Below are 72,089 nucleotides of genomic sequence, written 5' to 3' on the forward strand. Positions count from 1 at the left end.
AACTGAGGGGCGCAGTTTCAGGGCCCACCAGCGGTTGTCTCCCAGCATCTGGACTGTACTTTTAATTAAGCTGCACCTGAGGAGGACTGCTGAGGGACTATAAGCCCGCCCTTCACTGAGGCTCAGGGCTTCAGTATTCTGTCAGGGATACCACATGCAGGCATCCAGCAAGGGTGATCAGATCAATTGGCTGCACTAAGGAATCAGGACAAAAACAAATAAGGTGCAAATACATTTAATAGGCAAGTGACATATTCCAAATAGCAACACCAGTGGACAAAAACAAGTAACAAAATATAAATGTAACAGCAACCCCAATAGAACCTAACAAACTATATACAAAGGAATGGAGCAAACAATAGCAGGACAGGACAGGCACAGGAGACAAGGAAAGCAGGGAACCAGGTACAGGAAGCAGGATGCAGGGAACAGGATTCAGGATCAGAATACAGGTTTCAGGATGCAGGTTACAGGATCAGGCTCAGACAGGGGCTAGCAGAGAAAATACTGAAGCCCTGAGCCTCATTGAAGGGCGGGCTTATATTCACTCAGCAGTCCCCCTCAGGTGCCGCTTAAGTAAAAGTACAGTCCAGCTGCTGGGAGACACCCGCTGGTGGGCCCTGGAACTGTGCCCCTCACTAGCAGGTAACCCAACTAATGACACTGATCCTGACAGTTCCCCCCCTTTGAGGAGCGGCCTCCGGACGCTCCATTGTGCTTCTACCCCGAAAGTCCAGATCTCCCCTCCATGTCTGTGGGTCTTCTAGCACTCTCTAGGCCAAAGTCCATTAACTTGCCGGAAGGTGTGCCACCAGAGTCCAGCAATCGATCATGCGCCCCACCACCAGGGTCTGGAAGCCGTCTAGGCACCCCACAGGTCAAGTTCCTGAAGAGGCGTAACATTAGGGATACACCCGCCCTCATTGCAGCACATGTCCCAACACTGGGACTGAAGGCAAACTGGACATCAAGCAGGGGAGCGCCAGCGGCATGCAGGGTATCAGGCAGTGGCACACCAGGCTGGGCAACAGACAGTGGCACATCAAACAGGGCGGCAGACTGTGGCACATCAAGCAGGGCGGCAGACCGTGGCTCAGCAGGCACTGGCTCAGCAAGCACTGGATCAGCAGGCACCGGCACAGCAAGCACTGAGTCAGTGGGCACCGGAACAGCAAGCACTGGGTCAGTAGGCACAGGATCAGCAGGCTGAGTAGAAGACACCGGATCAGCGGGCACCGGAACAGCGAGCTGAATAGGAGACACCGGATCAGCAAGCACAGGAACTGCGGGCACTGGATCAGCAGGCTCATGAGGCAACGGATCAGCGGGCATCGGAACAGCGGGCAGTGGGACAGCAGGCTGAGAAACAGGCACCGGATCAGCAGGCTGGGTAGTGGTCACCGGAACAGCAGGCACTGGATCAGCTGGCACCGGATTAGCTGGCTGAGTAAGAGACACCAGATCAGCAAGCACTGGAACTGCGGGCACTGGATCAGCAGGCTCAGTAGGAGGCACCGGATCAGCGGGCACCGGAAAAGCGGGCACTGGATCAGCAGGCGGCACCAGATCAGCGAGCACTGGAACAGCAGGCATCAGAACAGCGAGCACCGGAACAGCAGGCACTGGGACAGCAGGCTGAGAAACAGGCATTGGATCAGCAGGCTGGGTAGTGGTCACCGGAACAGCAGGCACTGGATCAGCTGGGCACTGGAACAGCAGGCACCAGAACATCAAGCACTGGGTCAGCGGGCATCAGAACAGCAAGCACTGGGTCAGCAGGCTGCAGTAGGAGGCACCGGATCAGCGGGCACCAGAACAGCAGGCACTGGATCAGCAGGCTCAGTAGGAGGCACCAGATCAGTGGGCACTGGAACAGCAGGTATCAGAACAGCGGGCACCGGAACAATGGGCACCAGAACAGGCACCAGATCAGCAGGCTGGGTAGTGGTCACCGAAACAGTGGGCACTGGATCAGCAGGCACTGGCTCAGCTGGCACTGGATCAGCGGGCTGGGTAATAGACACTGGATCAGCAAGCACTGGAACTGCAGGCACCGGAACAGCGGGCACTGGATCAGCAGGCTCAGTAGGAGGCACCAGATCAGCGAGCACTGGAACAGCAGGCATCAGAACAGCGGGCACTGGGACAGCAGGCTGAGAAACAGGCACCGGATCAGCAGGCTGGGTAGTAGTCACCGGAACAGTGGGCACTGGATCAGCTGGCACCAGATCAGCGAGCTGAGTAGCAGGCATCAGATCAGCAGGTATCAGATCAACAGGCTGGGTAGCAGGTATAATTGTATGTGTTGGGAAGAATCTCCTTTTCTTTTTAGATTTAGATACAGGATTATTGCTAGTGATTGCAGGGCTATGAATAGATTGTGAAGTAGATGGAAGCGAAATGGCGGTATTGGGAGATGGTGGAAAAGGAGAGACAGTTACAGAGGAGAATTTCTGAGAGGTTGCTAGGGGCAACAGAGTAGTAGAGGAAGTTTTCACAGGGTTAAATGCAGAAATAATTGCAACTCATTAAGCCAGGATATGAACAAGCAGTAGAAAGCAAACCATACCTAACTGCAGCTGTGGTTACTACGGGTAACGGAGAGGAAAAACTTTGAGAAAACTGGTGTCCAGAGGCAGGAGTGGATTGGTGTGAGTTAGCTGATGCTAAATTGGAAAGATCTGACCAGATTTGCAGTAAGGGCTGAACAAAACTCAATTTAAAACCCCCTTGTCTGATTAGAGAATATACAGCATTCATACAATCCAACAGGGCCTCTGGAGAATACACTGAATAATGTTCAATAAAATTATCATCTTCCAAGAGCCACACAAGAGATACCACCTGAGAGTCACTAAAAGGAGGAAAATAATCATCACCACCCTTAGGGGTACTAGATAAAGCCAACTCTGCACAGAGCTGAATAAGTGGCTGAATCTCTTTGAACAAAACTCTGCCTTCGTCAACAAACGAGTGGGCCAGACTGATGCATTCCAACTGCTCACTAGTGTAAGTTTTCAAAATTTGGCGGCAATATTCCCTGTCTTCTGTTACAAGCAGAGAAAAATAAAAGACCTCCTCTGACTGCATCTTGCAACAACCAGAAAATTCCTAATTCCCAGGTGCAACCGATCTGATCGTTAGTGGCTTCAGTATTCTGTCAGGGATACCACATGCAGGCATCCAGCAAGGGTGATCAGATCAATTGGCTGCACTAAGGAATCAGGACACAAACTAATAAGGTGCAAATACATTTAATAAGCAAGTGACACATTCCAAATAGCAACACCAGTGGACAAAAACAAGTAACAAAATATAAATGTAACAGCAACCCCAATAGAACCTAACAAACTATATACAAAGGGATGGAGCAAACAATAGCAGGACAGGACAGGGACAGGAGACAAGGAAAGCAGGGAGCCAGGTACAGGAAGCAGGGAACAGGACTCAGGATCAGAATACAGGTTTCAGGATGCAGGTTACAGGATCAGGCTCAGACAGGGACATGGCGAGCAGAGAAAATACTGAAGCCCTGAGCCTCAGTGAAGGGCAGGCTTATATTCCCTCAGCAGTCCTCCTCAGGTGCCGCTTAATTAAAAGTACAGTCCAGCTGCTGGGAGACACCCGCTGGTGGGCCCTGGAACTGCGCCCCTCAGTTCCAGGAACAACAGTGCCACCAGCAGGTGACCCAAGTAATGACACTGATCCTGACACAAAACCTTCTGTTGGGCTGTCGTCCGCTGTCCACGGGCACACATGGGTTACATACCAGCGCAGAGCTCTGTAGCTCTCGTCCAATGACATCTCTGCCTGGACCAGCCTGCTTAACTCACCTTTCCATTCCTTGTGCAGTTGTATCCCCAAAAACACCAATCGCATCGCGTACTGCGACCAGTATCTTTCCTGGATGGAGGGGAGGATTTTCCCCTGGTGTCGCTGCTCACAAGCTAGCACTTCCTTCCAGAGTTCCCAGGGGATAGAATCATACCATACCAGCAGGACCTGCTCTGACACTTGTCCCCTGTGCTGTATCCGCATCTCTCACTACCTCCTTCCGAATTCCTCTTCCATGGTGGCTGGTATCTGTACCTCTCCTCTTCTGCTATCCGGACCTTGGATCCCGGTGGAGGTTTGGATGTTCCAGACTACAGGAAGCATCCCATCACTTGCCACCAATGTGACGGAACTGACCCATACCGTGCTTGAGTGCTTCCGTCAGTATACCGCTTCCTCCAGTCTTGAACATAGATATCAGATACTATAGCCGCATAACATAAAAGACTAGCCGACAACTTAGCTTGTATGTGATCTGGAACTACAAACCCGATTCCAAAAAAGTTGGGACACTGTACAAATTGTGAATAAAAACAGAATGAAATGATGTGGAGGTTTCAAATTTCAATATTTTATTCAGAATACAACATAGATGACATATCAAATGTTTAAACTGAGAAAACGTTTCATTTTAAGGGAAAAATAAGTTGATTTTAAATTTAATGGCATCAACACATCTCAAAAAAGTTGGGACAAGGCCATGTTTACCACTGTGTGGCATCCCCTCTTCTTTTTATAACAGTCTGCAAACGTCTGGGGACTGAGGAGACAAGTTGCTGAAGTTAAGGAATAGGAATGTTGTCCCATTCTTGTCTAATACAGGTTTTTAGTTGCTCAACTTTCTTAGGTCTTCTTTGTCACATCTTCCTATTTATCATGCGCCAAATGTTTTCTGTGGGTGAAAGATCTGGACTGCAGGCTGGCCATTTCAGTACCCGGATCCTTCTTCTACGCAGCCATGATGTTTTAATTGATGCAGTATGTGGTCTGGCATTGTCATGTTGGAAAATGCAAGGTCTTCCCTGAAAGAGACGACGTCTGGATGGGAGCATATGTTATTCTAGAACTTGGATATACCTTTCAGCATTGATGGTGCCTTTCCAGATGTGTAAGCTGCCCATGCCACACGCACTCATGCAACCCCATACCATCAGAGATGCAGGCTTCTGAACTGAGCGCTGATAACAACTTGGGTTGTCCTTGTCCTCTTTAGTCCGGAAGACATGGCATCCCAGTTTTCCAAAAAGAACTTCAAATTTCGATTCATCTGACCACAGAACAGTTTTCCACTTTGCCACAGTCCATTTTAAATGAGCCTTGGCCCAGAAAAAATGCCTGCGCTTCTGGATCATGTTAAGACATGGTTTAGTTTTTGGCCAATAGAGTTTTAGCCGGCAACGGCGAACGGCACAGTGGATTGTGTGCACCGACAATGTTTTCTGGAAGTATTCCTGAGCCCATGTTGTGATTTCCATTACAGTAGAATTCCTGTATGTGATGCAGTGCCGTCTAAGGGCCCGAAGATCACGGGCATCCAGTATGATTTTCCGGCCTTGACCCCTACGAGATTATTCCAGATTCTCTGAATCTTTGGATGATATTATGCACTGTAGATGATGATAACTTCAAACTCTTTGCAATTTTGCTATGAGAAACTCCTTTCTGATATTGCTCCACTATTTTTCGCCGTAGCATTGGGGGAATTGGTGATCCTCTGCCCATCTTGACTTCTGAGGGACACTGCCACTCTGAGAGGCTCTTTTTATACCCAATCATGTTGCCAATTGACCTAATAAGTTGCAAATTGGTCCTCCAGCTGTTCCTTTTATGTACATTTAACTTTTCCGGCCTCCTATTGCTACCTGTCCCAACTTTTTTGGAATGTGTAGCTCTCATGAAATCCAAAATGAGCCAATATTTGGCATGACATTTCAAAATGTCTCACTTTCAACATTTGATATGTTATCTATATTATATTGTGAATAATATGTAAATTTATGAGATTTGTAAATTAGTCAATTCCTTTTTTACTCACAATTTGTACAGTGTCACAACTTTTTTGGAATTGGGTTTGTATTTATTGAGCAAACTCACACAGAATATATATGCCACCATGTCAGGTGCCTGATTACATTATCGTGTGCAGATTAATTTTCTATACAGAAATATGATTAACAAAACGAATGAACAGCCAACACAAACAGTATACTACTTCCCCTCTAGCAACTAATAGCTGACAGTGATTTAATTGAGCTACTTAACTAGTCACTTAAACCAGCCTAGGTGAAGTGCACACAATACCAGCAGACAGACAAACAATAGGTGACACAATTAACCATGGAATCCACATGTAAGCAATGCTTTGATTATTCAGGAGTCACAGGCTTTATGTAAACCGTCTACAACAGGATATAAGTCTCACAATGTAAAGTGGGGTTAAATCTTCATATAATTCTTGAGGGATATTGTTAATAAATATTACTGTCCCGTTTGAAGTAATCCAAACCATATTCTGAGTGTCCATTAGGTAGTTGTCCATCATTTTCTCAGTCACCCTGTGCCCCTAATAGGCACAGGGTGACATATACATAAGAGGGACCTGAGGAGCTGAGACAGGGGTTTCCCAACCTTTCTAAGGTAAGCTGAGTTCCATTGCCCCCCCCCCCCCCACCCAAAGTGACTCCCATCACAGTACCTTCCCTGGTGCATAATTAAAAAAAAGTATTTAACTAGAGTTTAGCCTGTAACATTTTTGTCAGGTTAGTATTTTGTCCTTTGACCACTATTACTTCCTAAACTGGAGACACCGGTACTAAAAATGGGGGGGCAGAGGAAATACTTCCTTAATTAAATAAATACATTTCCCCAACCAAAACACAGAGGGCAAATAACAAGCCAACAGGGTGTCTAAGCCTGCCACACATCTAAAACAAATTTAATTTAAACTGGAGCTCAGGGTTTCTAATGGGGTCAGTAGACTAGACTAATTAGTGTATCATGGCTGCTGGTGTCTTTGTGAGAGAGACCGCCAATGGGCGACTAGCACATTGTAAACCTTTACCATTGTGGGTTCAAAAACAGTTATAAGTTATCAAACAACTCAAAAGTCAAAAGAATCAAACAACTCTGTGACTCAGTGGGTAAAGCACTGGAAGCATAGTCATACACATATGATTAAGCATTATGCACTGCAAACCCATTGTAGTAATATTTTTTAAGCCTGGAAGACCAGATGTCCATTGAGCACAATGGGTGATTTTGGCTGCAAGTTGAGTGTGGTGGACTTTACACCAAGGGCCAGTGTGTCTCTTCGCCACAGGACATATATCATATTAGCACATATATTAATTATCAGGACAGTGGTAAGGGTAGAAATAGCAGAAGGAGGCTGGGGTTATAAAAGGACAAAACAATAGTACAGTACAGGTGAGTGGAAATAGCATGAAGGTGATGCTATTAGATTAGTTGACAAGGCACTAGGTGAGTGAAAGGGAGGATGGTAGATAGATGTTTTAGGGTTGTGGTCTACCAGCATATGTGAGGAAGATCATGGGAGTACTGATGAGTTGAATAGCTGTTTGTGTTTGGGAGAAGAAATGGAGGTCAGTGAAGGTACAGCTCCACCAGAAGGAAAAGATTTATAGACGTACAGGTGTGATGGGCAATGATGACCACCACATTGTGTGGAAATATGATATAGTTGCAGGTGTTTTAGCTGGAGGAGTTGTAAAGGGTGTTGCTCTTGCACCTGGCATGGTAGTAGCTTCCCTTGGGTAGATTTGATTTACTTCTCTCAGATTTAGCATTTTACCTGATTTTCTTTTACCATATTATTTATTACCGGTATTTATATAGTGCCATCAATTACACAGCGCTTCACATATGTATTGTACATTCACATCAGTCCCTGGAGCTTACAATCTAAGGTCCCTAACTCACATTCATACATACAAGGGCCAATTTAGACAGGATACATCCAATTAACCAACCAGCATGTCTTTGGAGTATGGGAGGAACCCATGCATGCACCATATTGAATAAACCCAGATTTCAGTGTTAGCTTTAAGGGTCATTTAAATGTTGATTTGCTACTTCCGGAAAAGATGGTATACCCTGCAAAGTAATACCTTGCCCTTCTGATGGTTCATGTGCTCCAGGGTTCCACTTAATAAAAATCAAAACAACACTTGGAACTGTAACCACCACCAGGGTCTCTAGTGTGATATGGCCTTAAATCACAATGGTTTCACCACACCTATAGAGACACCAACCACAGTACCGAAAAAAACAACGGGATTTTCAGGGCCATGAAAGGAGGGATGATCACAAATAGAGCAGGTGTATTTTCTATAAAAACATATTTATTGAATCATGAATATAAAACAAAAAAAAAGGAAAAATTGTATATGCATAAATATACATATAAAAGCATATGTTTCCTAAGGAAACACCGATACAAAGTACCAAATTGGCAACAATATTGTCTCTATTGAGCATAGTCTGTAGGTCCTCAAAGAGCCAATGCATTTCGCCCAAGGCTTCTTCAGCACCAGAGAGACCTTCAAGACAATGTGTTCCCATAAACTCATGAATATGGCATCACGTCTCCCAGGGCAGGTGTCGGGACCGTATGAAGCGGAGGCGGTCACAACTAATTATTGCAGACAATGTGTAAATCTTTGCACCACACACCAGCCCAAGTAGCGTATAACTATCATAGTGTTATAGATGGTCTCACAATGGAATTGCTAGAACCCCTCGTCCAACCAATAGGTATGGCATCCATAGGGGAAAACTCCCTCCACATAGATAAAGGGCATGTGTATGTGACCTAAAGGTATGGTTACACTAGATCAGGTTCTTATTAAGGACCCACTCAGCCTCACAGCATGGACCAGCAATATCAGATCCCTGAGCGCCCTAGCTCCAGATAGTCCCTGTATGCCACCGTAACAACACGAGTGCCCGCTCCAAAATATAGAGACACCCTCACATAACCAAAAAGTGGCAACTCTACAATGAGATTAGCTACATTTATATTGGAGTAGAACTCCTGGGGATAAGGCAAAATAGGCTGTTCTAAGGGCACAGCTGATCATATTGTAAAGGGCCTTGGTGATTGGCCCTTTACCACAATTTGTGATCGGCTGTGTTTGAAGGACACAGTGATCACAGAGCATGTCGGATGCGGGCCCCAAGGGGTGTGCGAGGGTTGTGGTTCCAACAGAGCCATGCCGTAGCGTCTTTCAAATATGGTTAAAGCAGTTCTAAAGGTTCAAGTTTTTTTACCTTTAGGCATTCTATCACTGAGCAGGAGAGAGGAGCCAGGAGCACTGGCCAGGGAACTGAGAAGAGGAGGATTGGGGCTGCTCTGTGCAAAACCATTACACAGAACAGGTATGTTTGTTACTTAAAACAATAAGGCCTCATGCACACTGGACGTTGCACTGATTACTGCAGTAATGTCACTGGTAACCCCAAAAGTGTCAAAAATGTCAGTCAAGGGTCCGATCTGTCCGCCGCAATGTCGCAGTACCGCAAAAAAAATCGCAGATCGCCGCCATTACGCGTTAAAAAAAAAAACAACAAAAATGACAAAAATCTTTCCCTTAGTTAGTAAACGCAATAACTTTTGCGCAAACCAATCAAAATACGCTTTTTGCGATTTTTTTTACCAAACATAGGTAGCATAAAACAAATTGGCCGAAAATTTTAAAAAATTTTGATTTTTACATTTTTTTTGGGGGGAATTTCATATAAAAAAAAGGGAAAAATATTGCTATTTTTGCAAAATGGACGCTCTTTTTTTGTTTATAGCGCGTGATCAAAAAATCGCACAGGTGATCAAATACCGCCAAAAGAAAGCTCTGTTTGTGGGAAAAAAAGGACGCCAAATTCGTTTAGGTACAGCGTCGCACGACCGCGCAATTCTCCGTTAAAGTCACGCAGTGCCGAATCGCAAAATACCCCCTGGTCAGGAAGGGGGTAAAATCTTCCGGGGCTTAAGTGGTTAAAGCGGAGTTCCGGCCACAAAAAAAAAAAAAAAAAATTTCAATGAACATACCCCCGGGACAGTCAGGGCTAGTGCATTCCACAATGGCAAGCCTCTGATCTGTCCCAGTTCGCACTTACCTTTTAGAAGAAATAATTACTTTTAAAATTTCTTCTCCAGCGCTGCCATCTCAGGTGTGGTCAGCTTGAAGCCAGCGCGATCCTCTTCGGTCCCACGATACACTGCACCGGCCCCGCCGTCACTTCCGGGTCTGCAGCGTCATCCCTGTACAGCTTCTGGGCATGCCCAGAAGCTGTTTAGCAAGGTATGACACGCCTGCACCGTAACTGACGTCGGGGGCGGTGCAGTCGCATTGATTCCTGGGAGCGATGACGTTCAGCTCCCAGGAATCATTGCAAAGCGGAAGTGACAGCGCGGGCCGTGAGGCCGAGGGAGGAAGTGGAAGAGAGGTGAGTATTTTCTTTCTGCAATTAAAGGTAAGTAAAAAAAAAAATACTAACTACCCATTTCTTTTTCAGGTGAGCTAGAGCAAGCGGATGGCCCAAAATCGACTATGTCGATTTTGTGGCCGGAACTCCGCTTTAATACCACTTTACCCTTTAAAAATGAAAACTAGAAGCTGGTTGTCATGCTCAGCTGCTTCAGATTCTGCCTTATACTGGCCATAGATAAACAGAATTTTGGACAAGAATGTTCGTGCGAACATTTGTACGAAAAATCTTTGCACAGTTGATGATGGACAAATGTTGTTCTAAAATTGTCTTTTGCTTTTAACATTCAATTTTAAAATGAATGTAATTTCTGAGCGATAACCACATACGCTGCCCAAAAATGTGTTGATTGAGAAAAGTTTTCCTTCTTCTCCTTCGAATTTTACCGTCACTGCAGTCAAAAACATACATCGATTTGAAGCCACTAATAGAAAATCAAACAAATTTTCTTCAAATTTCGGAACGAAAATCTATACGTGTATGGCCAGCATTAGTAAAGTACGCTGTCTTTCTACATGTAAATGCTGACCAAAATACAATATCTTATTTTATGACAATCATATGCAATGTTTGCTGGTCCCAGCAATGTCAGGGGGGTGGGATCAGGTTACTAGGCCTGGCTCCATTCACACAGCTAACACACCAGGATGAGGATATTTTCAGCTTAAATGAATTTGAATACTTCAAATCTATGACTGGCCAATGAAAGGGCCTTCTCCTTGTGTGGGCGCTCTGCTCATGGAGTGTAATGTGTGACACTAGTGTGTCCCAGGTAGGGCTGGGGAATATAATCGAAAGATCGATGCATCGCGATTCGACCCTTCGCAAATTCTGCATCGATGCGGGCTGCCGGCATAATCGATTATACGAAATGACGTCATCAGCCGCGGCCACGCCCTATCGCGCAAGGGAAAAAAAAAAATCACAAGATCGCAGGATCGGCAGCTGATTGGTGGGTTAGTGGCGGGAGCTTAATAAAAAGGCTCCGCCCCTCCCCTTCCGCCTCTTTGACCCGGGCTGAGGCGCAGCAAGACATCCCCCGCGTGTATCGGCGTCCCACCTGCAGCCTAGAAGCCAGCCAGCCATCCAAGCCAGAAGCCGCCAGTCCAGTGAGTCCACACACAGGAGCGAGGAGCCCCAAGTGCGTCCCCATCGCAGCCAGCCAGCGCCGCCAGCCTCACCTCACCTCACCGTAGCCGACAGGCCCTGGAGGCCCAGCCGCCACGCCACTGCCAGTGACGCCAGCCGCCCGCCACAGAGCCCAGAGAGCAGCACAGCACCTGTCCTCCTCTGCAATGCAGTGCACAACAACCCACACAGTCACACAGCAGGTATGTCCGAACAAATAATTGTGTAATCATTCATGGGGGTCTCTCGTCTGTATCTCTGGGGGATGTCTGTGATGGGGGGGGGGCCTGGGACAGGGGACGGTCGGTCGGGGCCCGGGGGTACTGTTCTGCTGTGGCAGTCTGGCAGCCAGGGGGGTCAGTCAGTGTCAGTGGGGGCCTGGGGGTCTCTGTCAGTGTCAGTCAGCTTTATTGCAATGCATATTCACATAAAAGGATTTATATATAATGTTTTGTGGGAATTTATGATGACCATTTTCACAAGAATATTAGCTTGGCTGGCTGGCTGGCTGGCTGGCTGGCTTCTTCTATCTTGGCTTGCCTTAAAGTACAACTATAGGCAAAACTTTATCCAAAATCCAAAAAGTTTGGCCTTTAGTTGTACTTTAAATGGTGGTAGGCCTGGCTTATATTAATATTTTCTTTTATGAAGCAGTAAACTGCACTACTACAGTTTTTTACTAATTTTACTGTTACTTCTAGTAAAATACTAGTGTTGTTGTCTGTCTCTGCTATGCTGTTTGCATTTTCAGACCTTCCTATATGTTTGCAGTGCAAGTGCACTAAAGTATGCAGGGCTTGCAGGCCATGACAGGGTCCAGGAAAGTGTCCTTTGAAGCAAATGAAAATAAAAAGGATTCTTTTATTTGTGACTGCTTGATTGTTTGTTTGTTTTTATAAAGTTTTGAAAACCATTGGGCAGTGGGCTGGGCATGGGCATTGGGCAGTAATCGTGATGCATCGTGGAATCGAATCGTATCGAATCGCGACCCTAATAATCGTAATCGCATCGAATCGTGAGGTAATGCCCCATACACACGTGCAGATTATCTGCAGACTTTTGTCTGTAGACTTACCAAAACCATATAATATGAGGTCAAACCTAAACACTTTCAATTTGTATGCAATCCGGCAGGCCCTTGCACTACATAGAAAAGGTAAGTCTGCAGACAAAAGTCTGCAGATAATCTGCACGTGTGTATGGGGCATAAGTGAAGATGCACAGCCCTAGTCCCAGGAGAGTACTCCGGGGTGGATAACATCAGCACTCCAGCTGTCCCGTGAGGCATTGCAGGACTCCCAGAGGCATGATGGGATATGTAGTCTCAGCACAGCTGGAGTGCTCAGGCTGCCTTCCTCTACTATGCACACATCAAATCTTCTAAACCAGGGATATGCAAACTGTGGCCTTCCAGCTGTTACAAAACTACAAATCCCATCATGCCTCTGGGTGTCAGAGTCTTTGCTATACCTCATGGGACTTTTAGTTCTGCAACAGCTGGACGGCCACTGTTTGCATATCCCTGTTCTAAACCTTTCTCAAACACTCCAGCTAAGTCGGTATCAAGGTAAAGAGGAGACCCCGAGAGCTGTAGCAGTCAGCACTCGTCCTCCCAGCACAACGCCCGCCCCATCACATGACCCAAGCTGGTCTCCGCCTAGTATTGGTCACGTGAGGGTGATGCCACGTGACGTCCTCTTCTGGGATGGCGGTGGTTGCCGTGTGCTGACCGGTGTGTGTGTCCAGTGTGGGCTGTGATGGATAAAGACCTGGTCCGGCAATGTCTGAACTACCACGGCCCTGCTCTTCTGTCCTTACTAAAGTGCGAGCAGCATGAACACGCCGGCTTCCAGCAGCTGCTGGGGGACCTGTCCAAGTGGCCACAGTACAGGTAATGAGGGGAGCAGTGCAGCCCAATAGGGGGGAACCTCTGCTAGTCATGTGACCACACTGCGGCCCGCCCTGTGTGTGTCTCAGGCAGATTGGACCGCTGCAGCCTGTTGCTGCTAAGTTCCTGTGTAGACGTGTCTCTACAGGTGTTCCATTACAGTACAAATACAGGGAACACTTGGCTTTTCCTTTTGGATAGAGCAAGGGCACCCACCTAGATTTAGGCCGTGCAGCTGCTCAGGGCCATACGTGTGCTGCATCTCGGATCTTTCCTTGCAGCCGCTGCTAAAACAAACCAGCACGACCCATTCCATGGCCTGGGGTGCGCCACAACCTTTGTGTAATGCATGAGGTGGTCACAGCATTTACAGGGGCTAACATGGGCAGCGAGGAGGCATTGTATCACCTCCTAGCCTACTGTCCAATGTCTCTTGAAAAGTGATATGCTGCACATTGATTTTCAGAGGGCGGTGTCCAGTTTGGGAGATTTCCCTTCACTTCCTGCCTCGTAGCCCCAACAGGAAGTGATGGGAAATCCCTCCAAAGTGAGTGAATTCCTAGTTGTTGCCGGTGTAACGTGAGAAAAACCTACCCTCGTCACTTCCGGCCAGGAACAGCGCAGCAGTGCGCATGCTCACAGCCCCGGATACCTAATGGAACAGCTGAGGAGCAGACTAGTGCGCATGCGCACTAGTAGGAAATTATCACGGTGTCCGTGAAAAAAACCTACCCACCCCACGCTTACATTAAAACAGCTGTGCTGCAATATAAGTCATCTCCGCTCCTGTCACTCCCCTGATCCTGGCTAGTAAATATAAAAGCGGGTCTCTGCTCCGTGATTTATGTTTTCATACACCCGCCGCCGCTTTTATATTTACTTGCCGAGATGAGGGAAGTGACAGGGATAGGAGTGGAGATCACTCGTATTGCAGCACAGCTGTTTTAATGTAAACGCCGCATTACACACAGTGCTGTGCAACCGGAAGTGACGAGGGTAGGTTTTTCTCACGGGTAGGGAATTCTCACGGAACACCGGTGTTCCGTGAAAAAACCATACCTGTGAAAATTCCCTACCCTCGTCACTTCCGGTGCACCTACGTCATTGAACAGCTGTGAGTAGCTTACCAGTGTGCATGCTCAGAGCTCCGGAGGGTAGGGAATTTTCACGGGTAGAGTTTTGAAACGTTACACCGCATCTGCTGTAACATAAAATAATCTCTGCTCCAACCCCTGTCACTTCCCTGATCTCAGCTACTAAATGTAAAAGCGGCGGCGGGTCTATGAAAATATAAATCACGGAGCCGAGATCTCCGTGATTTATGTTTTCATACACCTGCCGCTTTTACATTTTGTAGCCGAGGTCAGGGAACTGACAGGGGTTGGAGCGGAGATTATTTTATGTTGCAGCAGAGCTGTTTTAATATTACTGCGGCAACAGCTGATGCGGTCTAATGTTACATAACACTACCCCGTCGGAATTTCCTACCTTCCGCAGCTGTGGGCATGCGCACTGCTCAGCTGTTCAATGATGTATGTAAACAGGAAGTTACGAGGGTATGGTTTTCTAACGTTACACCAGTGCTAGTGACAGCACTGGAAGATTTCCCTACTATTCCTGTTCTGGTGACAACCTGAAATTTGGGATTTTCTTTCACTTTCCATGATAATGATAAAGAGCACAAATAGGGTTATTCTCCCCATTGGGGGCACAGGCTGCAATAAAAACTGACAGGTGTTGTAATCCCTCTCCACTCAAAAAAAAAAAATTTTATTTATACTTTAACCTCCTTAGCGGTATTCCCGAGTGTGGCTCGGGGTTAAGTTTCAGTACCTAAAGCGGTACCCCCGAGCCACACTCGGGATTACCCCAGAACGTTACTCACCTTCCCTGCGATCCCCCGCCATCCTCACACTCTCTTCCCGCTCTGTGCATGGCCGATTGCCGGCCCTTGCCTTCCGGTTCTCTTCCCTGCAAGTGTTGCGACGCAGGGGGGGTGGAAGTGGCGGCAAATTCAAAAATGTAAATACACTAAATGACAGGATACAAAGCTGGGATCCTAATGGATTACACTGTATCATGCCATTTCACCACAGGATTGCCGCCGGTTTCCCCCCCCCCCCCCCTGCGTCGCAACGCTCGCAGGGAAGGGAACCAGAAGATAGGTGCCGGCATCGGCCGAGCACACAGCGGGAGGACGGTGGGGGATCGCAGGGGAAGGTGAGTTTTAAAATGTAAAACAGATTTCCATGCAAAACAATGTACCGCTTTTAGTACAGAAATCTGCACATAATCAGACCGCCAGGGAGGTTAAGGCAGGGGTCTTCAAACTATGACCCTCCTGGGAAGTGTAGTTCCACAACTGCTGGAGGGCCGTAGTTTGAAGATTCCTGCTGTAAGTGCTCAGACCCTATTTCAGGTCCAAGCGGAATCCACCTGCTCAGAGGGAGGGGATTTCTCTGCTGAGCATGGAGATGACGGGTCCGCTATGCAGAGCAGACAAAACCCGCTCTCCTCTATGGGGCTGTCGGATGGAAATGGACTGCATGCCCATTTCCATCCAATTGTCATCCAATCCGCTGGACGGATGAGGAACGTATCACCATATGTCTATTTTTAGCTGATGTTATCGTAGGCCCGGTGGGTGTCAGCGGACACACATCAAGGGGTGATCTGATCGGGTCCACCTGAAAAACTGACAACAAAGGAATCGCCATCTTACTTAGGCCCCTTTCACACTGGCTTTCCAATTCGGTCCGCCTGTCAGTTTTTCAGGCGGACCTGATCGTAGGCTCCATGCATTCCTATGGAGCAGTGGATGTCAGTGGAAACATCTCCGCTGACGCCTGCTGCTATCCGATCAGAGAAATCCGGACGGATGGAAACCCTATTTTCCATCCATCTGGAGGATCGGATAAGAGAAGATGAAAACAGACAGGCAGTCCAATTTCATTCGATCTCCCATAGAGGAGAGCGGGGCTCTGACAGCTCTGTCTCTGCAAAGTAAGCGGAGACAGAGCTGTCATCTGCCTGCTCAGCGGGGATCGTTCCCTGCTGAGCAAAACGGAGTCCGTGTGAAAGGGGCCTTACCCCAGCGAGACTGATGCAAAATGCATTAGGCAGAAAATGCCCTGCAAAGTATAATTTTTTTATTTTTTGTCACTCTTATTTAGGAAGGAGAGAAATCTTGAGAATATTGAAATTCAACAGTTTATTGCAAGGAAAGCTGATCTTCTGTTTTCGGAGTCCTGGAAGTCCACTGTACAAGGAAATGCTGAATCCCATGAACCATCAGAAGGTACTTTTTGTGTTTTTATATTATGAACATTTTAAACACTCACAAATCGGAAAAGTTAAAATGTTAGCAATTACATTTTGAAAAAAATACTGCAGTTAAAATAAAATTCCAGGCAAATTTTGTTTACCTGTTTCAGTTCTCACCCAGGTACACTCCTATAAACCAGCTCACCTTTTACATTTCTGGGCCTTTTTATGTGGCAGTAACAATACATATACAGTCTATATGTATATGTGTGTATACATACCCAGTATATTTTTTTTGCAAATCTGTTTTTTTATTGAATGTGTGCGTTTTATGAGGTTCACATGAATGTGTATGCTTTTACTGTATCTTGACTTAGTTTGGAAGAAAATATATTTCTTCCAGAACATGCTCTTATTGAGACAGACTGGAGAAACATTTCTCCAGTCTGTTCTCATTTTGTTGCTGTCACCTTGCTGGGGTTGGGAGGGAGTGAGGGAGGAAGACAGCTAAGAGCGAGCACTGAGTCTGTGATCGCTCCCTGGAGGAAAGGGGGGGGGAGAAGGTGCTCATGCTCTAGGAGCAAGGGGTCTTCAAACTACGGTCCTCCAGTTGTTCAGGAGCTACAATTTCCATCATGTCTGTGAATGCCAGTTTTACAATGCCTCATGAAATGTGTAGTTCTGCAACAGCTGGAGGGCCGTACGTAGTTTGAGGATCCCTGCTCTAAAGACTGATCTGCCAAGGTGGCAGATGGAAAATGTAGTCTTAGCATAGGGCTGACGGCAGATAGCGATGAGAAGGTTCTGTGGAGCATAGGGATGCACCGCAGCGCTGTTTTAAAAACAAAGTGCAACAGAAGGTGCACGCAAGGATTGTGACAAGAATGCATTCCTGGGGTTATGTATGCTCCCGTGCTGCATGTTGCACCCTAAAGTTGGCTGTAACGTGGGGGGAAAGGTGAACTTCTCCTTTGAAGTAGAACTATAGGCAAAACCTTTTTTTTTTTTTTTTTTTTTTTCATTTTGGATAGAGCAAGGGAGGGCTATAATACCTGTCATATTTTTTTTTTTTTTTGCCATCTGTGTTCCATTGGGGAGATTTAACTTCCTGTCTCATAGCCAAACAGGGACCCCCCAGGTCGCCAGAACTAGTGTCCCTTTAGGAAGATTTCCCCGCTATTACTTTACTGGGGAAAACCCAAAATGTAGCGTTTACTTTTACTTTCACTTTCAATGATAATGGTAAACAGGACAATTAGAGTGGGTGTATCTCCTAAACAGGGGCACAGACAGCAATACTAACTGACAAGCATTCTAATCCCTTTCCACTCTTCAAAACTAAAAAACGTTTGCCTACTAGTCTTTGTCTGAGTATAGATGTATGTTTAAATCCACTTACTGTTGATTGACTTGCAACCTCTGCTGGAAGTTTGTTCAAAGCATCAACTACTTTTTTTGGTAAAACAGTACTTTCTAAGGTTAGTTTTGAACTCTCCTTTGGTTATACCTCTGCGAGAGCTGCAGCTTTCATGTACAGAAGTCTAGCTGTCACGCAAGGGGAGAGACATTAACTGTTTGTCACACAGTACATTTTAATAAAGGTAAATTTGCACTTTACTCCACTTATTTTGTCTCAGCCATGTGTACACTTATTCTGCTGTCCACCACCATACAAGACTGGGTACAGGAACTTTCTTTGCTGATGAGAATTGAACACCTGGTAGCCTATCTGTATAATACCCAAGATAATTTTAGTAATCTGACCCCAGTAATCACTGTATGAGCAATGTGGAGTTTTATACCCTATTGTAGATACACATTACAGTAACACGTAGAACTTACTATCAAGAGTGCTGATATATCTCTTACATGAAAGCCCTGAAAGGAACTGGAGACTGTCACAGCCATTTCCTAGACTCGGAGCTGTATGGAGCTTGTGTAAACATCAGAGAATTAACGTGTTATGGCATTGTCTTGGTGAACATGTAAAATGGGATTCTGATCATTCTTTGAAGTGATACTAAACGACTACCTTGTAAAACAACCCATTCAGTTTAAAATGGAAATGAAAGGCAAAACAGTTGTGTAGAGATAGATAAAAAAAAAAATGACCTTTTTTTTTCTTTTATTTTCTTATTTATCACATTCCCTCTGTTCTCAGCTGCTTAGGAGCTGGAGGAGGAGAAACAGCAGGACGCTGAGTTTCCCAGTGAATGGCTGTGCATGGATGTGTTGCCATGGCTATTTGTAGTGATTTTAAATAGCACTAAAATGGAGTTTGATTTTATAGCCATGTGTTGTTTAAGGAGCTAGGCTCCCCTATTATATGCAGATTCATATGCAAATGAGCCTGCCGGACTGGTTTATGAGCTCAGCAGAGGCAGTACAGGATATGATGTAGAGGAAGTTAGGGAGATGAGTGGACTTTGAACAGGTATGTGGTCACACAAAGGACATAGTTGTTTTGGAAGACAGAGGCAAGACCTGTTCTGGAGACTTTGGAGGAAAAGGTTTTGAGTTGGACTCTGAGTGAAGAACATTACCTCTTGAGTCCATCTATAAGTGGAGTAGTAGTTCGTACACTTGTAGGCATATTTTGTTAAACCTTGCATGCGATTGTGTGTCCTGCAGATTTATGTGCAATTGTTTTTCCCTGTTTAATAAAGCACGTTAATCCATTACTGAGGTCTAAGCTTCCTTGGCTTTTACCTCAAGAACCTTAAATAGACACCAAGCAAAACAATGGAGGGTGCGTCACAACAAGACTAATCATTGAAGGAGAGCAGGTGGAGTTCCCAGCACAGCTAGACAACTGACCATGCTGTGCTCTCATGTCTAGTGTGGTCAAGTTTTAATGGGAAAGCAGAGGGACTGGCAGGAACACTAGGGGTTTCACACACAGGAAGCAATACAAAGCGAACAGGAGACTTTTACGTGGTGCAGCAGGCACTTATCAGGAATGTGAATTGTTGGGTTTGCATTTTCTTTAATTCGAGACAAGTATGACTATGAACTGGAGAAAGGAAGTACACAAGTACAAACCCCCAGGGGTTTTTTTTTTAGCAGCAATAACTCTTATGTAGAATATATCAAACTGTAATTTTGTCTAAAAAGATTATTTTATTGATGGATAGGAAAAATGTAAAAAACACACATGATAAAAAAATCCCCAGAAGGGCAAAATAGATTATGAGCTCTGGTTACAATCTATTTTCCCCTTCTGGGGATTTTTTATCATGTGTGTTTTTTTTTTTTTTACATTTTTCCTATCCATCAATAAAATAATCTTTTTAGACAAAATTACAGTTTGATATATTCTACATAAGAGTTATTGCTGCTAGAAAAAACCCTGGGGGTTTGTACTTGTGTACTTCCTTTCTCCAGTTCCTATTTGGGGTGTGCAGCCTCTCCATTATATGTGTTATTTTTTCCTTGCTATGAATTATGACTGATGCCCTGTTAAAATGTTTTTCAAAAGATTTAAAGCTTGTGACTCTTTTATTACAGGTTGCTATGCTGTCATGCCATCTTTGGAACACTTCATGGAGGTTCCCAGTGGGCAGAAGAGGGAGTTGTTTTTTCGTGATGTCGAACGTGGGGATATTGTAATTGGAAGGATTGCTTCCATTCGTGACTTTGGATTTTTTGTGGTCCTTATCTCAATGGGCAGTGGCATTTTAAGAGATATAGAAACACTAGAAATAAGTGTAAGCATATAAGTAAAACTTTGAATATACATTTACATTTTATTTTAGGCTATATTAAATTGAGCACTTTTTGAATTTTCTTTCTACTAGGCATTGTGTCCTGTAAGAGATGTGCCTTCTCAGAGTAGTCACGGAGATCCCTTATCTTATTATCAAATTGGAGACCTAATCAGAGGTAATTTATTTTCTGCAAATATTGTATGACTAGGATAGGGCTCGACAAAATCCAGGTCGCCATGGTGACAAGAATTCTTGTTTGGCGCCCGGGCTACTGCACGTATGCTCCTCACTTGTGCTTTCGCCCCCTCCAACCCCCCTAGTTACCATTATTTTATGTGTAATTATTTTAATATTAAATTTTTAATCATTTGGATATTAAATATAACCTGTTTTACTATATAGATTTATTTTGTGGTACTGTAAAAGCCTGTAGTGTAATTATACCAAGTGGTTAGGGAAAAAACAAATTCCACAAAGTGCACAAATTTAACCACTTTCCGACCGCCCTATAGCCGTTATACTGCTACAGGGCGGCCGCATTCCACATGATCACTGTGATTCTACACAGCGGGAGCTGATTAGCAGGTCCCGAAGACCCGATGTCCGCCGGCACCCGCTGATCGTTCTGTACACAGGCAGAACAGCGCTCTGCCTATGTAAACAAAGCAGATTGCCGTTCTGTCAGTAAGGAAGGCATGGATCCTGTGTTCCTGCAGAGCAGCAACACTGATCTATGCCTTCCTCTGGTAAAAGCACCTCCCACAGTATAGTAAAACACTAGCGGGGCACACAGTTAACCCTTTGAGCGACCGGGTTAACCCCTTCCTAGCCAATGTAAGTACAGTGACAGTGCATATATTTAGCACTGATCACTGTAATGTCACTGGTCCCCAAACAAAGTGTCAGTTAGATTGCCTGCCGCAATACCGCAGTCCCCCTATAAGTCGCTGATCGCCGCCATTACAAATAAAAAATAAAAATATATCCCATAGTTGGTAGACAATATAACCTTTGTGAAAACCAGTCATTTTACGCTTACTGGGGTTTTTTTTTTTCTATCAAAAATATGTAGCAGAATACATATTAGCCTAAATTGATAAAGTAATTTAGATTTTTTTGTTCCCTTTTTTTGGAGCAGAAAGTAAATATTATTTTTTCTTTTTTTGTCATATTTTATTTTTGTTTGTAGCGAAAATAAATACAAATTGCAGAGGTTATCAAATACCACCAAAAGAAAGCTCTATTTTGTGGGGAAAAAGACATACATTTTATTTGGGTACAGCATCGCACGACCGCGCAATTGCGAATCAAGTTAACACAGTGCCGTATCGCAAAAAATGGACTTGTCAGTTTCAGGGTATTTTGTCTCTTTAGCTCTCCTAGATGGAAATAGTTTGAGCATTTTCAAGGATTATTTTATTATGCTAGTACTCAAGATATGTTTTAACTCTCTATTTGCTATTTCTGTAAGCTTGTACCAGGCTGCTGTAACACCTGACCTTCTGTCTATTTTATTACATTATTATTTTTTTTTTTTTTTCAATAAAAATTATTGAAAGTAAAAAATGGCCTGGTCAGGAAGAGGGGGAAAATCTTCCGGAGGTCAAGTGGTTAATGTGTTGTGCCATACATCACAGACTTCAATGGCACATCCATGACATGGACACCACACTAGTCTGCCTTAAAAAAAAAAAAAAAAATCTTATTGTAGATAACCCATAATGCATTTGTCAACACTTGTTCTTGAGTGCAAGGTTTTTTTATTTTTTATTAAATCGGATAAGTGTAAAAAAAAATCACTGAAATCACTTAGTTCATCGTTACACATACATTGTATAAAAAGGTGCGTTATTGGCGATAAACAAGTATGGTATACCTATGTATTATTTAACATGTTGGTCTAAAAAAATCAACTATATTTACAGTATAAATGGCTATTGATCTTACCATTACTGTATTTTACCTCTTAGCTGCTGTAAAAGACATTGACCGTTATCATGAAAAGATCACGTTGTCTTTGCATAAGTCTTCACTGCCTACTCACCTGTCTGATGTCAAGATGGGAGTTATAACTTCTGAAGATATGCCTGAATACTACAAGTAAGGACAACCTAATGCAGTTATTAATTAATACATTGTAGAGCACTGCGCAAACTGTTGGCACTGTATAAATCCTGTATAATTTATCCTGGAAAAAAAACTTGATAATGAGCTATATAAACTAAGGTTTTAATCCAGCAAAAACCTCTTAAGGGGAATCTCACCAGCTGGGGCATAGACGCAGCAAGTAAAAACCGGCAAAAAAGAATTATGCCGTTTTTTCCATTGAAAAGAGATTCCCTCATTTCTTGCACCTGTGACCACAAGAACATACAGAAAAGTCTCCATAATAGGGACTTGAAGAGAAAAAACACAACCGAGGTTTCAACCCTTTATTACTTTATCCAAAACAGTGTTTCTCTGTCGCTCATTGACAGACGCAGTCCTCTTGATTAATATCAAATTGGGTTATACTGCCCTCTACAGGAGTAGGACACTAGGCAGAAGGAAAACGTTCTGGCCACACCTTAGGGGCAGTCCCAGAGGGTATATCCTCTCTCTCCCTGCTACAGGATGTTAGTTTTTTTCTGTCTAGTCAGGAGTAAGGACCTAAGTTCCTTGCTGGGATCTTTGGTCCTGGCAAGATTTTTTTTTAGAAATTTTTTTTTTTTAGGCAGCTTTTTTTTCTCCAGTTGTTCCTGTGAGATCTTCAAGCAAGTATGCTGAAACTGGGCGACGGGCTGGATGTTGAGATCCAGTGGTCACCCCAGTCAGCCTACGAGCGCGTGCAGGCCATAGCTCCGCGCTGGGTCGGCCGCGACATAGTCCCACTGGACGGGGACTGACCCTGCGAGTTAAACGTCTCGCCGGGACACCGACGACCAGTTGGAAACTGAGTCACGGCGTCCGTATTGGTCTACAGCCCCCCCCCACCTCGGTGGAGAGGGGTTCTGTCAGGAGTTGGCGCCCGCCTGTTCTGGTATGGTGAGTAAAATGTTCCCCCTGACGGGTTTGTGGGTGGACGCGGGCCCCTCCCTGGGATGATCGGACCCTCATGATCCTGGATCCCCCCTCGATCCTATAACAGGTGTCACAGATCCCCCCCCTCTTGAGGGTGATTTAGTGAATAAGAACCAGAAGGCTTGGTTTGGGAGCTGACTATCGGAAGTCACTGTATGACCCCCGCCTACCCCTATTTCATCTGACACTTCAGATACGGATTCTGAGCTTGTCACTGCAGCTGCAGGTCCCTCTGCTGGGGCTGCTGTCTCGGGAATCATGGACCCTGCCACACATGTATCCCCACCTGATCCCCTCGAGGTGGCCGCAGGACCCTCCAGTGCCCCACTTGTGATTGATGCATTATCAGAAGTTTTGGAGTCTTTGGTATCCCGGGTGGAGGTGGCCTGTCAGGGACGGGGGGCAAGTCTCCTCAGACAGTGAGGACGTTTCTGCCTCCGCCATAGCGCAAGAGGAAGCGTTGGTGGACGCACTAGTCATGTCTGTCCGGGAAACCTTAAGTCTTGAGGTTACACCGGCAGAGGTAGCTGACACTGAAATTCCCTTTGGTACCAGCAAGCCTACCAAAATGGCGAAGGTTTTTCCCTTGCCCAAATGTTTTGGTAATCTAATTAAAGAAGAATGGGATCGTCCGAAACGAACCCCTGCTATTTCCAAACTCATTGCTAGGCTCTATCCGTTTGAGGAATCCCTCCTTAAAAAATGGACGGTACCACCAGTGGTGGACTCAGCGATTTCCAGACTAAATAAAGCCACTGTTATCCCGTTGGAGGACGCTCCATCCTTTAGGGATCCGGTGGATCGAAAAGTGGAAGCGGAATCCCGCTCCATTTTTTCCCTGATAGGGTCAACAGTTAGGCCAGTGGTTGCCATTGGTTTAGTTTCACAAACATTGACAGAATGGACCAAATTGTTACGCCGTGACATAAAGGGGAGAAGTATCCCCCCGGCAGTATCAGATTTGCTAGAGCAGATTATACAAGGGCTACAGTTCATCTGTGACGCTGCCTGGACGCCACTCCCTTGCTAGGGCGTGCATCTGTTTCAGCAGTGGTCCTCAGACGTGTGTTGTGGTTAAAGTGCTGGTCGGCGGATCAGGGTTCCAAAAAAGCTTTGGCTAATCTTCCTTTTCAGGGGGATCGCCTGTTTGGGTCCACCTTGGATGAGATTATAAAGGATCTCACTGGGGGCAAGAGCACTTTTTTGCCACAGACTGCTAAGGGTAAAGGACCTCGTAACAGACGAGGACCTTCCTTTTCCGCTCATAAAAAGTTTGTTCGTTCCGCTGGGGCGGGCGATAAGGCGAAGCCATCCAAAGCCCCTTCAGGGGGTTTCAAAGGGCGCTGGTCGGGTAAACAAAAGTCCGGCTCAGCCAAACCTGAAGATAAGACCAATACAGCCTGAAGGTGCGCCCCCACCCATCTCTGGGGTGGGGGGATGTCTTCACCGGTTTCCGGATCCATGGCTTTCCAGAATCCCGGACAAAGGGGTTCGCGAGGTCATACGGTCGGGATACAAGATCGAGTTTCGATCACTTCTACCGGTGCGATTCTTCCCTTCCAACATTCGACTATCCCCGGATCGCTTAAGAGCTTTGCGGGGGGCAGTAATGGACTTGATGCAACAGGGAGCGGTAGTTCCCGTTCCCTGAGCAGAACGTTTTCAGGGGTTCTATTCTAACCTATTCACAATACCCAGAGAGGAGGGCAAGGTGCGTCCAATTCTGGACTTAAGAGCACTCAATCATTTTGTCCGGGTACAAGAATTTAAGATGGAGTCCATCTGAACAGATCTGGGCCTAACTTTGGAGACATCCTTGGCAAGGGTGTGTCTCCTTACGGAGAAGCTCCGGAAGATTCAGTGAACGATTCGGATGTTACTGTCAGTCAACTGGTCTTCCCTTCGGATAGGGATCCTGGGACTGATGGTGGCCTTCTTAGAGGCAGTACCGTATGCCCAGTCTCATACCCGAATTCTCCAAAAGGAGATTTTTTTTCAAATGGAATCGGAATCCCGATTCTCTGGACAATCGGATCCGGTTGAGCGAGCGGACCAGGGAGTCTCTGGTCCGGTGGCTTCGGTCTCCGATGCTCAGCCAGGGGAAGTAATTTCTTCCGATAGAATCCAGGTTACCGATAAATGTATTGGAACTGAGAGCGATCAGACTTTGTCTAATTTACTGGATCGAGCAGCTTCAGGGCAGCCCGGTTGGGATCCAGTCGGACAAGGACACGGCCGTGGCTTATGTCAATCACCAAGGGGGCACCAAGAGTGCCCTGGCTGCCATAGAAGTGGCCAGCATTCTTCATTGGGCGGAACGGGTTGTTCCGGCTCTCTCTGCGATATTCACTCCGGGGGTGGAAAATTGGCAGGCAGAGTATCTCAGCCGTCAGATTCTGGATCAAGGGGTATAGCATCTTCATCCAGAGGTATTTCACCAGCTGTGCCTTCATTGGGGAACCCCGGGGGTGGATCTGTTGGCAGTTCGGCTCAACAGGAAGGTGCGGAGGTTTGTAGCCCGCTCCCGAGATCCTCGAGCGGACGCAGCACACACGCTGGTCGCCCCGTGGGGACAGTATCAGCTACTGTATGTCTTCCCTCCTCTCAAGTTGCTGCCGAAACTTCTTCGCAGGATAGAGGTGGAGGGAATTCCAGTTATCCTGGTAGCTCCGGACTGGCCTTGTCGACCCGGGTACGCCGACTTGGGCAGGCTGGTCGCGGACGCTCCTTGGAGACTTCCTCTCAGGGAGGATCTGCGGTCTCAGGGACCGATCTTCCATCCTGCTTTACAATCGCTGGCTTTAACGGCCTGGCTATTGAGACTCAGGTGCTGAAGGACAAAGGATTGTCAACTTCAGTTATTCCTACTTTAATTAAAGCAAGGAAAGCGACTTCCAGAAAGGTCTATCATCGCACATGGAGGTCTTATATTGCGTGGTGTGAAACCCTTGGATTTCCTCCACGTGCCTATTCGGTGACCCGAATCTTGGCTTTTCTGCAACAGGGGGTTGAGCAGAAGCTGGCCTTGAGTGCTGTCAAGGGTCAGGTTTCAGCGTTAGCAATTTTCTTTCAGAAACCTTTGGCTACCCATTCCTTGGTGTGGAATTTCATCCAGGGGGTGCGGCACTTGGCTCCGCCAGTGCGCGCGCCCTTACCGCCCTGGGATCTTAATTTGGTGTTGTCGGTTCTTCGGAAACCTCCCTTTGAAAATATCAGGGAGATTCCCTTGCTTACGTTATCCCAGAAGGTGGCCTTCTTGGTGGCCATTACTTCTGCACGCAGGGTGTCAGAACTGGCCGCATTATCTTGTCGTTCCCCATATCTGGTGGTTCATAGGGATAAGGTGGTTCTTCGTCTGAATCCATCCTTCCTAAAGTGGTTTCAGAGTTTCATCTAAATGAGGACATTGTATTGCCTTCCCTGTGTCCTAAGCCCAGTCATCCTCGGGAGTGTGCGTTGCATTCCTTGGATGTGGTTCGGGCAATCGGGGTATACCTGAAAACTACGGACTCGTTTCGTAAAACGGATTCACTTTTTGTGATCACGGATGGCCCCAAAAAGGGGTTGCCTGCATCTGCCGCGACTATCTCCAAATGGATCAGTCAGACGGTGGTACAGGCTTATTCTATTAAGGGTCGGAATCCTCCGTTCCCTGTTAAGGCGCACTCCACTCGGGCGCTCAGTGCTTCCTGGGCCTTCCGCCATCAGGCGTCAGTGGTCCAGGTTTGCAAGGCGGCTACCTGGTCGTCGGTTCATACCTTTACAAAATTTTATAAAGTTGATGTGATGGCATCGTCGGATGCCTCTTGGCTGCAAGGTTTTGCAGGCCGCAATTTGAGGAGACCGTTGGTCTACCTCGAGGGTTTTTTTCTGTTGGATTTTCAGTTGAGTCTCATCCTTTTGTCTGATGAGCCTTTAAAACTTCTAGTTTGACACCTGTTGGGCCTTCTAGATTGGATTTTGATTTCTGTTATCCCACCCCTCATTTGTGGCACTGCTTTGGGAGGTCCCAATTTGATATTAATCAAGAGGACTGCGTCTGTCAATGAGCGACAGAGAAAAATTGATTTTTGTAAAATCTTACCGTAAAATCCTTTTCTCTTAAGCTCATTGACAGACACAGTACCCGCCCTCTACTTTTAAGTTGGGTTAGGTTAAATTCTCTGACACTGCTTTGTGACATAACTGACATCCTGTAGCAGGGAGAGAGAGGATATACCCTCTGGGACTGCCCCTAAGGTGTGGCCAGAACGTCTTTCCTTCTGCCTAGTGTCCTACTCCTGTAGAGGGCAGTATAACCCAATTTGATATTAATCAAGAGGACTGCGTCTATCAATGAGCTTAAGAGAAAAGGATTTTACAAAAATCAATTTTTCTCAATTCCTGTCCTCAGGGCCCACTAACAGGCCAGGTTTGCAAGATAACTGAAATACATCACAGGTGATATCTATGCTGCTCAGTGATTGCAGTATTCTAGTCTGCATCTCCCCAAGGTAATACTTAAAATCCTGGCCTGTTAGTGATTCCTGAGGACAGGAGTTGAGAACCACTGATCCAAAACAAGAAATTTAATTGTCTGGCATTCCCCCTAGCCAGAGTCCCTTTGCAATTTGAATTACAAAACAATTTCATATAGACAAGACGGGCTGACAGAAAAGTTTAAGTTCAACAGCTTTGCAAATTCACTATCAGTAGTGCAGCTAGATTTGCATTATATCCACTTTGGCACTCACACCTTTTCACCCCTCATGGACCAGAGCAATTTTTAAATTTCTGCTTTGAGCCTGTTTGTTAGGCTATAATTTTGGCATTCCTTAAGATAACGTGTAATGCATATGATTTTTTTTTTTTTTTTTTTTTTTTTTTTTTTTTTTTAGGACAAACGAGGCTTTCTTTTTGCGAATATTGTCCTGCAACAATAATTTTTTCCCCCACAACCCTTAGACAATAATAAAACTAAACAAAGGGCACTTTTTTCTTTTTTTTGAGCAATGTTACTGTTAATTAGTGTTACTGCACATAAAAAGTGTGCATTTTATTCTGTAATTTGTCCTGTTTAAAACACTAAAATTATGATTTTGGTACAAAGCATTGCAAAGTTATTTACAAATTTAAAGGTTTTTTTTTTTTTTTTTTTTAGTGACCTGCCTGTAAATTGTATGTAAAAGGTGTGAAAATAATAATGAACAAAGCAAACAAAAAACAGAAAAGTTTAAATATTTAGTTAATAAAATTGGCAGGAAAATTATAATTTAATAAAGGAGAATAAGGAGTTAATGCTGATTAGTGTAAACTAATGGTAATAAGGGGTTCAACAAAGAAACCTTTAATGTAATACTTGTTAGTTTGCTCTAACTGACTTCATCTGCAGATCGAAGTTCATCCCTTTGATCTTTGATCTGTAGATGAACAGAAAGATAGAACATGAAACCATGTTTCATCATTGTATCTTTTTGTATTTGCTGCTGAGCAATGTTGTTGATAAACGCTGCCAGACTCCTTTTTTTCTTTTTTTTTTTTTTTTTTTTTTTTTTTTTTTTTTTTTTTACCGCACCTGCTGCTTGGACCTCCTTTTGTACTCGGCAATGTAGGTGTGATTCATCAGAGCAGAATTGCCATGTACTGTGACGGGGAATCCTGGTAGCGGGGCAGAAAGATTGGACACACTAGACAGGCCTTGTTGTACAATGATGACTTTTTGTGAGCGTGTCTAGCACTCCCAGTTTTTGCAGCTAGATATTGCTCTGTATGCATATAATGAGCAATTATTTTCACCAACTAAATAAAAAAAGCTGCTGTCACCTTGCTGTTGGTAGAAATCTGTGGTACATAAAGTTGTATTTGCAGAGAGAACCCACGGTTTGCCTTTTTCATGATACTCGAACATTTTCTATTCTGTCTATCTAGTTCCTGAGCTCTTCCAATATGTTACCATGCTGATGTCATAGGTTTCCGGCATGCTCTTTCAAACATTCAACGATTAAAACCCTTCATTGTTAGTAGGTTTGGGGCCAGTGCTATGACCACAGAATATTTATAATACCCCCCCTTTTTTATTGTATGCCACTTTCGAAACGTAATCCCGGCAGTACTTCAGTTTTGAGTAGTGAAAACTGTAAGAATGTATAGCAGTAAGAAAAAAATCTTGAGTACAATAAGCTTTCCTATTTAGTCTCTTCTTCCCCCTTTCCTAAATTTTGCAAACTTGTTGCCACTTTTTGTTTTGTAGCATCATATTCAAATAAGCAAGATTTAAAATAGCTTTGTTCTATTTGTAAATGGCTTGCCATTACATAATTTTTTTTTTTTTATATTAAGATGTTTGCGTATATGCAGTAGTAACTCTTAACCTGTTTTTTTTTCCCTGTTAAATTATATAGAATAGTGCAATAAAATATTTGTTGTAAGACCATACCGGAAAACTTTGTCCCCAAATCAGCAATGTACTGTAGATATCAGTTGGGCATCATAAGTGATGACAAAATGATTTTCAATTCCAAAGATACAATGCATCCTGAAAATATTCACAGCGCTTCACTTTTCTCACATTTTGTTATGTTACAGCCTTATTTCAAAATGGATTAAATTTAATTGTTTTTCTCAAAAATTTACAAACCCCATAATGACAACATAAAGAAGTTTGAAATCTTTGAAAATGTATTAAAAATGAAAAAAATCACATGTACATATGTGTTCACAGCAGGGCCAGTACAAGGGGGGGGCGGGTGCCCTGGGCGGTACAATTTATTGGAGGGAGGGGGGCGCAGTGAAGTGTACTTCTGAAAAGGACAGCTGTGTGTGATTGCTGTACCTCCTGCAAGGATGTGCCGAGTGCGCTCCTGCATTCGGCACAAGCCTTAGAGCAGACCAGCTTTTCCTTTCAGATCACAGTCAGAGCGGCTGCACTGACACTTCTCCCCCCCCCCTCCCTCCCCCACAAACAGGAGAGGAGACAGAGCTGCTTCTCCCGCCCTCCCCTCCTGTGCTTGCCCCGCCCACACTCCCCGACAGTTTTCTGCCACAGAGAAGATGATGTGTGGGCGGGAAGATTGAACACCAAGAACCAGAAGAGGAAAGATGGAGTCTGATCCATCCCATCCATCCACTCCCTCCCTTCTGCTTCCCAGTGAGTACTCTGATGTAAGGATCTATCTCTCCCTCCCTTCCCCCTTCTCTGTCTCTCCCTTCTCTGTCTCTCCCTTCTCTGTCTCTCCCTTCTCTGTCTCTCCCTTCTCTGTCTCTCCCTTCTCTGTCTCTCCCTTCTCTGTCTCTCCCTTCTCTTCCCCCCCCCCCCCCCCCCGGTCTCTCTCTCATTTAATTTCTGTAACATGCAGCATGAGGGGGTTAATGTATTGTCCCTGATACATCAGTAACACTGACACTGGTGCCACTAATGCAGCACAAATGGGTTAATTAACTGCCACTGGTCATTAATGTATCAGTGACCAGCACAATACATTAACCCCCTCATGCTGCATAATACAAATTGAGTCAAACACCAGTGATAAATACAAAGTCCCAATGCGCTAATAAAGGTTCTTTGGTAACAAACGCACCATCTGCCAACTTCAATTGAGTGATCCTGTGACAGTCACCTTCACCATAGATAAAGTTCTCGCTTACCAGACTGCACGGACTTCGAGAAGCAGGGTGACATCAGCACATCACTCCGTCAGCTGACGTCACCTCACTTCTCAAATCCCGGAAGGACAGGTAGCTGCGATTAGCCAGCTGGCTTGTTTTGATCCTAATGAAATTACATGTTCTTCTTGCTATAAGTGCAATATTTTATACCTTTTTAAATAAAGTTTTTAAAGATTTTTAGACTACTACGAGCAAGACTTTTGTATTTTGGGGACCATCTGTGATATTTTAAGAGGTTCCTGGGACAGTTAACCACTTCTATACCCAGCATATTTCGGCACTCTGTAAGAACGCTGAACTGGGGGGGCGCAGTTTGCCATCTTCGCCCTGGGCACCATATGACCTTGTCCCAGCACTGGTTCACGGCCTTTGCCATGACACAAAATTGAGCTCCGGGGCATCCCGTTTCCACTGGTCATCCTTGAGATGTTTCTACAACTTGATTAGTGTCCAACTATGGTAAATTCAGTTCATTGGACATGATTTGGAAATGCACCCACCTGTCTATTTAAGGTCCCACAGTTAACAGTGCATGTCAGAACACAAAATAAACATAAAAGTGAAGTCAGCGCCTTAAGAGCCCATTCAGACAGGGGCGACACGACTTGCTGGGGCGACCTGTGAAGTCGCGTCAGGGCGTGGTCACGTGGGAAGCTGACGCCAGACCTGGAGGCCCGTGGCTGGGTACCGAGCAGCGGGCCATCTAGACAGGCTACGGCTACAGGACGCAGGTTTTCTCTTTTATTCTACGCTGATATGTACATACTTTTGTAAGTGCAATGTGTGAGGGATTTTCTTGTGTGGGGAAATAAAGCGAGTTATGCAGAATTACGCTATGTCACTTCATTGATTTACATGTATTGCGAGTACTATGCTGAGGAGACCATCGGCTGGCAGTCACCTATTTTGTCCTCCTCCGGTTGAATTACCCTGTTGTTGGAGGTGGACGGGGGATCCAATGTACCATTTGTTTTGGCGCATTTACCTTATGTATCTGGTGAGTTCCCAACCTTAAGGGTGCACACTGTGGTGAGGTGGAGGTCTCCTGTACCTGCGGTTTGGTGACAAGTCTCTTTGAGGATTTACAGTCTTTGGATCTTCATCCTCTGGCTAATATTGGGACTTTATGCATGAACTCTTGTTTCCTTCCTGCACATAGATATTGATTTTAGTTCATATTTTGTGGACTTCACAGCGCTGCTAGTGTGTTGGTATAGTGGGAGCTATATGCTCAGACATTTTACAGTACACACCTCTCATATATATATATATATATATATATATATATATATATATATATATATATATATATATATATTATATTATTTTTTGCATTTTATGTTCATAATTTTTTTATGTTTAAGCGCTGCAACCTACATGTCAGGACACAAACCAAGCCATGAAGTCTGAGGAATTGTCTGTAGACCTGTAGGATTGTATTGAGGCAAAGATCTGGGGAAGGGTACATAAAAAATTTCTGCCGCATTGAGGGTCCCAGTGAGCAGTGTCCTCCCATCATCCGTAAATGAAAAGTTTAGAACCTCCAGGACTCGTCCTAGAGCAGCCGTCTGGCCAAACTGAGCAATCGGAGAAGGGCCTTAGTCGGGGAGGCTACTAGGAACTGCTGGTCACCCTGACAAAGCGCCAACATTTCTCTGTGGAGAGAGGAGAACCTTTGATGAAAACAATCATCTCTGCAGCACTCCACCATTCAGGCCTGTATGGGTAGGGTGGCCAGACGGAAGCCATTACTCAGTAAAAGGCACATGACAGCCCACCTGGAGTTTGCCAAAAGGCAAGTGAAGGACTGTCAGACCATGAGAAACCAAATTCTCTGGCCTGATGAAACAAAGAATAAACTCCTTGGCCTGAATGGCATGCGTCATGTCTGCAGGAAACCAGGCACCGCTCATCACCTGGCTGATGCATCCCTACAGTGAAGCATGGTGGAGGCAGCATCATGCTGTGGGATGTTTTTTAGTGGCAAGAACTGGGAGACTAGTCAGGAGTGAGAGAAAGTTGAAAGCGGCAATGTACAGAGACATCCTTGATGAAAACCTGCTCCAGAGCGCTCTGGGCTTTAGATTGGGGAGAAGGTTCATCTTCCAACAGGACAACGACCCTAAGCACACAGCCAAGATAACAAAAGGAGTGGCTACAGGACAACTCTGTGATTGTCCTTGAGTGGCACAGCCAGAGCCCAGACTTGAACCCGATTGAACATCTCTAGAGCGACGCTCCCCATCCAACCTGATGGAGCTTGAGGGGTCCTGCAAAGGAGAATGGGATAAATTGCCCAAAAATAGGTGTGCCAAGCTTGTAGCATCATACTCGGGAAGACTTGAGGCTGTAATTGGTGCAAAAGCTGTGAATGCTTGTTTTTTTCATTTTTTTTTTTTTTTATTTTTAATACATTTGCAAAGCTTTCATATAGACTTCTTTCTTGTTATTATGTTATAATGCCATTATTGTTTGTAGAATTTTGAGGAAAATAATGAATTTAATCAATTTTGGAATAAGACTGTAACATAACAAAATGTGGAAAAAGTGAAGCACTGTGAATACTTTCCGAATGCACTGTAAGTAGTATGATATGAACCAATGAAATTTCCATTTTTCTAAGGTGTAATCAGGTATACTAGAAATCTGATAATAGATTGTAATGGGTTGAAATATTCTTGTTGACTGCCTAACTGAGAAAATACGTCATTAGATGGGCACAGAGATGAGCAAAGGAAAGATGGCCTTCGCTCATCTCTATCGCCTAGGACAGTGATGGCGAACCTTGGCACCCTAGATGTTTTTGAACTAATTTCCCATGATGCTCAGCTACAGCGCAGAGTGCATGAGCATCATGGGAAATGTAGTTCAAAAACATCTGGGGTGCCAAGATTGGCCATCAATGCCCTAGGAGGGCTGGAGCAACGTCACTTCAGGTGCTGGCCCCATGTAAACAATGTGGTTTTTTTTTTTTTGATCTTTTGCTTAAAGGTAGAGGAGAGATTTGGGGTCTTCTAGACCCCAAGTCTCTCCATAAAGAGGACTTGTCATGCCGTATTGGTGTTTAGCAAGGAATGTTTACATTTCTTGTGATGGCAAAAAGTTATATATATAAAAAAATTAAAAGAACAGTGTAAAAACACAAAGTAATAGATTTTTTAAAACTCCCCCCATCTCCCCTTGCTCGCAGGCAGTAGTAAATGCATACATAGGTCACGATCACATATGTAAACTGTGTTTACACCACATGTGAGGTATTGCTGCAAATGTCAGAGCGAGCGCAATAATTCTAGCACTAGACTTCCTCTGTATCTGTAAACTGGTAACCTGTTGAAACCTGTTTAAAGCGTTGTCTACGGAGATTTTGAAGTATCAGTTTTGGCGCCATTCCTGATTGTTACTTGTAAAAGAGAGTGGCAGAAAAAGGCCTGGTCAGCAAGTGGTTAAAATGAAAATGAGGAGGGCTGAATATGGAGTAATGGTCATTTAGGACTAGAGGGGTAATGAGGAAGAGACTTTATTCTTCTCATATTGTTTCCTAGACATGGGGACAAGGTTTGGGGGGGAAGAGGGTGGTGTGTGCAAGTTGATGTGTTTTTTTTTTTCGTGTGTGTGCGCGCATATATAATAAATAAATAAAAAATATATAATTTTATATTTTTTTTCATGCATTATCTTTCTCAAAATGGACAGTATGTTTGACTTTCCATTTGTTTCTTTTAAAGGCAAAGTGCTGCTCAGTCACGCAGCAATGACAATTATGAAAAGGTGTTAAGGCAATCCATAGCATTCACAAATCCATCCACTGTTGAATTTCTTCTGAATTCTCTTGGAATTGTTGAGTCTAACCCACCGTCCTTAATACGAGGCCTTCAAAGGTAATATTGTTAAAGTAAATGACAGGTTTACAAAAGATAAAGTAATGGAAGTGTAATGTGTATAGTTTACAAAAGTGTTCTACATGTTACACTTACAATATGGTTTATGAGAAAAGATTGCAATAATACGTCATTTTATAGTAACTGTGTTGCGCTTGAAAACGATTCAGTAATGAACTCTGCTGTAAATGCCACATTAGCTGTCAGGGCTTTTCTATTTCAGTGTTGAGCTGGTCACATTTTACCAGGCATAGAATGCTTTTGTTGTGCAACAAAACAGCATGATATAGTATAATCTGGGGCATGATGGGTGAACCTGTGCATTGCTCATTCAGGAGTTAAATGCCCCTTGTGTAAATGCATCTTCCCTTTTCACCCCTACCACTGATAGACTTGTAGGTTTGGGCAGCATGTGACTCTCTCCCCTTCTACAATGTTACAGGGAAGGGTAAAGGGCCCTTGCCTTGTAATTTCTGGTGAAGTGACTTGGAGTTTGCAAAGTTTTGTTTTCACTCCGCCAGATAACTAGAGCAGAAGTAAAGGCGAGTATATGTAGCAATAGGTGTAGAGAGAGCGGTTAAGGAAACCTGTTTCTTTGACCTTCATTGGGAAATCACTGGCTCAGTTTATCTCAAATTACTGATATGCTGACTTATTTAATTTGGGGAATACAAGAATTTGTACACAATGTAATTGGACTCTAGAACAGCATTTTTAGTTCGTTCTGTGGGCTAGCTTAGGCCAAAGACACACCAAATGAGGACATTTCAATATGCTGCTGTACTGCAATGGGGAGAGCATTGCAGGTATGGAACTATTAAATTTCACTCCCTTTTTTGTATTCTAAGGTATTGCCATGCTGCATGTTTGACACAGGCATGACTGTTCCCACCAGTGGCTATATACTGTATATATTCAGTTTTTGAGTTGAGTTGCTTTGTTGAAATGAATGCATGTTTTTTTTATTTTTATTTTTTTTTCTATGCACAGAGCAAATTTCTGTGATCAAGATTATGCTCCATCCTTAAGGAAAAAACAATCATCAACTTGGGCATTAAAGTGGTAAGAATGTTTTTTACACGTTATTTAAAAGCACCACAAAAGGCAGCAGGATGTTTTTTAATTTGATTTTATTTGATTATTTTTCATAGTGTGAAACAAGGTGTTGATTACTTTAAGTGGGGTCGGCATGTGGATGCTATGAACGAATATAACAAAGCTTTGGAGATTGATGCTAAAAACGTTGAAGCTTTAGTAGCACGCGGTGCACTGTGAGTATTGGTTGTCTTTTATGCACTACTTTCATGTATTGATAACATATTGACCAGCCCCAGTGTGGTGCCAGACGAGTATGGGGTTGGAAAATAAACCATGGAAAAAATATAATCTGCAAAATCAAAATGGAGAGCATTTACTCAGTGCCCTTTTAGGATAACCATACAGCAAGTGAAGCACACTCATGGAGTATCTCCATAATCAGAGAAATTATAAATATTGCGGTGGTTTTGGCCTTTTTTTAAGCTAAATAAATGTTTATTTTTGTGCTTTCATCCAGCAGTATTTGTAAGAAAGAGAGATGTGCCAGGTTTAGCATGTACATCTCTCTCTACATACCGAGGTGTTTTTATAGATCAGATGACTTTCTCAGGGTTTTTTTTTTCTTTAAGTCATTTTCCTGAATAGCTTTGAGAGAAAAGGCTCCACCACATAACGTCATCCACTATTATAAATAAAAAATAAAGTTCAGTCTACTCGCATGCCTCAGTTCTTTGTGTTTCCTCCGGCAAACAGGAGAGCGTCACTGATTTTGTTTTTTGTTTTGCTGTTGTGCTAGTTGTAGGGGCTTCCTGTGCCAGCTACTCAATTACATCCCTCGGACAGATTAGACAAGGGAAGTTGGATCATTGATCTATCTTCCTTTTTTGCCCAGATGTTTTCCTCCCACCGAAAATGCTGCAACCAATCCCTCAGCTGCATTTTTGTTCTAGAAGCATTTCCCTTTCATTGCAATACCTTAATCCTCCTGGTGCTATTTCCTGATAATGGAATTGCTCACGTGGGGTAGATGGTACATGTGTCCCACGTTTTGCTCACCTGCTACTATGGCCATCTCCTGTCCTGCCCCAATGTGACTGAGTTAGAGAACGCTGGGGATCAGGTTTAGATGGGGGCATCCCCATCCCTGTGTGGCACTATGAGCAGTCAGAATCATTTCCAGTGAAGCACATCCGCCAGTTGGTCACTTCCAGTTCTTTCCATTCATCTGGAACATCGCTTCCAGTGTAGTCTTTTGGCCAAAAGTGTCACTTCTAGTAAAGGATGATGCATTTTCAGTCTGCAGATGCTGGCAAGACAGCTGCTGACTGGTATCAGGAATTCACAAAAATGAGTGGACTAGGACACAAGGGGCTGGAAAAGCGTTATGGTATCTTTGTCAGCATCAACATTTCACCTATCCATATTGCGAGGCCTAGGGCCGGAGTCGCTTATTTTAAGGAGGTTGTGGTTACTCTCCATACAGATGCAAACCATGTCTGAAGCCATACCACCTGCCCTGCAGATCCTGTTTCACAGGAAGGCTTTTTTTTTTTTTTTTTTTTTTTTTTTTTTTTTTTCCTTTTTACTATTATATCAACTGTGGGTATAAAATTGTGTATAGGTACGTTTTTGTGTTTTTTTTTTTTTTTTTTATCTGTTGGTTAAACTAGATGGACTTAATAGTTTTTGTTTCAACCTAATAATGTAATTTTTGTCATGCAAATTGTTCCACTGGCTAAAACTCGACTGTGGGACCTCAACTTGGTACTTTATTTTTTTTTTTTTTTTTTTTTAGTTTAAACTCATCTGGGATATTACTTTAGTCCTTTTGACTCTGAGGGTTATTTTTTTGTTTTCCATTGCGTTGGTGCTAGAAGTTTCCAAATTGTCTGCTCTTGCCTGTTAGGAACCGTTCCTGGTACTCCACCATGACAATGTGGTTCTACAGCCTCAGTTGTCCTTTTTACTCAAGGTGGCTTCTTTCATCTCAACAAAGAAAATGTGTTGCTGTCTTGCTACCCTAAACCTCTGACTTAAAGGGACAAGGCTTTTCACACCTTGGATGTTTGTGCGCTCAGGTGTTACCTGAAGTTGACTGTTGCAATTCGTTGGTCGTATTCCCTCTTTGTGCTTCCCAAAAGCCCAAGGAAGGTTCATGCAGCTTCCAAATCATCCATTTCTTGATGGATTTGTAAACGTATTTCTCATGCTCTGAAAATAAAGGTTCTACCATTTTTGTGACACTTATTCTACTAGAAGTGTTGGTGCTTCTTGGGCTCATCATTTATCAGGCTTCGGAAGCTTAAGTTTGTAATGTTACTACCTGATGTTCAGTCCACGCTTCTACAAAGCTTTACCACATGGAAGTTTGAGCTGCTGAAAATTATTCCTTTAGTTATCAAGTTTTGCAGGTTGCTGCATGAGTTTCCAACCTGTTCTGGTTTTTGTTGTTTGGGGCTTGTTGTCATTATGTCCCACCCTCCTTTTTAGTGCTTTGAGACATCCCTATCATAATGGAGATGAAGATACCCTGTGTCCTGGGATGTACGATAAAACAAGTAGGATTTTTGATTTATGTTTAAGATCTTTTTCTTGGAGTACACCACTGTACACAGGGATCCCACCCTTCTTCCTTTGTGGTTCAGGACTTGCTACAAAAACGTAAACCTGCCTAGCTGGGAGGGGTTAAACTTAGGAGGGGATTTCCTTTCTTTTTGTCAGTGTCCAGTCACCTAAGGTGGCAACAAAACTCTATAGTAATGTATGTTTAGACAACCTGTGCCCAGTGATGTACCGCAAGAATAGTTTTACAAGTAAACCTAAAATCCCTCTTTTTTTTTTTTTTTGCGTTGAGAAATTAGCCTAATCTTTATCAAGTATATAATAGCACATGGTGCTAAAATAATGTTTCTAAAATATGTTTTTCTTTTCAAAGATATGCTACAAAGGGAAGTCTAAACAAAGCAATTGATGATTTCGAAGTTGCTCTAGAAAACTGCCCTACACATAGGAATGCAAGAAAATACCTTTGCCAAACCCTTGTCGAAAGAGGGAGACAGTAAGCACACTTTTATTTATTTTTAACCATTCCTTTCTGTTATTTTGAAATTTGACCAAAAAAGCAAAAGGGAAACGATATGAAGGTTTTACCCCCTGCTAAATAATAGATTGGGGGGGGGGGGGCGCTTTTATCCTAAAATTGGTTCATAAATAGCCACAGGCTTTACACACTAGAGCTGAAGGAAGATAACAAAAAGGGTATTGTCCATTATTGGTATAGATAAAGGCAAGACCATTCATTCTTATCAAAATGCCTACTTTTTTACCTTTCTATAGATTGATCTTGACCTGATCTAAAGATGGGGACAGTGCTTAATTGCATACATATTATGGTACATGGAAACACACCTGTTAGGTTTCAAATCCATTCCAATCAAGCCCCTTAAATCTTAGGCCAAAGCTTTAAATGGGGCCTCAACGTCTGTCCAAGCCCAAATTAAACCCACCTCTGGCATTCAGCCCTCAAATTCTAGATAATCTACTTCCCACCTGCATTCTGGTATTAGACAGTGGAATGACATCCCCCAACAATGGCAGGAAATAGAGCTTAATATCCTCTTGGGCAAGAGCCAAGATTTTTTTTGTAAAGCCTGTTCCTAAGAATTAAGGGAGCACAGGAATATCTGTGTAAGAACATGCTTTTGCATGGACTACAGGTTGCCTGCCCTTTAGGACCATTTTCACCTTTGAAAAGGGTTTTAGGCCAGATCCGGTTAATGTGAAGTATTATTTATTAAGATCTTCTATTTTAGAGGATTAAAGAAATGCTGAAGCACATGTTTTAAAAAAAGGATTTTAGTTCTCTCCATAAAATCCTTTTATAAGGCTCGGTTCACATATATGCAAATTGGATGTGTTTTTAACCGTATCCAGTTTGCATAACGTGTATAGGACCGTCTTTCAATATAGCCAGCTCACACATGCGCAGGGCGGACGCGGTGCGGTTTAAAAATCTTTACCCCAAAAGGAAGAAAACTGTTGCTGTAACTGTTGATAAAGTGTTATCTGGAGTTCAGCTTCAGTTAGTGTATCTAGATCTGCTTGCATGCCTAACCCTCCCCCAGACTAAAAATACTGTTGTACATATGTGCCCCCTGTGCTTCTTCATCCAGAGTGGTGTCTCACTAATACAGGGAGTGTGTTACTGGCTGGATCACCGTGTGTGTGGTGGGGGGGGGGGAGAGAGGGAAGCCTAAAAGAAAATGAAATGCATCTAATGATTTTTTTAAGCTGCAATATATAGGTTGTTTGGGTTTAAGTGGCGGTTCACATTTGTGCGATGCGGGAACGCTGCGAATATGCAGCGTGATCCCGCATCGCATCCGCATCTCTGGCAGTTCACACTGCCATATGTGATATGCAGGGGGTGTCAATTAAAAGTGAGCACCCCCAGTTGCGATCGCAGTGCGATCTGCAAGTTCGCACAGAATCGGATCACACTAGTGTGAACCACTATGCAATCCGATTCTGCTGCGGATAAAAAAAAGCCTCATGTGCGAGTTTAGTGCGGATGCGGTGCGAATTCAGCCATACAAAGTGTATGGCTGAAATTCGCACCGCACATGAGATCGCATGTAATTTAGGAGCATTGCCTAAGCAGCCTAGTCTAAGACCTGGTCTTCTCTACATATATTCTCTAAGCTTTGATCGAAAGGTTCTGCAAATTGGCTGTTTAATGCCGTAGGTTTCCTTTTTGTCTTGAGATCTCTTGTTGGGCTCTTATTAGGACAATAGTGAATTAAAGCAGTGGTTCTCAAATCCGGTCCTCGGGACCCACCAACAGGCCAGGTTTGCAAGATAACTAAATTACATCACAGGTGATCTCATTTGCTTCTCAGTGATTGCAGTATTCTAGTCTGCATCCCCCAAGGTAATACTTAAAATCTGGCCTGTTAGTGGGTCCCGAGGACCGGATTTGAGAACATCTGAATTAAAGTGTGGTTCACAAATTGCATTTTTTTTTTTTTTGTGGCACTTGAGCATTGAAGTTGAGTACCACTGTTCTGGATTCTTGATTGGCCTTACCACTATAGGTCCTCTAGAACTGGACAACCAGAACAAGAATGAGTTTACCTCTTGTTCACTCGCTTTTCCCTCCACCCATGATTATTACTACATGGTTTATAAATACACATCATAGAAAGACGTGGGTATAACAGTTTAAATGTCATGGTAAATTTATTACGTGGCTTGCTTGGAGTGTGTTCTGAAAATTATATGCATATCAAGTTTTAAATTAAGTGTATTTGGCTGTATCTGTTTCTCATTTAGTCAGTGTAATCCTTAACGTTTTGATACATCTTAACTGTAGGCTTGAAGAAGAAGATAAACCTATGAATGCAGAGACATACTATAGTAAAGCTTTGACTATAGACAATACCTTTACAGAAGCTGAGGAGGCATTGAACAAAGTTCGACAGTGTATACAGGTGATCCTTTATTTTCTGTTCTTTCACTTCAAGCAAATGGCAACATTTGCATTGCTGGTACATGATATTTACTGCCCAAAAGCTTGAGGAATTAATTCTAATTTTACCCATTAAAGAGGTTGTAAACTCGTTCAAAAAATTATTATTTTTTTTTTTTTACAACCTGCAAGAGAAAGACATAATGAGCTAGTATGCATCGCATACTAGCTCATTATGAAATACTTACCTTAGAACGAGCCCCCGCCGTGCCGCTCTCTTACCTGTATGACGAGCGACATGTTCAGTCGCCCGTCTTCCGGGATCGCGGCATCCGGCCATCTGATTGGCCGGAGCCGCGGTGACGTCACTCCCGCGTGGGAGCCGACGGTCACGGCACGGGGCTCTGAAGGAACGGCACGATCAGCCGTTCCTTCAGAGCGCATGCGCCAGTGACGTCACTGGCTGCATTAAATATATGCAGGTAAATATCTCCTAAACCGTACATGTTTAGGAGATATTTACAGTACCTATAGGTAAGTCTTATCATAGGCTTACCTATAGGTACAACTTCCTGAGGAGGGTTTACTTCCTCTTTAAGAGAACACAACACAATGCAGTGCAATGGCAGGGTGCTTAGCTGCATTCTTTATCTGGAAATTTGGACAGCTTTTTCCTCAGTGAAATCAGGCATGCAGACTACACTCATTTAATATGCACCCATGGTGCCGCTTCAATTTCTTAATGCGTAAATAAAGATAAATCATACATTCCCCCTTTCCCATTCACAGGGGATGGGAATCTAGAGTAAATACAGGTTCATGCTTTTAATGCAATTTTCAATCCAGTAATTTTGGCAGTGTTTTCATTCTGTCAATCAGGAATGTGATTTTTCTTTTTATGTAAGAATGTTTTTTATCCTGTAATACTGATTATATGTTTTTATGCATGTCTTCCCCTCTGCTCTGAACTGTTGGTGCTGTGGCTGTGAATATCCATTATTGCTCTACCCTATTGAAATTGGACTGCGATTCCAAAACTACCAACTGTATTGGACCTGGGTCATGTAAACTGGTTTGTATGAAATTATTCTCTCTCCTTTCAATTCTCTGTTGACAACATATAACACGTTTTTTACTTGTTAATCTTATGGGTTTGCTAATGCTACCCGGTCTGCACTCTGATCATTGGTATTTGTGTACTTTAATGCTTGTGTGCCAATGGGTGCAAAATGGATTGTTCAATAATAACTGGGAATTTATGTATCGTTCTGTCTCACACTTTATGTAATTATGTGCTATATGTTTTTTTATATCTATCTTATATTTTTGTTTGTGTGTGTTTTGCATGTTTATAAAATGGCACACTGGCTTTTATTTTGTGAATTGTGGGAATTGGTAAATATTGGCTGTTATATTTTAATGTCAATAATGATATCTTTTTGATGATTGGATTTAAAAAAAGAAATCTTTGGATAAAAGAGAGAAATCTGATGAGAAGGAAGAGAAAGCCAAAGAAAAGAAAATAGAAACAAGTGCAGAAAAACTGCGTAAACTTCTAAAAGAAGAGAAAAGGTATAGATATTTAAACTTGGTACGAAGGGTCCAAAGCAAAGGTTTGTCTGTAGCACATTTTGATGGTGTAACTTCCTTTTAGACATTCATTCTAATGTAGCAGCCAACTGGGTGTTGCGCTTGGTATCCATTTCCTGTATACTTCCTCTAAACTGACCTTTTAAAGTTTTCTGCATGAAATACACTTTATTAGAGGTTTGTTTTTGTTATTTTCACTTTAAGTAAAATGAAATGAACTAAAAATGTACTAAAATGAAGCTGTGTTGTATACAGTAGTTGGACCTAGGGTATCAGTCTATCCTGTCGGCCTTATTCACACGGGCACAGAGTGTGGCATTTTTTATGTGGCTGTTGTCACCCAGAGCTGCATGCTGGCAGCTTATCTAAGTGTATACAGATGCAGCTGCTGTACAGACTCACCTGCACAGTAATGTTTGACAGGCATGCAGAGGTGGGTGCTCAGAGCCCTGAATGCACACTTTCTGTGCTCCGAGCTGTGCATACATAGGCTGCATGCAGCTTCAGGCACTGACAGATGCAGAAACAAATGCCTCCATTAAAGTGGTAGTAAACTCTTGGAATTGAAAATTCGCTGACAGGCAGGCTTTTTTTGTAACTGAAGGGACCCTATCAATGGGTGAAGTGATCTGAGCCGCACATGCGTAGCTCAGACCACATTTATAGGCAGACCTGCATGCCGCGGCAATGTGAGTCCCGTGCGTGTGCTCGGGAGTGACGTCATCTGCATCCCAGCTATTCAAGCGCCTGAAGATCAGGAACCCGGAAGGAAGACTGAGCAAAGATGGAAACTGCCGGAGACCAAGGAAAGCCATGTCAGCGTTGTGCTGGAGGGTTCCGTCTGTAGGGAAGTCTGTCATAATGTACTAGTATGCAGTGCTGTCACTTCCTTTGCCTCATGACATGCTTCAATACTGGCCCATTTCTGTGATGGGCAATCCTAATAGCTCATTCGGAAGGAGTGTACAATGCCAGAGATAGAAGCAGTGTTGAGGTGTCTGATATTTACAGGAATTGCTACTTTTAGAAATATTTCTCCCCCTAAAGGTTAAAGAGAAGTTCCACACTACCAAACCACCACCAGGCGCTCATGCTATAATTCACCAGAATGTGAACTGTCCATGGGCCATATGCGTGGTGCTAATGATAATGATGGTTGGAAGTCCAGAGCCCAGTAACGTAAGTAGCCGGAAGTGAGCTAAAACAGTTTATTCCAACAATGAAGCAGCAATAAAAAAAGCAAGAAGCCAGAGCTGAACGTGGAACAGCATTAACAGAGGTGAATCCGATCCCAACCTGCAGCAGCAGAGATTAGCTGGATGGCCCTGATGAGGAGAAACCTGCGTATACCAGGAGATCTGGATGGAGGGCAGATTCTGTGTGAGAAAGCTCCCTGCTGCTGCTCAACATTGGGGAATCATAAATCACCAGAAACAGTGTGGCTGGAACACAGGGATCAGCTGATCCATCAACCGGAACCTGAATAAACAGGAAGTGAAGTCAGTTGCCAGGGCTACATGTTTTGGGGCACACCCCTTTGTCAAATCCTCTCTTGGCGTCCAACAGAGGCATGTTAATAAAGGGTTGTTGATAATAAAAAAAAATATTCAACATGCATAACAAGCATGATAATTGAAAAAACAGTATATAATGATATCCACATTGGTGCCATGCATATATATTGTAGGAACATAAAATAAAAAATGTATACACTATATAATGTGTATATAATAGGGGATCTAAATATATTATAAAATCTCACTTTCTGCTACTCATGTTACTGGGCTCTGGACTTCCAACCATCACTATCATTAGCCCCACACAAATGTTCCATGGACAGTGGTTTGGTTGTGTATAATTTTTTCCTCCTCATCCATGGGGACACATTGTGGTTGCCCTGCTTTTTATGTGCTCATTACTAATTGTTGTGCTCAGCTGTCATAATGAACCTCTGATGGGGAGCCAGTCTTTTTGCTCCCAATCTGCTTGTGTTGTGTCTTAAAGAGAAGTTGTAGTCTCCTGTCTGCTTCCGATCACCTAGGCAAAGTTCTGCTTTAGGAACTCGTCCCCCGCTCCTCTTGAAGAATTGCCACTTTTGAGGAAGGGCATGGGAGCGGGTGCATGATTTTGACATTGGCTCCTGCTGCTTTTAATCACAGCCAATGAGGAGGGAGAGGGCAGGGCCGAGCCGCGGCTCTGTGTGTGAATGGACAAGCAGAGCAATGGCTTGGGAGTAAGCTGTTTGCTCTGGGGCAGGAGGGAGGGGCTAGGAGCACTGGCAGAGGACCCCAGAAGGGGAGGATCAGGACTGCTGTGTGCAAAACCACTGCACAGAGCAGGTAAGTGTGACGTACGTTTGTTGTCTTTGGTTTTTTTACCTGTCGTTTTAATATTGAAGTTTTTTTTTTTTAAACCTAATAGTAATAATAAATACAGAGTTGTTCTCTGTAGTTTATATATTCAGAGATCCAATGTTTGTATGTCCCATATCCTATGAGATATATTCTTGAAGTCTTTTAGCTGGGGAATTAATTTGATGCATGTTTTAAAGGACCCCTACAGGCAAATGTTGTTTTTTAAAATGCTAAACACATTGGTTACTAAGCATTAATTTAATTGCTTTGATGGTGATAGAAAGAAGAAACGCAAAAGAAGATCTTCATCTTTGTCTTCAAGTAGTTCTTCTTCAGACTCTTCTTCCTCAGATACTTCTTCTGACAGCCATAAAAAACAGAAAAAGCGGAAGAGACGTAGAAAGCATTCAAAATCATCCAGCCACTCAAAGAAGTCATCTAATGTGCCACTCCATAACCAAGAGGAAGTGTGTACCCCTCCTGCAGACACCTCTGCCTCATTTCTCAAAGTAGACAGTCGTATAGGCTATGAAGAAAGGGATAGACATAGTCAACGTAGATCTATAGAAGGCAAAACGCGGTATCGTTCTTTGTCCTCCTCTTCCTTGGAATTTATGGATCCTGGGGGAGGAAGGTCTGAAGATTCAAGAGATTCTTATAGCAGTGTAAAGACTCAGGCCAGCAGTGCCATATCCTACAGTACAGCTTCAGTTAGTAAGTTTAAGTCTGAAAGGAGAGATTCTACAGATTCTTGCCACAAAAGACCTGAAGGCAAAGAGAAAATGTATTCTAATCGACGTGAAGAAACACAAAAACCTTGCAGAAGCAAGTCAGACTCTTTTCCGAGTAAGTATCGATCAGAACATGACATCACAGAAAGAAGGCGTAGTTTGAGTAGCAGTCGGCCTTCTCAACAAACTGCCCAAGTCAGCAGTAGAAGATCTCAACAAGAAGAAACCGAAGGGAATGACAAAGCACAGAATGCTCATTCAGCTGCCAAGGATTTGCCTGGGAATTTACTGAATATTCTTAATCAGATTGCTGAATTTGAGAAGGAAAAAGGTGTTAAACAAAAATGTAAATAAAAATTCTTGCTTTTTTACAATGACTTTTTTATTTTAAAATGTAAAAATCTATTTTTTTTTTTTTTTTTTTTGAGAACAAATAAGCAAATCAACTTCTCTCCAAAATACTTGGACTGTTTTTGTAACTTTCTCTGTTTAGTGTATTCTGTAAAACCTGAACAGGCGTGGCTTATGTTAAGCATGTACTCAATTTTTTTTTTCTAGTATGCTGCTGTATCCAAAGAACTAGAGGGAGCTGCTAAATTACATGGTCTTTTTTTTTTCTTTAAAGCAGTAGTTAATGCTAGATTTTTTTAATAGGACCCCCCTGAACATTTGTTATATGCTATTATGTTCAGCATACTTGCACATTATGACAGACTCCCCTTTAAAACTGTGCTCCCCTCCCTCCTCTCCTTCCCTCCCCCTCTCTCCTCCCCTCCCCCTCTCTCCTCCCCTTCCTCCTCCCTCCTCTCCATAGCAGGGTGGGCCTGAAATGTTTGCTTTGGGCACTGGATCCTGATTTCAGTATGCACCTTGGCACATGATGCAGTGAGTGTAGTTATCCTCAGTGTTATACGGGTCCAAGGTCATGGTCTAGTCTCTTGGCACCCAGACCCTGTAGACCCCTGTGGTGGTATGCTCACTATGACAGTTGGAGTCTGGACCCTAAACTGAACTGGCAACATGGACAAGGTAGAACAGGTCAGGTTTTCTCTACCTTTTTTATACATGGCTTGATGGATCTGTATTACACACTACATTCTTATATTACAAGACACACTACAGGGCCATGCACTCAAGTGATTTATGGAGGCACAGGTTATGGGGATGAGAATCTAAACTATCTCTTGTTTTTTCCCATAACTTTTATTAGCTTACTATTTGGTGTTAGATAACATTATAGCATTTACCAGTTCTACTGTTGGTTCTTTTTACCTCCTAGTAGCAGAAGTTCTACTGTGGCTAATGGAATAGTGCTTATAAGAGACCTAACTGGCCACTTCTAGTGGCTGTTTTTTTTTTGCTAACAATGCACGCAGGTTGTTTGCTGTCCCACCTGTTGCTAAATACCACAGAAACCCAACCACTGGAACTTGGTGCCTTGGTTATTGTGATTTCCTTTTACCGGATATGCTGAAGTCCCTCGATCAATGTCCATTTCAGTAGTACCCCTTTGTTAGGCAGTGGCGAATGACAGGTGCTTTGGGGAGGGAGCACATTTAATCTGCTACAGGCCCTGAGGAAATGTGAAGTTCCTCTCAGATTAATACTAGTTTTCTTTTTCCAGAGAAAGGTCTAACACCAACATCATTCCCTTACAGACGTTCCTCGCGGCCAGTCTAACTAAAGTACAATTCTCTTCCACTATGTTAACATATTTCTTGCTCATAAAGTTTATTAATATAAATAACATAGTTACAGAATAACATTTCTGTCACAGACCAAATAAAAGGAAATATAATAGTGTAAGGTCAGTAGAGATGCAACCCAAGTGAGAACCAGATACAACAATAAAGCTAGTCTGAAGTGCAAATGTTCCCTCTACAACTGACATATGCCTGAGAAGAACATTATTAACAAATCAAGGAGTTCGTAATAAAAGTTAGAGAAATAATTTACAAAGAACACAAGGTTCTAATGGATGCTATTTATGTCAAGAAGTATGGAAAACATTGGGACGATAAGTGCATGTTCAGGCAATTAGAGAGGGTATTGCATAAATCTGACGAGATAGATAATCTAGTAATCTAGACGACCCCCCCCCCCCCCCCCAGTCTAGCCAGCGAGCATGCGCAGATCTCGTCTCCGCATTAGGTAGGTCGCGACATAGCCCCACTTGACAGGGGCTGGCGTGTGAGGCCGCATAGGACCGGATCTTAGCCCGAGTCACAGTATTCCTCCTGGCCGATAGCCCCCCATTTCGATGGAGAGGGGTTCTGTCTGGAGCGGTGTCCGTCTGGTTCCTGGTATAGTGAGTAGCTCCCTCTCCCACTGGAGGGTTTTGTGGTGGACATGGGCCTCTCCTTGGGACGGTCAGACCCCCGGATTCCCCTCCTTCCCGCAGGCACCCCCCCATTGCCAAGTCTCTCTCATCCTTCCTCTCCCCCCCCCCCCCCTTATGCTGGGGCTGTTTGGGGGGGTCTGGTCACTTTCCTGGGATGTGGGCAGGGGGATAACTGGCGATGGGTGCCGGGGGAGTTCACTGCCGGTAACTGGATGATTGACTATGCTGGGGGGGTTGTACCTGGTGGGGGCTCATGCCAGGGCCTACCATCCTGTCTGGATCTGTCCTTGCGGCCTGGTCGCCCTCCTGGGTCCCTGTAAATCGAGCCGGGCTGCCATTTTGTTGTAACCCGTGTGTTTCATTACATGGCGGCCATATTTGTGGCCACCGGACTACATTTTGTTGTGGTTTGCCGTTGGAAATGGTGGCGGCCATGACAGTGCAGCCCTGTGGGTGGCAATTTTTGGCAGTTGGAGCTCCTCATCCCCTGGTACTGACTCCTGGATCATTTTACTTCCTGATCGCCACACGTGTAATACAGATCCCCCCTGGTGGCTGCAGGTGCCTGTTTCTGTGTGTGGTGAGTCTGATGGGGTCCTCTTCCTCTCTGCTGAGGATCGCTTGGTGCTTTGTGACCAAAGCGTCCACGCGGGATCCCTAAGTGCTTTACTAGGTGTTACCCCTTTGAGGAGTCTCTTCTTAAGAAGTGTGCTGTACCACTGGTGGTAGACCCTCTGGTTTCCAGATTAAACAAAGCAACCATGATTCCGTTTGAAGAGTGCCTGGGCTTTCAGGACCCTGCTGACTGCAAGGCAGAGGCTGTGTCCCGCACTATGTACACTCTGGCTGGTTAGGCAATGAGGCCGGTATTCACTATTACCCTAGTGTCCTAAACACTGACCGAGTGAGCTAAGCTCCTACACCGTGACCAGCTGGTCCAGGGGCTGCAGTTTTTCTTTGATGCCTCTTTCCATGCGGCTCCTCTGATGGCTCGCTTCTCTGTTTTGGCAGTGGTCCTTTGGCGTGTCTTTTGGCTTAAGTGCTGGTCTTTGGATCAGACTTCAAAAAAAGGCCTTGACTGATCTTCCTTTTCAAGGAGATTGCCTGTTTGGAGCTACCCTGGATTACATCATTAAAGGTCTCACAGGGGGAAAGAGTACTTTTCTTGTACGGGCTACTAAGGGCAAGGAACCTCGTTGTAGATGTGAGCCTTTCTTCTCGGCTCATAATACGTTTTTGTGTTCCTCAGGGTCAACTGACAAGGGCATAAAGCCTTTCATGGCTTCTTCTGGAGGATCCAAACAAACCTGGTCTGGCAAGCCAAGATCAGGCTTTCCCAGACCAGTGGACAAGGCTCCTTCTGCATGAAGGTGTCCCCCTCCCCACACCCATATCGGGGGATGTCTTCGCTGGTTTCCGGTCCTGTGGGTGCACAAAGTCATTCGGTCCGGCTCCACGATCGAGTTTCGCTCTTGTCCCCCAGCAAGGTTTTTTCCTTCCAACTTGCGCCTGTCCTCAGACCTCTTACAGGGCCTGTTTGGGGCGGTACAAGACCTGTTCTTTCAAGGGGTGATTGTCCCGGTTCTGACCTCAGAACGTTTTCAGGGTTTTTACTTAAACCTGTTCAGTTCCCAGGAAGGAAGACAAAGTGCGTCCAATCCTGGATCTCAAGGCGCTAAACTGCTTTGTGCAGGTGCAGAGGTTCAGAATGGAATACATTCAACCGGTGGTATCCCTGTGTTGGGGGGATTTCCTCACCTCTATCGAATATCAGGAATGCCTACCTTTTACATTCCAATATGTGTACCAGTCACCAGCGTTTTCTCCGCTTTGCTGTGGGAGAGAGTAGAATTATCAGTTTGTGGCGTTACCCTTTGATCTGCTCCTCCCGAGTTTTCACAAAATCTTAGCCCCGGTTCTAGCTTTACTATGCCAAAGGGGGATCGTGGTACTGGGCTAGAGAAGTTTCCATTCGGATAAAGCATTTAAATGATTAATCAATGTTCAGCACTTTCCTGGAGTGGAAAATTGGCAGAAGCATTCTCAGTCGGCAGGCGTTGGACCATGGGGAGTGGTTCCTTCATCCAGGGGTGTTTCATTAGCGGTCTCCCCGGTGGGGCACCTCTGAGGTGGGTCTGTTGGTGTCTTGGCTCAACAGAAAAGGGAAGAGTTTTGTGGCTCGGTCTAGAGATCCTCTGGCAGACACCACAGATGCGCTGGTGGCCCTGTTGGGTCAATATCATCTGATTTTACGCCTCCCCTCTTCTCTAGCTTCTGCCCAGCTTTCTACACAGGATCATGGCAGAAGGGATTCTGGTCATCTTCGTGGCTCCCCGGGCTTGGTATGCCGATCTGGTATAGCTGGTCACCGACGTTCCTTGGCAGCTTCCCCTCAGGGAGGATCTGCTGTCCCAAGGACCGATCTTCCATCCTGCTTTACAGTCGCTGGCTTTGACGACTTGGCTGTTGAATGCCAGGTGCTGAAGGATAACGGTTTATCGGAGTCAGTGATTCCTACACTGTTGAAAGCTAGGTATATCTACCTCTAGGAAGATCTACTATTGTACGTGGAAGACGTACATTGTGTGATGTGAATCTCTTGGAGTTCTTCCTTGCTCCTTCTCGGATGCTCGGATCTTGACCTTCCTTCAATTGGGGGTTGAACAGAAATTGGCCTAGAGTACCATCAAGGGCCAGATGTTGGCTTTGGTGGTCTTCTAATTACCTTGGACCACACACTCCCTGGTGCGTACCCTTCTTCAGGTTTGCTGACATTTTGGTTTCTCCAGTGCATGTTTCGTTGCTGCCTTGGAATCTTAATTTGGTGCTTTCACCTCTACAGAAGCCTCCCTTTGAAAATATTCGGGAGATTCCTCTGCTTACACTATCCCTGAAGGTGGCCTTTTTTTAGTGGCTATCACCTCTGTGTGCAGGGTGTCGGAACTGGCAGTGTTATCCTGTCGTTCGCCTTACTTGGTGATTCACAGGGCTAAGGTGGTTCTTTGCCCCTGTCCCTTGTTTCTGCCAAAGGTTTTCTCTGATTTTCATTTGAATGAAGACATTGTGTTGCCTTCCCTGTATCCCAGGCCTAAACATCTGAAGGACAATGCCTTGCATGTGGTCTGGGCAATTAGGGTGTACCTGGCAGCTATGGAGTCTTTCAGGAAGATAGGACTCTTTCTGCTCACGGATGGACCTCGAAAAGGGTTGTCTTCTTCCTCTGCAACCATTTCCAGATGGATCAGACAGAAGGTGGTTCAGGCCTATTCCATCAGTGGTCAGGTTCCTCCTTTCCCTGTCAAGGCGCACTCTACTAGGGCGCTTAGTGCATCCTGGGCTTTCCGTCATCAGGCGTCTGATGCAGATTTGCAAGGTGGCCACCTGGTTGTCGATGTACACTTTTAAAGTGGATGTGTTGGCATCTGCGGATGTTTCTTTTGGCCGCAAGGTTTTGTATGCTGCTGTTAAGGGGACCTAATCCTCCTGAGGGTTTTTTTTTTTTTTATAGGTGGGCACTAGTTGTTTGGTTGAGCTCCTGTTGCCTGGTTGGCTAATGTTTAGCCTTGGGATTTCTTATGTTGTTCCTACCCCTCCTGTTTAACACTGCTTTGGGACGTCCCAATGATTATGAATATCAGAAGCTGTGTCCGTCAATGAACGAAAGAGAAAATGGGATTTTTGACTTGCTGTAAAATCCATTTCTCTGATGTTCATTGACGGACACTGCCCCCACCCCTCTGTGCAGTTACTTTTCCCCTGCCACTGCTTGTAACAAAACTGAGTAGCTATAGCAAAGAGAGGGAGTATATCCTCTGAGACTGCCCATGCATATAGCCAGAATGCTTAGTGTCCTACTCCTGTAGGGGGCAGTATAACCCAATAGTTATGAATAGCAGGAGCTGTATCTGTCAATGAACATCAGAGAAATTGATTTTAGGGCAAGTTAAAAATCCCATTTTTGCAGAGATTAGGCTAAGAGTTCCAGTGAAGGGAACTCTTAAGGCAGGGCTCTCAAACTGGTGGCCCTCCAGCTGTTGCAGAACTACAATTCCCATGAAGCATTGCAAGGCTGACAGTTGCAAACATTACTCCCAGTGGCAGAAGCAGGATGGGACTTGTAGTCCTACAACAGCTGGAGGGCTGCCAGTTTGAGACCCCTGTCTTAAGGCATCAGCAAACCAAGACATTTTGGACAATTTTATACTCCCACCTTTGTGGGAACAGTGGGGTTGGCCCTTCCTGTTCTAACATGACTGCGCACCAGTGCACAAAGCAAGATCCATAAGGATATAGATGAGTGAGTTAAGGGTGGAGGAACTGGACTAGCCTGCGCAGAGTCCTGATCTCAACCCGCTAGAACACCTTTGTATTGAATTTGAGTGGAGACCGCCAGCCAGACCGCCAGCTCATCCACATCAGTGCTGACCTCCTAAATGTGCTTTTGGAAGAATTGCCAAACATTCCCATAGACCTACTCCTAAACCTTGTGTACAGCCTTCCCAGAAGAGTCGAGGCTGTTATAGCTGCAGAGGGTGGGCCAACGCAGTGATGAACCCTAGGGATTAAAACTGTGATGTCCTTAAAGGTCAAGTGCGTATGAAGGCAGGTGTCCCAATGCTTTTGGTAATATAGTGTATGTGTCAAAGGGATATAGTCTCTTAAAGTATTCACACCCCCTGGAAATTTTCCACATTGTCGCAACCAAAAACATAAATGTATTTTATTGGGATTTTATGTGATAGACCAACACAAAGTGGCACATAATTTTGAAGTGGAATGAAAATGGTTTTCAACATTTTTTTTTACAAATAAATATCTGAAAAGTGTGGTGTACATTTGTATTCAGCCTCATTTACTCTGATACCCTTAACTAAAATCTAGTGGAATCAATTGTCCTCAGAAGTCACCTAATTAGTAAATAGACTCCACCTGTATGTAATTAATTTCAGTATAAATACAGCTGTTCTGTGAAGCCATCAGAGGTTTGGTCTAGAACCTAAAGCTGGATACACACTATACAACTTTTGTTGGCAGATTTCCTTTAGATTTACCTTTTCTATGTAGTGCAAGGGCCTGCCTGATTGCATACAAATTGAAAGTGTTTAGATTTGACCTCATATATGGTTTTGGTAAGTCTGAAGGAAAAAATCTAAAGAAAATTGTATAGTGTGTATGGCCCTTTAGTGAACAAACAGCATCATGAAGGCCAAGGAACACACCAGACAGATCAGGGATAAAGTTGTGGAGATGTTTAATGCAGGCTTTGGTTATTAAGAAAAAAATCCTAAGCTTTGAACATCTCACGGATCACTGTTCAATCCATCATCCGAAAATGGAAAGAGTGACACAACTGCAAACCTACCAAAACATGGCTGTCAACCTAAACTGACAGGCCGCACCAGGAGAGTTTTAATCCCAGAAGCAGCCAAGAGGTCCATGGAAACTCTGGAGGAGCTGCAGATATCCACAGCTCAGGTGAGAGAATCTGTCCACAGGACAACTATTCGTTGTGCACTCTACAAATCTGGCCTTTATGGAAGAGAGGCAAGAGAGAGCCATTTTTGAAAGAAAGGCATAAGTAGGCCTGTTTGCAATTTGCGAGAAGCCATGTGGGGGCCACAGCAAACATGTGAGAAAAGGTGCTCTGGTCAGATGAGAAAAACATTCATATTTTTGGCCTAAAAGCAAAACTCTATTGGTGGTGTAAAATGAACACTATATATCACCCTGAACACACCATTCCCCCCCGTGAAATATGGTGGCGGCAGCATCATGTTGTGGGGATGCTTTTCTTCTGCAGGGACAGGGAAGCTGGTCAGAGTTGCTGGAAAGATGGATGCAGCCAAATACAGGGCAACCTTAGAAGAAAACCTGTGAGTCTGCAAAAGACTTGAGACTGGGGCGGAGGTTCACCTTTCAGCAGGACAATGACCATAAACATAAAGCCAGAGCTACAATGGAATGGTTTACATATTCATGTGTTAGAATGAAACAGTCAAAGTCCAGACCTAAATCCAATTTAGAAACTGTGGCAAGACTTAAATTGCTTTTCACAGATGCTCTCCGTCCAATCTGACCGCTATTATGCAAAGAAGAATGGGCAAAAGTTTCACACTCTAGATTTGCACAGCTGGTAGTGACACCCCCAAAAAGACTTGCAGCTGTAATTGCAGGAAAAGGTGGTTCTACATAGTATTGACTCAGGGGGGTTGAAAACAAATGCACAATACACTTTTTAGATATATGGTTTTCAACATTTTTTTTTACAAATAAATATAATTTTCCTTCCACTTCACAATTGTGTGCCTTTTTGTGTTGGTCTAGCACATAAAATCCCAATAAAATATACACTACTTGAAAAAATAAAGGGACACTTTTTAATCAGAGTATAGCATCAAGTCAGTTAAACTCCATGGATATTGATCTGGTCAGTTAGGTAGCAGAGGGTGTTGTTAATTAGTTTCAGCTGCTTTGGTGTTAATGAAGTTAACAGGGGCACTAGATGGGCAACAATGAGATGACCTCCAAAACGGAATCGTTTTACAGGTGAGGTTCTACTGACTTTTTTTTCCCTACTCCTCTTTTCTGACTGTTTTTCACTACTTTTGCATTTGGGTAGGGTCAGTGTCACTACTGGTAGCATCTTGCATTTGGGTAGGGTCAGTGTCACCACTGGTAGCATCAGGCAATACCTGGACCCTATAGAGGTTGCACAAGCATACCCACTCCTCCCAGGATGGCACATCAATACGTGCCATTGCCAGAAGGTATGCTGTGTCTTCCGCTACAGTCTCAAGAGCATGGAGGAGATTCCAGAAGACAGGCAGTTTTTCTAGGAGAGCTGGACAGGGCCGGAGAAGGTCCTTAACCCATCAGCAGGACCACTATCTATTTTGTACAGGATGAGCACTTCCAGAGCCCTACAAAATGACCTCCAGCAGGCCTTAAGTGTGAATGTCTTTGACTAAACAATCAGAAACGGACTTCATGAGGGTGGCCTGAGGGCCCAATGTCCTCTAGTGGGCCCTGTGCTTACTGCCTGGCCCCATGGAGCTTAATTTTCGCATCTGCCATTGGACACCAGAATAGGCAGGTCTGCCACTGGCGCCTTGTGCTTTTCACAGATGAGAGCAGGTTCACCCTGAGCACATGTGACAGATGTGAAAGGGTCTGGAGAAGCTGTAGAGAATGTTATGCTGCCTATAACATTGTTCAGCATGACTGGTTTGGTGCTGGGTCAGTGATATTTTGGGGAGGCATATCCATGGAGGGATGCAAAGACCTCTACAGGCTAGACAATGGCACCCTGACTGCCATTCGGTATTGTGATGAAGTCTTTGGACCCATTGTCAGACCCTACGCTGATGCAGTGAGTCCTGGGTTCCTCCTGGTGCACAACAGTGCCTGGCCTCATGTGGAGAGAGTATTCAGCCAGTTCCTGGAGGATGAAGGAGTTGATACCATTGAAGGGCCCCCATGTCCGCCTGACCTAAATCCAATAGAACACCTCTGGGGCATTCTGTTTGGTCCATCTGATGCCACCAGGTTGCACATCAGTCTGTTCAGGAGCTCAGTGATGCCCTGGTCCAGATCTGGGGGGAAATACCCAGGACACCATCCACCTTCTAATTAGGAGTATGCCCTGACATTGTCAGGCATGCATACAACTACCTGGGGGCCATACGAACTACTAAGTACCATTTTGAGTTGCTGCAATGCAATTTCAGCAAAATAGACTAGCCTGCTGCATCCTTTTTCACTTTGATTTTTGGGGTGTCTTTGAATTCAGCCCGCTGTAGTTTAATACTTTTAATTTCCATCAAACTATGTGGCATTCTTTCATTCCGAACACATTACCCAGTCCTTATCCATAAAAATCCAGCATATTTATTCCCCGTTGAGATCTGATGTGTTTTCAAAGTTTCCTTTTAATTTGTTTGAGCAGTGTATTTATGTTTTTGGTTGTAAAATGACAAAATGTGGAAAATGTCAAGGGGTATGAATACTTCTTCAAGGCACTGTAAATAGGTTTCATCAAAATCAGTGGGAACATAGTGGTCCACCCATAGTTTCCACAATCGTCTGTTTACATATTTTTATTCTCGGCAGCCTTCAATATTTCTACTCGCCTGCTCGCATTTAGTGAGTGGAAATAAGCTGAGGGCGAACAGGGCCGGTGCCAGCTCAGCCCTGATCGCTGTTACCAACTGTGGCTGCCCATGGAAAAAGGCCTCGAGTCGGCTACAGAATTTGCATGCCACTTGGCTGCACTTGGCCCAGGCAGGGGGAGGGGGCGACCAATCGTGCAGCCAGTGATGTGATGGCGCCTTTTACAAATAATTTAGCAAAACTGGAGGGGGCATGGTCTAGCGTGGCATAAGAGCGAGGATGGAATCGGATCTACTTCACCGGCGCTGGCATTCCTGGCCACAATAGAGGTGCTACTCCATCCTCTGTCTCTGCCTGACTGCTGTGCCTTCTGGTGCAGTCTCTGAGCCAACAGGATGACGCAAAAGCATGTTGCTGGCTCAGCACTTAGAGTATATACCACCATGACGAGAAGAGGTACACAACACAGACACAGGGAGTAAACAGGGCAAGATCTGCTAAACTAGTCTCTGACCGTCTCCTGTAGTATGCCTGCGGTCTCTGACCATCTTTTGTGCCATGTCCGCAGTCTCTGACCATCCCTTGTGCCATGTCCATGTAAACATAGAAACATAGAATGTGTCGGCAGATAAGAACCATTTGGCCCATCTAGTCTGCCCAATATATCTGAATCCTATGAATAGTCCCTGGCCCTATCTTATATGAAGGATAGCCTTATGCCTATCCCATGCATGCTTAAACTCCTTCACTGTATTTGCAGCTACCACTTCTGCAGGAAGGTTATTCCATGCATCCACTACTCTCTCTCTCTCTCTACTTCCTCATATTACTTTTAAACCTTTGCCCCTCTACTTTAAAACTGTGTCCTCTTGTGGTAGTTTTTCTTCTTTTAAATATGCTCTCCTCCTTTACCGAGTTGATTCCCTTTATATATTTAAAAGTTTCTATCATATCCCCTCTGTCTCTTCTTTCTTCCAAGCTATATATGTTAAGGTCCTTTAACCTTTCCTGGTAAGTTTTTTCCTGCAATCCATGTACTAGTTTAGTAGCTCTTCTCTGAACTCTCTCTAGAGTATCTATATCCTTCTGGAGATATGGCCTCCAGTACTGCGCACAATACTCCAAGTGAGGTCTCACCAGTGTTCTGTACAGCGGCATAAGCACTTCTCTCTTTCTACTGCTTATACCTCTCACTATACATCCAAGCATTCTGCTGGCATTTCGTGCTGCTCTATTACATTGTCTTCCCACCTTTAAGTCTTCTGAAATAATTACTCCTAAATCCCTTTCCTCAGATACTGAGGTCAGGAATGTGTCAAATATTCTATATTCTGCCCTTTGGGTTTTTACGCCTCAGGTGCATTATCTTGCACTTATCCACATTAAATTTCAGTTGCCAGAGTTCTGACCATTCTTCTAGTTTTCCTAAATCCTTTTCCATTTGGCGTTTCCCTCCAGGAACATCAACCCTGTTACATATCTTTGTGTCATCAGCAAAAAGACAAACCTTACCATCAAGGCCTTTTGCAATATCACTTATGAAGATATTAAACAAAATTGGTCCCAGTACAGATCCCTGAGGTACCCCACTGGTAACATGACTTTGTTCTGAATGTTCTCCATTGACTACAACCCTCTGTTGTCTGTCACTCAGCCACTGCCTAATCCACTCAACAATATGGGAGTCCATGCTCAATGACTGCAGTTTATTGATAAGTCTTCTATGTGGGACAGTGTCAAAAGCCTTACTAAAATCTAGATATGCAATGTCTACTGCACCTCCACCGTCTATTATTTTAGTCACCCAGTCAAAAAAATCTATAAGATTTGTTTGACATGATCTCCCTGAAGTAAACCCATGCTGTTTTTCATCTTGCAATCCATGGGATTTAAGATGTTCCACAATCCTATCCTTTAATAGGGTTTCCATTAATTTGCCTACTATTGATGTCAGACTCACTGGTCTATAGTTGCTCGATTCCTCCCTACTACCTTTCTTGTGAATGGGCACGACATTTGCCAATTTCCAATCTTCCGGGACGACTCCTGTTACTAATGATTGGTTAAATAGATCTGTTAATGGTTTTGCCAGCTCACCACTAAGCTCTTTTAGTAATCTTGGGTGTATCTCATCAGGACCCTGTGACTTATTTGTCTTCACTTTAGACAGCAATCTTAGAACGTCTTCCTCTGTAAAGACACATGCATGAAACGATTCATTAGTCATCCTTTCAAGTGGAGGTCCTTCTCCTTCTTTTTCTTCTGTAAAAACTGAACAGAAGTATTCATTAAGGCAGTCGGCTAGCCCTTTATTCTCTTCTACATACCTTCCGTCCTTTGTTTTTAATTTAGTTATTCCTTGTTTTAATTTCCTTTTTTCATTTATATATCTGAAGAATGTCTTATCCCCCTTTTTCATAGACTGAGCTAGTTTTTCTTCTGCCTGCGCTTTAGAAGTTCTTATAACTTGCTTGGCCTCTTTCTGCCTAATCTTGTAGATTTCCTTATCTTCATTGCTCTGGGTTTTTTTATAATTACAAAATGCTAGCTTTTTATTTTTAATGATTTGGGCCACTTCTGCTGAGTACCACTGTCAGGAACGCTCCCTGTGCACACTAAAGTGCTGTCATGAATCTGCCACCTAAGGGTTAACCTAGCTCAGACTAATTTCATTAATTGGCAATAGGCTGCCTTATTTAAGCACCTCAGAAGCACAGTGTCTTTGCTGTCTGATCTGAAGCTTCTCCTGTGTTCCTGAACCTGAAACCTGTTGTATCCAGTTTGATTCCTGTTTGACCTCCTGGCTTGTCCCTCACCTCGCTTGTCTGCTGCCCGCCCTGACCTCGGCTTGTTTGTGACCACTCTTTTGCCTTATCCTTGTCTGTTTATCTGCCACCAGATCCGGACCTGTTCACCTCCTGGCAGGGCAACCCCGAGGACCGCGACCTGGTGCTATACACGCAGCAAAATCCAACCTCACCATCTGAGGCTCTGGTGAAGACCGGTTGGCACTTAGATTCCGCACCTCGGGTTAGCCTGCGTCTACTGCCTGGGTGACACGTCTGTGCTCCATCCCTTGGTGAGCTAGAGGCTACCCTCTGCACATCAGGCTCGCCTCCAGAGTCCTGACAGTATCAGACAGCCATGTCGCAGCCTGCAAGAGGGGCCTCACCATTGGATGAGATCTGCCAGCATCTCACAACTTTATCTCAAGCCGTAAAGACACTTCAGGAGGGCTACATGCATCTGGAGGAACGGATGCGTTCTGCACCTGGGAACCCCCCTGTGATGACAGATTCTTCTTCCTCAGTACCAGCAGAACCTACTCCAGGTCCCACAGTAGTGATGTTGCCACCTGAACCCCGGGTCCCTACACCCGAAAAGTTCTCAGGGGACAGAGGCAAGTTCAGGGCGTTTCGCAACGCATGTGAATTATATTTCTCTCTGCAACCTCGGACTTTTTCCTTGGAGGCTACCAAAGTGGGCTTTGTCATCTCCCTGCTCCTGGATGAACCACAGTCTTGGGCTCATCGGCTTATTGAAGAGCGCAGTCCTCATCTAAAGTACTTATTGTCTTTCTTCAGTGCCATGGCTCAGCTGTATGACGACCCTCAGCGAACCTCCACCGCTGAAGCTGCTCTGCATGCGCTTCAGCAGGGTCAAAGAGATGTGGAAGACTATGTAACAGACTTTAGGCGTTGGAGTTCCGACACCCAGTGGAATGACGCTGCATTACGATATCAGTTTCGTTTAGGTCTCTCTGAAGGGCTGAAGGATGAGCTAGCCCGGGTTGGGGTTCCTGACACCCTAGAGACTCTAATAAATCTGGCTATCCAGATAGACCGCCGGCTCAGGGAACGCCGTGCAGAACGTTCCGCCCAGCAGCCTTGTCCAGCCTGGATGATGCCGCGGTTCGCGGCCCCGGTAAACGTCCCTTCCTTTAATCCGATTCCTACCAGCTCTGCTCCTGCAAACCTTGCTATGAATGTCCCGGAACCCATGCAGCTTGGGGTTAAGAGACCTGCCCTGTCTACTAAAGAAAGGCATCGCCGGCGACAGAATAATCTCTGCCTGTACTGTGGAGAAGCCGGTCACTACGTGCGCTCCTGCCCTGCGAAGCTACGTAAGTGCCTTTCCATCTCCCCATCCAGTGGTCCAGCATCCGCTTCCAGTGCTTCTCACCTAGCCTTCCCTGTCTCGTTTCAGCTTCCAGGAGGTAGCATATCAGTAACCGCGATTATTGACTCCGGAGCATGTAGTTGCTTTATCGACCTGTCATTCGCTGTTCAACGGGGTATTCCACTTCAACCCAAGACCCAAGGACTTACCATCTTCCTGGCTGATGGTTCCCACATCAGTTCCGGACCTGTAACCCAGGAGACTCCTCCTCTCCTCATGATCTCCTCTTGCGACCATAAGGAACTAATAAGCCTAGACGCTATTGCGTCCCCCTTGTTTCCAGTCATCTTGGGGTTACCTTGGTTGAAGGCACACAACCCCCAAATCGACTGGACCTCTGGAGTCCTCAAGTTCCCGTCTACCTACTGCTTGAATTCCTGCCTGCCTGACTCTCTCAGCTCCTCCAGAACCTTGCTGTGCCTAGAATCTGATCCAGATTTATGCTCTGTTGTGCCTGAGGCTTATCATAATTTTCTGGACGTTTTCAGCAAACGTGGGGCTGAGACCCTTCCTCCTCATCGTCCTTATGACTGCCCTATAGAGCTGCTTCCAGGGGCCGAGATTCCGTTTGGTCGTATCTACCCACTATCCGAACGGGAGTTGGAGGTTCTTAAGGAATACGTGGACGAAAGCTTAAAGAAGGGTTTCATCCGTCCATCTACTTCACCAGCAGGAGCAGGAATCTTTTTTGTAGAAAAGAAGGATCACTCTCTCCGTCCTTGTGTGGATTACCGAGAGTTGAATAAAGTCACGGTTAAAAACCGATATCCTCTCCCCTTGGTTCCAGAACTCTTTCAGAGATTAAGGTCTGCTGTCTTGTTTACCAAATTAGACTTACGTGGGGCCTACAATTTGGTTCGTATACGCGAAGGGGACGAGTGGAAAACGGCGTTCCGTACCAGGTTTGGGCATTTCGAGTACCTGGTGATGCCCTTCGGTCTCTGCAACGCCCCGGCTACATTCCAGCATTTTGTAAACGACATCTTCAGAGACTGGCTTGACACCTTCGTAATTGTCTATTTAGACGATATTTTAATCTTTTCTGCATCTCTGGACCAGCATCGGGAGCACGTCAGGAAAGTTCTCGGCCGCCTCCGCCAACAAGGACTCTATGCTAAGGCCGAGAAATGTGAATTTGAACAGCAAAGCATCCAGTTCTTGGGCCTGATCATATCCACCGAAGGAGTTAGGATGGATCCTCAAAAAGTTTCAGCTATCTTGGATTGGCCGGCTCCATCTGACAAAAAGGGGGTGCAGCGCTTTGTTGGATTTGCAAATTTTTACAGGAGATTCATTAAGGGGTTCTCTACCATCATCTTCCCTATCACACAGCTTACCAAGCAGAACATTCGCTTCCATTGGTCCCCTGAAGCCCAGACCGCCTTCTCAGTCCTGAAAAAGCTGTTTACTACTGCTCCCATCCTGAGACACCCTGATCCCACCTTACCTTACCTCCTTGAGGTAGATGCCTCAGAAGTGGCTGTAGGGGCTGTTATCTCCCAAAGACAGGGAGTTAAAGACTTGGTACACCCTGTAGCCTTCTTTTCCCGCAAACTCTCTCCAGCGGAGAGAAACTATGATGTGGGCGATCGTGAACTTTTGGCCATCAAGGTGGCACTCGAGGAGTGGCGATATTTACTCGAAGGGGCAGCACATCCCATCCTTATCTTCACCGACCACAAGAACCTTGAATACTTGAGATCTGCTAAACGTCTGAGACCACGCCAGGCACGGTGGGCTCTGTTCTTTTCAAGGTTCGCATTTCATATTACTTACCGACCTGGTTCCAAGAACGTCAAACCGGACGCACTCTCCCGCATGTTCGATGACCCGAAGGAAATTCCTGTACCTGACACCATCCTGCCTGAAGGTAACTTTCTTCTTCCAATAACTAATCTGATGGCTCATATTAAACAGGCTTCTGTGAGTATTCCCTGTCTTCCTGAAATTTCTCTGGTACCTAAGGACGGTTTGCTATGGTTTGGGGACAAGATCTTCATTCCAGAAGATGTCCGAATGTCGGTTCTGGGTTCTTGTCATGACCATCCCTTGGCAGGTCACTTTGGAGTCCGTAAGACCCTTGACTTGCTGCAGCGTACATTCTGGTGGCCTGACCTGGAAAAAAGTTGTAGGGACTACGTGTCTTCCTGTGCTGTGTGTTCCCGAAGCAAGCCCGCGAGAAGTAAGTCATGGGGTCTCCTTAGACCACTTCCAGTTCCTGATAGACCGTGGAGGATGATCGCCATGGATTTTATTGTGGAACTTCCTCCTTCTAAGGGATGCTCTGCCATTTTTGTTGTTGTGGATCGATTGTCTAAAATGGCCCATTTTTTGCCCCTCAGGGGTACTCCCTCTGCCAAGGAAACCGCAGAAGTCTTCATAAAAGAGATTGTTAGGCTTCACGGGGTACCTGCAAATATTGTCTCTGACAGAGGGGTGCAGTTCACCTCACGCTTCTGGAAAGCATTATGTAGTCTGTTGAAGATTGAATTATCCTTGTCTTCTGCTTACCACCCACAGACTAATGGGCAGACCGAGAGGACCAACCAGACCTTGGAACAGTACATTCGGTGTTTTACCACCTTTGTTCAAGACGATTGGGTGGCTTTGCTGCCATTCGCAGAGTTTGCCTATAATAATGCTAAACATTCTGTTACTGGACAATCTCCATTCTTCTCAAACTACGGCTTCCACCCATCCTTCTTGCCCGATATCCCGTCTGACTCTGGAGTCCCTGCAGTACAGGACACTATTAATTTCTTTGCTCGCAACAGCAAATTACTGCAAGAAGCCATACTTAAGGCACAAACGGCATCTAAGAAGATCTTTGATAGAAGAAGAAGGGGAGAATTAATTCTTCAACCAGGTGACCAGGTTTGGTTGTCCACAACTAACCTCCGTTTAGCCTGTCCATCTAAAAAATTGGCTCCCAGGTTTATTGGACCCTTTCCGGTCAAGAGGAAACTTAATGAAGTTTCCTATGAGTTATCTTTACCCAATTCACTCCGCATTCACCCAGTATTTCACGTCTCCTTGTTAAAGCCTGCAGTTCCCAATACCTTCCCTGGTAGGAGTTCAGAGCCACCCGAACCTGTAATCATTGATGGAGATGTGGAATATGAAGTAGAAGCTATTGTGGACTGCCGGAAGAGAGGAAACCTGTTACAGTACCTTGTCAAGTGGAAGGGTTATGGTCCAGAAGAAAACTCTTGGGAGCCTGAACGAAACATCCACGCTATGGAACTTATCCAGGCTTTCTTTCGCAGTCACCCACAAAAGAGAAACCTATTGGGCACCCGGAGGTTGCCCTTAAGGAGGGGGCAATGTCAGGAACGCTCCCTGTGCACACTAAAGTGCTGTCATGAATCTGCCACCTAAGGGTTAACCTAGCTCAGACTAATTTCATTAATTGGCAATAGGCTGCCTTATTTAAGCACCTCAGAAGCACAGTGTCTTTGCTGTCTGATCTGAAGCTTCTCCTGTGTTCCTGAACCTGAAACCTGTTGTATCCAGTTTGATTCCTGTTTGACCTCCTGGCTTGTCCCTCACCTCGCTTGTCTGCTGCCCGCCCTGACCTCGGCTTGTTTGTGACCACTCTTTTGCCTTATCCTTGTCTGTTTATCTGCCACCAGATCCGGACCTGTTCACCTCCTGGCAGGGCAACCCCGAGGACCGCGACCTGGTGCTATACACGCAGCAAAATCCAACCTCACCATCTGAGGCTCTGGTGAAGACCGGTTGGCACTTAGATTCCGCACCTCGGGTTAGCCTGCGTCTACTGCCTGGGTGACACGTCTGTGCTCCATCCCTTGGTGAGCTAGAGGCTACCCTCTGCACATCAGGCTCGCCTCCAGAGTCCTGACAACCACAGTGGTCTCTTCCTTTTTTTGCTTTTACTGACAAGTCTAATGCAATTTTCTGTTGCCTTCAATAATGCACCTTTTTAAGTAGTCCCATTTCTCCTGGACTCCATGTAATCCGTTCCAGTCTGATAAGGACTCATTTAATTTATGACTAATTTCATTTTTGAAAAGTCTGTTTTTCTAAAATCTAAAACTTTTTTTTTTGTGTGGTGTGACTCTTTCACAGTTCTTATATTAAACCACACGGACTGGTGATCACTAGATCCCAAGGTTTCGCCTACAATGACAATAAGTAAAGCACTTATTTTCCTTTGGTTTATATTGTTTTTTGTTAATATTGTTAAAGTTGTTAATAATTTACTTTGTAACATAATCCTGCATAAAACATTTAAGTGTCATTTCATGAGACAATTTATGAGGGCGTGCTTAGAGGCAGGGTAGGGGTCGGGTGGGGCCGTTGGTGGCGAGTAACTTTTTAAGACCTGGCTAGTAGCTCAGGACTTTAATTTTTGAGCACTGTTATCAGTATTATAATATTTTAAATTCCAATGCTTTCAGCCCTCCCAAACTTTGATATGCCCTTTCCTACCTCTTCCAGGGCTGCAGATTGCCGAATTGCCCATTTATTAACAAAGGCAGATTTTCTGCTCTTGCCTTTCCTTGTTACTAGTTGACTTTTCAATCTGCCAATACAGTATTGCATAAAGTCACAAGCCTCCCCTGTTCCTAGAGACTTCTTCACTTGTCTGCTTTGCTTAACACTCTTTTCCAGCTTACGAACTTGTGGCAAAGCCAACACCCAACAGGATCTTTAAATTGTATATGAGACTTTGATATATATATATAGGGTAAGATACCAGAGTTGCCCATGCTTAAGCATTTTAGCCTACACAGCAACGACCTGTTTTTCAGCCCTATTAGGAGTTTTGGGTAGATTGCAGTGAGTCCAATATCCATTTCCAGCATATGGCTACTCTACAGGCCCAGTGATTTCTTAATGTCCCTGCCTCTTGGGTAATATTCTCCAGGTAGGGGCATCCCGACTTCTGAATTTGATGTCCTCCTTTTTCTTGGCCATGCACATCATCATCATCTTCTTTTTTTGTAAGACACTTTTACCTAGTATACTGATAGGGAGCCTCATTTTGTAATTTGTTCTTGTTCCCCATCCTGCACATCCTTCTGCCTGCCACTGCTTACAGAGTAACACTTTGTAACCTTTGAATCTTGGTTTGACCTTGTATATCCTCTTCCTATCGCATTAGCCTCACTACTTCCTGCTGAAGATGGCTGTCTCTTTTTTTTTTTTTATAGCTGCTGCAACCTTCCCTGTACGGTTATGAGTAAGCGGCCATGTGAGCCGTGAAACACGTTAACCTGGACATCTGTTCCCTGTTCCACTGTCTGTTCATTTATCTATTTGAAGAATAAACCACTTTATTTGCTTTCATCTGCTTTCATCTACCTGAGTGCGGTTTTTCTACCTTTACTTGCAAACTTCCGGATGACGGGTCTTACCAGCACCAGGTCAAGTTGACACACCTGAGCGGCTTTGTTTCTCCCTATTCCTGCAACCTTCCCTGTACCTTGGGGGCTTGTGCAGAGACTCTTAGACCCCATTCACACTACCGCACGCAACTTTACAGGTCGCCCCCGAAGTCGTGCGCGTTAGTGTGAACCGGCACATAACCAGCAGAGCCCACTTTTTCTGTTCTAAAGGACTGCTTCTTTCACAGGTTCCTTATAAAAATGAAATCTCACTCTCTCTATTAACTATCACGGAGCTAACTCTACCTTTGCTCCCCCTTCTTTCTTTTGTTATTTTGGGACTGGGTAGCATGGAAGCGGGGATCTCCTTGCTTCCTCTGTGCTTTTTTTTTTTAAGTTTAATTCTTCCCCTTTGGGTCTTGCCAGATGGCACAATATACAGCCGTGGTCAAAAGGTTTGAGTGACACCAATATTTATTTTCACAAAGTCTGCTGCCTCAGTGTTTTTAGATGTTTTTTTGTCAGATGCTACTATGGTATACTGAAGTATAATTACAAGCATTTCATAAGTGTCAAAGGCTTTTTATTGACAGTTACATTAACCCCTTGCTGACCGGGCCATAGCTGAATGATGGCAACAGCCCGGTCGGCTAGTTCTGGGAGGGCATACAGGGACATCCATCAGAACTCGGCTTCCTGCGCACCCCCTGGATCATGGTGAAGGGCTAATGACAGTGGCCCTTTACCGTGGGCATGCAGGGGTTGAGCTATCTTCTCTCCTCACACTGATGCAGCGTGTGTGGAGAGGAGGGAGAATGAGTGCAGCACAGTAAGTTTCCTTGACTTTTACTGTGTTTATCGGTGCCACTACAAAGCTCAACTCCATTGCCACCACATGCACATCAGTGCTCTACAGTGCCATCAGAGCTCATCTGCACCACTACAGTGCTCATCAATGCCGCTACAGTGTCCAATAGTGCACATCTGTGACCATAAGTGATTGCGCTTCAGTGCTACCCTATCAGTGAATCCTCATCAGCGCCCATCAGTGCAAGCTAATCAGTGCACATAAGTGCATCCATCAGTGCTCCCTCATCAAAACCCAGCAGTGCAGCCTCATTAGACCAGCCTCATCAGTACCTATCAGTGCAGACACATCTGTCCAAGTTCCCCTGTCGCAGCAGTTTGTCACCACCGTCACCAGTATGGTGAAAATTATTTTTTTCCAGTGAGGAGGCATACCAGCTTCTTAGTTTGACCGACAAGAGCAGCGGGGAGCTCTCTGAGTCCGATTCTGATTCGGAATTTTAACCCATTTTAAGCAGTGGGTCTGCTACAGAATCTGAGAAAGAGGAATGTGTGCCCATGAAACAAAGGTGTTTTGGTGAGGAGCAGGCTACCACAGATAGAGCAGTGGCATCAACCAGCAGCTCACAATATATCCACAAATGCTGCGCAATTAATAATGAAAACAACCAAATATATAAATTATGTGTGTTTCATACGACTGTATATATCAAAAAGTGGCAAAAATATGTATACCATAAATAGAGAATAATAGAATAAATAGACTAAATAAATGAATAAATAGTGTTCAAAAATCCATGATGTGCAAACAAGTCCCAATATATAAATATTGTTCAAAAATCCATAATGTTCAAACAAGTCCCAATGTATGAAGTGTTGCCACTAAAAAATCGATTAAATTCTTCAAAGGTGCTAATAGTGCTGTAAACATGCAGGAGTGAAGTCACACAAAATGACAGAGTGCTTCAAAGGTACCACTGTGAAGATTTCTCCCAAAAGAACTGTGCACCCCCTTGTGAGTGGGTGCTCACAATTAAGCACAGTCAAGTAGCGCTTAATGCCTCTCAACACTGGAATAAGATCTGTTCAATCCCCACAGGGATCCACAGGGACCTTGTGTCTTTCTCAGGGGGATATGATTGGACGGAAGACATGAGGTCCCTGAGTCGTCACGTGAAGGCGAGGGGCAAGGACATACGGACCGCTGCACTGACCGAGCCCGAGATAGAGAGAGAGGGCGTCTGCCGGCTTATGCAGCTCATCCAAGGCTGTTTGTTTCTCACCGCACCACCACAATATTCATCTACCCATTGTTGTCCATTGTAGATTGGTGCACTAAAGCACCTTTTAAATGTGAGTAGTACATTGCTTTTTATTCAATAAATTTTAAAATATTTCAGCGTTTTTATATGGTACCAACATTGCACCAGAAGGAGTGATACTCCTGCACCAGAAGGAGTGATCTTATTCCAGCCTAGGAAGGCATTAAGTGCTACTTGACTAAGCTTAATTGCTAGGTCACACGCATTAAGGTGAGCACCCACTCACAAGGGGGTGCATAGTTCTTTTGGGAGAAATCCTTACTGTGGCACCTTTTTGAAGCACCCTTTTCATTTTGTGTGACTTCACTCCTGCATGTTTACAGCACAATTAGCACTTTTGAAGAATTTAGTTGATATTTTAGTGGCAACACTTCATACATTGGGACTTGTTTTCACATTATGGATTTTTGAACACTATTTATATATTGGGACTTGTTTGCACATCATGGATTTTTGAACACTATTTATTTAGTCTATTTATTCTATTATTCTCTATTTATGGTATTCATATTTGTGTCACTTTTTGATATATACAGTTTTGTATGAAACACACATAATTTATATATTTGGTTGTTTTCATTATTCATTGCGCAGCATGTGTGGATATATTGTGAATGCACTTATGAGATAGTGAGTGCTTGCAGCAATTAACTTAAATCTGGTTGCTCGTGGGATTTTATTATTCAACCAGCAGCTCAGTGCCATCCACCATTAGCGCAGTGACATCCACTAATAGCACAGTGTCATCCACGAGAAATGGAGTACCACTGCAAGAAAGGCCAAGCACTAGTGGGATGTATTCTCAGCCCCAAAGTGCTGGAACCCATGCCAGCCTTCCCTATGCCCTTCAAAACTCTCTGGCTTCCCCTTAATTCAGAAGCAGCAAACATTCCCCCTTTTACCACCTAGCCAAGTGAACACCGAATTTTGCCCCTATTGATTTTTTTTGTTTTATTTCATTTTTACCCAAGACCTATTATCTTCCATCATGGCCCAGTGCAACCTCTATGCACAACGGTCCATATCAAGCAGCCCAGGTTCAATTTACACCTGTCCCTATGAGTGAAGAGAACTAACGGAGGAATTTAAAATATTTTTAGTACTACCTTTCATTATGGGACTCACAAAAAATAAATAAATAAATAAATGATTTTTACTTCTACTGGCCCACCAACCCTATCAATCAAATGCCAATCTTCTCATCCATTATGACAAGATCAAAATACCTAATGATTTTGCGGTTCCTCTATTACAGTGGTGGCGAACCTTGGCACTCCAGATGTTTTGGAACTACATTTCCCATGATGCTCATGCATTCTGCAGTGTGCTGGAGCATCATGGGAAATGTAGTTCCAAAACATCTGGGGTGCCAAGGTTCGCCATCACTGCTCTATTACAATGACAACATCTTTGCCTTCCCTAAAATGACCCAGCATACGACAAAGTATTTAAAATTTTGCCACTTCTAATTTTTTTCCTTTTAGAAATTCCCCCAGGTATTTACCCCTGACCAAAATATCACAGTGGATGAGTCACTTGTCCATTTCATAGGATGGCTGGGCTTCAAGCAGTTTATCCCAAGCAAAAGGGCCCGATATGGGATTAAACTCTACAAATTAAGTGACAGAGCCATGGGGTACATATATGCCTTCCTGGTGTACAAAGGGAAGGACTCCCAGCTGCATCCCCCTGAATGCTCAGAATACATTGAGCCAGCGGAAAAGTTGTTTGGGAGCTTGTATATCCACTCCTTGAAAAGGGTTACCATCTACAGTATCTCACAAAAGTGAGTACACCTCTCACATTTTTGTAAATATTTTATTATATCTTTCTATGTGACAACACTGAAGAAATGACAGTTTGCTACAATGTAAAATAGTGAGTGTACAGCTTGAATAACAGTGTCAATTTGCTGTCCTCTCAAAATAACTCCACACACAGCCTTTAATGCCTAAACCGCTGGCAACAAAAGTTAGTACACCCCTAAGTGAAAATGTCTACATTGGGCCCAATTAGGCATTTTCCCTTCCTGGTGTCATGTGACTTGTTAGTGTTACAAGGTCTCAGGTGTGAATGGGGAGTAGGTGTGTTAAATTTGGTTTTATTGCTTTCACTCTCTCATACTGTTCACTGGAAGTTCAACAGGGCACCTCATGGCAAAGAACGCTCTGAGGATCTGAAAAAAAGAATTGTTGCTCTACATAAATATGGCCTAGGCTATAGGAAGATTGCCAAGTTCCTGAAACTGAGCTGCAGCACGGTGGCCAAGACCATACAGCGGTTTAACAGGACAGGCTCCACTCAAAACAGGCCTTGCCATGGTTGACCAAAGAAGTTGAATGCACGTGCTCATCTTCATATCCAGAGGTTTTCTTTGGGAAATAGACGTATGAGTGTTGCCAGCATTGCTACAGAGGTTGAATGGGTGGGGGGTCAGCCTGTCAGTACTCAGACCATACGCCGCACACTGCATCAAATTGGTGTGCATGGCTCTCGTCCCAGAAGGAAGCCTCTTCTAAAGAGGATGCACAAGAAAGCCCGTAAACAGTTTTCTTAAGACAAGCAGACTAAGGACATGGATTACTGGAACCATATCCTGTGGTCTGATGAGACCAAGATAAACGCATTTGGTTCAGATGGTGTCAAGCGTGTGTGGCAGCAACCAGGTGAGGAGTACAAAGACAAACGTGTCTTGCCTACCATCAAGCATGGTGGTGGGAGTGTCATGGTCTGGGGCTGCATGAGTGCTGCCGGCACTGGGAAGCTACAGTTCATTGAGGGAACTATGAATGCCAACATGTACTGTGATATACTGAAGCAGAGCATGATCCCCTCCCTTTAGAAACTGGGCCGCAGGGCAGTATTTAAACATAATCACCCCAAACACACTTCCAAGATGACCACTGCCTTGCTAAAGAAGCTGAGGGTAAAGGTGATGGACTGGCCAAGCATGTCTCCAGACCTAAACCCTATTTAGCATCTGTGGGGCATCCTCAAATGGAAGGTGAAGGAGTGCAAGGTCTCTAACATCCACCAGCTCCGTGATGTCACCATGGAGGAGTGGAAGAAGACTCCAGTGGCAACCTGTAAAGCTCTGGTGAACTCCATGAACAAAAGAGTTAAGGCAGTGCTGGAAAATAATGGTGGCCATACAAAATATTGACACTTTGGGCCCAATTTAGACATTTTAACTTAGGGGTGCACTCACTTTTGTTGCCAGCGGTTTAGGCATTAATGGTTGTGTGTTGAGTTATTTTGAGGGGACAGCAAATTTACACTGTTATATAAGCTGTACATTCACTACTTTACATTGTAGCAAACTGTCATTTCTTCAGTGTTGTCACATGAAAAGATATAATAAAATATTTTCAAAAATCGTGGAATGGTGAGCTATTGGCTATCCGGTGGAGGGACAGAAGAAATATCTACATGCTCTCATACTTTCAAAATGTCACCTATGTGAAAATCCTCAGAAGAACGGCCCAATCCAGAAACCAGCATGTGTCCACGACTATAATTTGTTCATGGGGGGAGTCGGCTTCAAAGGTCAAACCCTACCTTCCAACAAGAAAAACCCACCATTGGTATAAAAAAGTCTCCATTTATTTTTTCAGTTTACCCATTTATAATACATTATTTACCGTAATTCTACAGATACTCCCGTAGCCTATCTTCGATACCAAGAAGAAATGATCACCGCACTTTTGTACCTTGAAGGCCCACCAGAAAGCATTCTCTATGAGCGGCATTTTCCTGAGAGACTCCCCTGCTATGAAACAGGCCGAAAACGTCAGAAGAAAAGGTGTGCTCCAGCGGAGGAGTTAGAAGAGACCCCACGTATTATTGTCCCCAGTGTCTTTCCCAATCAGGCTTCTGTATAGGTGGCTGTTTCT

General features: G+C 44.4%; 1 protein-coding gene across 1 annotated transcript; it reads left to right on the forward strand.

Moving 5' to 3' along the window:
• The first annotated feature begins 13,144 nt into the window (after positions 1–13,144).
• On the forward strand, positions 13,145–46,461 carry TTC14 (tetratricopeptide repeat domain 14). Its single transcript, XM_082252560.1, has 12 exons — positions 13,145–13,357; positions 16,528–16,652; positions 20,126–20,325; positions 20,416–20,500; positions 22,296–22,425; positions 34,755–34,907; positions 35,898–35,969; positions 36,059–36,178; positions 38,881–39,003; positions 41,317–41,434; positions 42,875–42,984; positions 45,637–46,461. Exons 1-12 carry the CDS (start codon positions 13,224–13,226, stop codon positions 46,439–46,441), a joined length of 2,175 nt encoding a protein of 724 aa, XP_082108686.1. The 5' UTR covers positions 13,145–13,223; the 3' UTR covers positions 46,442–46,461.
• Positions 46,462–72,089: the final 25,628 nt, after the last annotated feature.

Source organism: Pelophylax lessonae (assembly GCF_965119305.1).
Source record: "Pelophylax lessonae genome assembly, chromosome: 3".
In the NCBI taxonomy this organism is placed as follows: Eukaryota; Metazoa; Chordata; class Amphibia; order Anura; family Ranidae; genus Pelophylax; species Pelophylax lessonae.

What these genes read in the sequence shown, in the direction of transcription:
- TTC14 (XM_082252560.1), top strand. Translation starts at nt 13,224, where the DNA reads ATGGATAAAGACCTGGTCCGGCAATGTCTGAACTACCACGGCCCTGCT. An exon ending in TCCAAGTGGCCACAGTACAG is followed by an intron (nt 13,358 to 16,527) that starts GTAATGAGGGGA and finishes ACTCTTATTTAG; the next exon opens with GAAGGAGAGAAATCTTGAGA. An exon ending in TTAATACGAGGCCTTCAAAG is followed by an intron (nt 34,908 to 35,897) that starts GTAATATTGTTA and finishes TTCTATGCACAG; the next exon opens with AGCAAATTTCTGTGATCAAG.